The 72,089-nt window shown below is 44.4% G+C and overlaps 1 protein-coding gene and 1 long non-coding RNA gene across 2 annotated transcripts; one reads left to right on the forward strand and one right to left on the reverse strand.

Annotated features, from left to right (window-relative positions):
• Nucleotides 1-207: 207 nt before the first annotated feature.
• On the reverse strand, nt 208-10,544 carry FOXF1 (forkhead box F1). The gene is made up of 2 exons (XM_083628306.1): nt 8,947-10,544; nt 208-1,863 (listed from the first exon to the last, which is right to left on the reverse strand). Exons 1-2 carry the CDS (start codon nt 10,016-10,018, stop codon nt 1,706-1,708), a joined length of 1,230 nt encoding a protein of 409 aa, XP_083484432.1. The 5' UTR covers nt 10,019-10,544; the 3' UTR covers nt 208-1,705.
• Nucleotides 10,545-12,112: 1,568 nt separating this feature from the next.
• LOC310768385 lies at nt 12,113-40,467 on the forward strand. Its single transcript, XR_014551297.1, has 3 exons — nt 12,113-12,456; nt 34,764-34,962; nt 39,707-40,467. It is a non-coding gene; the product is annotated as an uncharacterized lncRNA (long non-coding RNA).
• The last annotated feature ends 31,622 nt before the right edge of the window (nt 40,468-72,089 follow it).

Genomic DNA, 72,089 nt, shown 5'->3' on the forward strand with positions numbered 1-72,089 from the left:
TGAAAGCAAACTCCCCAAGCTGGAGCCTGGCACAATCATTCTGAGAATAGAAAGGTAAAAGGGTTTTTTTTTCTCGCTGTCCTCCCTACACACAGAGATCCAAATGTACAGGTGAGACAATTTGGTGCCCTTCAACGACAAGAAACACCCTAAGTTGGGGACCTAATCTTCTCTGAGTTTTATTCTCAGTATGCCACTACACAGATGTCTATGCCACACGATGATTTATTTACGGGTTATACAATTTGTGAAGGCTGTGTATGAATACCATACATTTTTTTTATTTGCATTCCATTTTTTTTAAAAGGACAAACGTACACAAAAGCAGGGGGTCTAAAACCCCTTCCACTGTCATTACACTTTTATACAGTGCAGAATGAAACTTAAAATAGGTGTGCCACCGAACTGTACAGTCAGGCAAAAGGGGGGAGGGGGAGGAAATGACAAAAGCGTCCTTCATATTTATATTTTTATATATATAATATATAATTATATATAAAACATAGAGAAAATTGCTTTGCCATGCTGCTGCTTTTGACATTAACGATGGTTATTTCACACAGTCCCTACGGCAAATATTGCCAACACATTAACCACTTTAATACTGATTGACCAAGGCTGCTGTTGTGTTTTATTAAAATGTTGAATAAATAAAAGCGTGAGCCTTGTTAATCTTTTCCATTTTTAACCTTTATTTCTCAAAGTGCTTTTTCTTTGTAATTTGGTACTTTACTATTTAAAATAGGCTTGGGTACGGTCAAAAAGAAGTGGGGTGATTTCTACAGGATCGTGTGATTGAGCACCCAGCTCAACACCCTCAGTTCTACTGTTGCATTTTCCGTGTGTTTGTGTGTGTGTGTATCTGATCCTGCTTTTCAAATCCCCACCAACACCTGAAGATAGAGAAGGCTTTGGAAACTCAACGCACAATTACGATCTAGGAAAGAAGATATGGGAAGAGCACCATCTCAGCACTCACTCAGATGTCTGGAGAGTCTGCCATTGCCCTGAATCAGAGGTCAAATAAACAATGAGCCATATGTATATTTCATGCTCAGTCCCTAAAATATAAGAAGAGAGGTTACAACTGGAAGCCAATTCTGATTGCTGAATGAAGGACCCAGTGATGGACACCACATGAAAATGATTGTTGTTCACCATCGCTGTCTGCATTATTTGTGCTGCTTTACTTTGTACAGCAGATCCCTGACCCTCAAATTTTAGAATCCATTTTCATTAATGATCATTTAAAATTGTAGAGAATTTGGGGGTAGGATATATTTTTAAAAAGCAGAGTTCATTTGAATCCTATTCCTTTTTTAAAGCGGGAGTGAGGAGGAAACCACAAAGTGGTTTTTGGAATTTTTACCAAATCACTGTTCTGAATGTACTGAGACCCAAGATGAAAGGACAATTGAGTACTTAGTGTTTTGGCATTGTGCTTCACCTTCCCCTACAAAAAAAAAAAGCACACACAATGCATCTTTGCTCCTCTTCAAGGCTTCCTTGAGAACAGCGTGTTCCTCTCTGTAGATGTTTTGAATATTCATATACCTCATGAGCAACTATCAGTCTAGCTTCTGGGGAGGTTCTTTGGCTCCTAAAGGGGCTTGTAGAAGGAAGTTCCACAGTTCTATACAGTTTTCACTTGGATCTTTGGGGATTGGCTGCCCCTCCAAGAAAGCTCAGCTCCCCAGCCCTACTGTCACATCACGCAAGGTTTGATGTCTTGGTATGTAACTTGCTGATGGTAGTAAGAGCCGCTACCTCCTGAATGCATGGAAGATGACGCCATGGCGTTGATGGAGAACACAAATTCTTTCCGGTCACACATGCTTGGAGATTGAGAATGGTACCGGATTCCTGAAAGAAAAACAGAGAGCATATTTAAGTGACTGGGAAGAAGACAAGAGACAGAGAGGAGGGGGTAAAATATGTCACCCTGGAGATATGAAACTGCAGAATTAGAACCTCGATTATACTTTGCTTCAGCATGAATAGAAACTGTGGTCTGTCTCCAGCTAAGTTCTACTCAGAGGAAACCCACTGGAATTCATTAACAGGATAGGAATAACTTAGGTCCATTAATGTCAAAGGTTCTACTCTGAGTAGAACTTAGTTGGTGACATCCCGGTGGTCTTGCGTTCCACTACAGGTGTCAATCAACAAAGGTTGAGTGACTATTTTGATAACAAGTTCATTCCTTTAGGGTTATTCTGCATGCATGTTAAGCTTTAACATTGGTCGATTACAGCATTGGCTTTTACAGTAGGAACAGGAGTTACCCAAGCCATTTTACTGCCTGTGACAAAGGACAAGACCATGGGTAGGCAAACTAAGGCCCAGGGGCCAGATCCGGCCCAATCGCCTTCTAAATCCGGCCCGCGGATGGTCCAGGAATCAGCATGTTTTTACATGAGTAGAATGTGTCCTTTTATTTAAAATGCATCTCTGGGTTATTTGTGGGGCCTGCCTGGTGTTTTTACATGAGTAGAATGTGTGCTTTTATTTAAAATGCATCTCTGGGTTATTTGTAGGGCATAGGAATTTCATTCATCCCCCCACCCCCGCAAAAAAATAGTCCGGCCCCCCACAAGGTCTGAGGGACAGTGGACCAGCCCCCTGCTGAAAAAGTTTGCTGACCCCTGGACAAGACTGTGAATTCACCACGCTGTGCACAAAATCTGACTAGGCTGGTAATGGAATCCTACCTCAGCACTGGCGATGGAGTAGAGTCCTCTGCACCCTAGTGCCGTACGTTAGCTTAGGGGCTCCAGGGCAGACCATACCCTAGCCACTTTCTGCCCCTCAGAATTTGCTGCCTGAGACTTTCTCTTTTTAGTCAAGAGAGCAGAGGCAGCTGCTTCATTCTGCCTCATAGAAGGAATACATAAGGAACACAGGAAGCTTTCTTCTACTGAGTCAGACCATTGGTTCATCTTGCTCAGTACTGTCAACACTATCTGGCAGTGGCAGTGGTTTTGGGCAGCAGTCTCTCAGCCCTACCTGGAAATGCTGGGCACTGAAGCTGGGAGCATCTGTGAGGCCGATGATCCATCACTGAGATGTGTGTGGCCCTTTCTCTGATGTAAGATGCCCAAAGGAGTCCAGCTCTGAGGCAGAGTAGCTGCCTCACATAGATCATGTCTGAGCTTCAGTTTTTTACATTTCCAACATAAAAGGGGCATCATGTAAGAAAAATGGGATAGAATTCCTCTTCCTTCCTTCCTTCCTTCCTTCCTTCCTTTCTTCCTTTCCTTCTGTCTGTCTTTCCTCTCTTTCTTTTCTTTTTTGCTTTCCCCCTTTTTCCTTTTTTCCTTCTTTCCTCCTCTTTTCCTTTTCAGAACAGATTTTAGAAGCATTTCTTTCACTCCAGTGTACTATAAAAGGATACATTGTATTGGGTATGAACTTTTGTATACCTTTGGGCAAGGATCCATATTAACAGGAGACTGGAGAGCTACTGCCAGGTATGGTCAAGGATAATAAATGGGTAACAGAACCTGTGCAGCTTGCTATCCTCCACATACTGGGACTTACCAGGTGCTTCACAACCTCTATGTTGTGTTTTAGTTGCAAGCAGGGAGCAAAACCTGAAGATTTACTGAGCTTTCATTAGGCTGAAATTAGCTTGGGGGGGAGAGGCAGAGTGGGGAGAGGATGACGACTTCAGTAGGCCTGAGCTACGTAAACCAGTGGTCTGACTCAGTAGAAGGGCAGATTCCAATGTGCTTGAGTTCCATTTCTGGCATGCGCGGGTGGAATTTTTGAACACATCTCCCCTTCATCCCTTGAACAGTAGAACCTCAAGCCATATCACAAACTGCTTCTGAAACTTTGTAGTAGTAGTTCCAGCAACCTGCAACGGCAACCTGCCATACAGAAGCCTAGGGTGCTTCTCTTGGAGAAACACAATTCCACAGACTTGCTGCTTGTCTACAACTGGTTACACAATTCAAGTCTGGAGCCTCACCTTCTTCCACCTCAGTTTATGGTGACAATAGGCACCAGTCCACAAGATCTCCCCCTGGAAGGGGCTTCATCAACCCTTTGGAATCTTTTAGACCCAGCTAGGTGATGTTATGGACTCTGAACTCTGCCGTTCTTAATCAGAGGAAATTCCCACTTGATTGGAATGGGAATTTTGCCCATTCGCAAATAGCAGGATGGGATGGGACTGTCTGTTTCCTGGCTGGCCAAGGAAGGAGGACTGAGGGTTGGGCTTTTTTCTTTTCTTTTTGGTGCTTGTGTGTATAGATTTGGCTTTCTTGATAAAGCTGGAGGACTTACATTCATTCAAGCCAGAGGAAAAACAAGCCCTGGCTTTTAATTATTTCTAGGGTTAAATTACTACTGTACGCCAATGAAGACTTGCAATGAACATAAACAAAACCTATCAGGTTTTGGACCACAATCAGACATTTTATTAAAAGCAGATATTAACCTTGCTCCTTCTTCTGAAAAGGAACATACCTTTCTTCTACCCACCCATCCCTTTGCATGGCTGATGCTACAGGATCAGGGCAGGCCTTTGCAGTAACTTGTGGGAAAAATTATCTATGGATCCACATCTGCTGATAGTATTTAAATATACTTATTTCATTGTCTGGAACATTGGTTCCTAATTAACAAATTTCATAGAACACTTCCTCACGCAGTAACTGGATTACTCATATTTAGTGGTTAACAACTTGCAATGGATAGAATTAGCATTCCTCTCCCTTTCAGAATTGTAAACCCTTTCCGTTTTAAAAATAACAGCCCTATCTCTACCCATCTATAGAGCAGTTAACAACACCATATACAGACTGCACAATGGACTTATTTAAGTGATTTAAAAAAAAAACTTTTGCACCTATATGACAATAGAATAATTTCTTAATTAATTGGTTGTCCATTTCATGGTGATTTAACCAAGTAAAGAACTGACAAAAATTAGTAGTAGTAGTAGTAGTCATTGCCTTTTTTAAATGTTGTTTTTTGCATGCCTTCTGTGGCCATCCCCTCCCCCCCCCGCCATTTAAAAAGGGGTTATTTGGTTTCCAAACTCATGTGGCAGAAGTCAGAATGATATCCAAGATTTATAACTCCCTCATTTGTCCAGAATGTATTTTTTAAAAAAATAAAATGCTCCTCGTCCCCTTTATGTTGCTAAAAAAAACCAGCCGGTTAAAGAAACAGTAGGAGACGTGAGTTTTTATATTTTGAAGGTGAGATGATTGCTATAGTGTGTGTTTTTTTAAAAAAAGTAAACCCCCGCCCCTAGGCTGTAAAAAATAAGCTTGAATTTCCTCCCAACTTTCCATAATTTTTCTCTGTTCACCTCCATTATTTCCCACGCGCCTTTTTGCTCCCCTCTATTGCTACTAGTTATCCTTAACTCTGCCTGATGGCCCGGACCAAACAGAGTGAGAAGACCTGTCGGGTCAGTAGACCGCTCCATTTGGAGCAAGGAGGAGCGACTGGAGTCGGAGTCAGAACCAGGGAGTCAGAAGACAGTGGCTCGCCGTGATAACGCCTCCCTATCTGATTGCCCAGCTGCTAAAACTAGAGGGGAGCTGTTAAAATACAAAGGATCCTATCCCCAACAGTAAAAAAAAAAAAATCCTCTCTTCTAACAGAAGCAACACCACAGGCCCCCACCCGCAAAAAGGCCACAGGGAGGAGGAATTCTTTAAAAGTCTTTGGACTCTGCGCTTTCGCTAGCCGCGGCCTTTCGGCGCATCAGGCTAATTCTTTTTCCGAGCACAACCCTTCCACGTTTGTTTCGGCTATTTTTTTTTTTTTTAGGTCTCTGAATGCTTGCAAGCTTTTCTTTACCCCCCCCCCCCGCAACAACTTTTGTCTGCTGAAAAGACATTTTCCCTCTTCTTTCCCTACGAATTGGAAAAAAGAAAATCAAACTAACGCTTGTCTTCTCGCCTCTTAACACCCCTTATCTTTCCTCTCCAGTGGCCGACAGAGACCTTGTCAATTTCCCCTTGCTGGGCTGGTCAGTTTCAAACCATTATTCCCTCCTCTTAGTATGATCCCTCATCATCCCCATGCTATTAAGACTTATTGGGTGAGTGGGGGGTGGGTCTCCCCATCCCAATCACCACCGAAAGAGTACCTAGTGCATTTTCATGTTTTTTTGCAAAATCGAAACTAATCGCGCAAGTCCCTTTTTCTCTTACGGCCTCCGCTGCAAAGATGTCTCGCCCTCCTGGAACGCGAAAGAATCCGGCCAAGGTAAGCAATGTCGAGAATGCAGAGGGGCTGTTCGGGGAAGGGGGGTAATTTGGAGAGCAGACAGAGGGGTGGGGGAATAAAATAATAATAAACAAAACCACCCTAACAAAGCTGGTTGAGGCAAAGAAAGATGTTTTGTCTACAAAGGAGAGTTCAAAAGGGCAACTGAAATTAGGCAGTCAGTAAAATACTGACACAGGATTGACTCCTTTGCAGAGATCAGCTCTGGGAAAGAAGGTTTGGGGAGCAATTTTAAGTAGAAGATTGTATAAACACAATCAAGAGGTGGAATATATTGGATGGTGATGGTGGTTGTTGTTATTATTATTATCATCATCATCATTTTTGAAAATCTGTTTCGTTTCATTGGGAGAAATTGACAGCGCAGTCCTATGTGCATCCGTCCAGGTAAGTGCGTGTAGGAATGCAGCTTTAAGTTCACACTTTGATCACTGGGATATTTTTAAGGGCTTGGTTTTGGCTTGAGCTAGACTAAAATTACTCCTTGTCACCACTGCTGTCGTTAATTGCTGCAGTGGCACTCTGCTCGGTTTTGAATTGATGAGACCGGTCAGTATTAGAAGTGCTAATTAAATAGGATTACTATTTATAATTACTAAAGTCGTTGTTGCCTCAAAAGGAGGTGGTGCTAAACCGGGTTAATCAATTGTTGGGGAGAAAAAACAAAACAAGTAGTAACAAGAGTTCTATAGCGTCTTAAAGGTTAACCAATTTTGTCCGCTGTAAGCTTTCTGGGTTGCATCCCACGTCGCCAGATAGCTGCCACAATAAATAGTAATATTTCAGGTGCCACAGGACTCAGTGTCGTTCCTGGTGTTAATAATAATAATAATAATAATAATAATAATAATAATAATAATAATAACAACAACAACAACGGGGAAGACAAGGAAATTAATTATACCATCATTTTTTGACTTCAGGACAATATTTTCGTATATACCGTTAAGGCAATTGGCATTAAGATATATTGACACAACTTACTTACTGATGTTAATGCAACTATGAACAGGTTTTCTTTCTGCCACGTTTGAGGTAGGGACTATACTGGGATTAATTCTCTGACGCCCCAGAAAATAAAACCGAACTTCAACCATATTTCACAAATCACGCTGTTTCTTGTTTTGAAATATGCTCCTTTCTATGAAGTAAAACCGGGTCGTGTTTATTAGGGAACCGCAGCGAGGAAATAAAAGTGACGCAATGACAAATCTGTGACGCCCCGTACAATTCCAGGGTTTGCGCACATATATTAACCGAAGCGTAGGTAGGTATTGCTGCAACTGTATTTAGACTACACTCCTACTAAAATCTATGGGAATTTCCCTATTCATTCCATAACTGGATCCCTAAAACGCGTTATATCTGTATGGCACTATATAAGAGCATTTTTTTAACTCAATCTGCAATGTGTCTTTAATGGATTTCACTGGCATCAAACCATCAATATATAATAGTTTCTAAGCTTCTACACATACAATCATTGATAAGGCCCATGGAATATTATCTGTAATGTTATTCGGAATAGCATCAATAGGGCCGAGGCAGATTTAATTATTCCTAACGCACCTACTTAATGGGTAGCCTTAGATTTCCCTTAGAGAACGGGGCGCGCGCGAAGGTGGAGTGGGTAGGAGGGAAACCTCATCAATCCCACAAACTTCAAGTCAACTACTCTGATTAAACGGAGGCAAAAAATATAACAAGGCTCCCACAATATTTATGTACATTGCTTCAAAATACATCATCTTCTCGCATTCTTGAGAACACCGGATCTGTATTTATGGGTGCGATTTTCAGAGGGCTAAAAAACTTTTGGAGCTGCCCTCTCCACAATTGAATTTATTCCTTTTCTCTATGAGCAAAACAACTGGAGGAGGATTGGCGGCTGAAACTGGGTAGTGGTGGGGAATATCCCCCATTTTCTGCCCACGATCCCTATTTTTCTAGCTATACATCCACAATCCTGCTTACTCCCCACATCCAACCCTTTGACCCCAGTTAATCGGCCCTTCCTCGCTCCAGTACCCTCTGATCTCACATAAATCTCACGCGCACCCTTACTTCACTTTGGAACAGCCTCTACCTCGCTCTTAAAGCGTAGCTTTCCCCTCACAGCAGAGGGACTGACTTCTGGTGTCCCTGAACCGCTTGGGTTCATCACGTCACCTGGATAACTTATTACCTAACCATACAATCAGGATTTCCCCACATTTTCAAAGCGTACCAGCATTCGTTTAATAGAAAATAGGGCCGAATTGTTTCCAGGCTTATTCCGGGGGGGGGGTATTTTTGGTCAGGTGTCACATATTTTAGCCTACATAAAAGTGAACACGGAACTTATTTGTCACGGATCCTTAAGAAACCTATTGTTCCGTTGCTTTTAACTGGGTGCTCAGAGGTCTGTTCGCAGGCACCCATTATACAATTGAGATTTCCTCTGGGTTTGCAGCGCTGGCCGCCTGCCCTTCTCCCTTTAGCTTTACAGCTCCTGGCTTCGGCTGTTCCCATAACCCCGAACAAAACCTTTAGCCTCTAGTTCTGCGCTAAGCGCTCCCCAAATTCTGGGCATGTTTCCTTCCCTGTTCCAGTTTACGCGCGGCCTGATCGCCGCTCTCTCTCGCGATCTCCAGCCCCCCGCCCCCCCCCCCCCGGCGCTCAGGGACGCCCATCCCCACACCAGCCCGGCCTTACCTTGTAGTTCTGCCGTGTTGTGACTGTTTTGGTGCAAGTAAGGTTGCTCCAGGGAGTGCGTGGACAAGCCCGACGAGAGCGGGTTCCCTGCCGGATTGCAAGGCGACAGAGGCTGCTGTTTGATGTAGGAAGCTCCGCTGTTCAAACCCGGCGCTGCGGAGGGCGCCCAAGCGGACGGCGCCGTGCTGGAATAGACGGAGTGGGGCTCCATCACGCCACCTCCGGGGAGCAGGGGCGAGGCGGGCACCGAGCCGTCGTGGTGACCGTAGTCCCCTCCGGCGGAGCCTCCTCCACCTCCACCTCCACAGCTCCCCATATAGGAATGGTGCGCTCCGTTGGAGGACAAGTGGGGTACGGAGTGGCCGGCCAGTCCCATGCCGTCGACGTTCATCATGCCCAGGGCGCCGCCGTCTAGGGGGAGGCTGTTGGGCGGGCAAGAGGGCCCCTGGAAGCCGTAGCTGTCCGGGAGGTGGTTGAAATTCAAGTTCATCATGCTGTACATGGGCTTGAGGGCCTGGCATTTCCGCCTGAAGCCGCGGGGCCTCCGTCGGAAGGAGCCTTCTTCGAACATGAACTCGCTGGCCGGGTCGATGGTCCAGTAATGGCCCTTGCCCGGCCGGCCCAGCCCTTTGGGCAGCTTGATGAAGCATTCGTTGAGCGAGAGGTTGTGGCGCACCGAGTTCTTCCAGCCCTGGTACGAGCCGCGGAAGAACGGGAAGCGGCTCTGCAGGAACTGGTAGATCTCGCTCAGCGTCAGGCGCTTGGACGGCGAGCTCTGGATGGCCATGACAATCAAGGCGATGTAGGAGTAAGGCGGCTTCTCCGGCCGTCGGATGCCCGCGTTGGACTTCTTCGCTTTGGTGCCGCCGCTGCCTCCTCCTCCGCTGCCGCCTCCGCCGCTGCTGCTACTGCTGGGGGTCGAGGAGGTGGTGGACGACGCCGATTCCATGACTGCTCCCAGCTGCTGCTGCTGCGCCTTGTCGGAGGCTGTTGACATCGGAAAAGCCTCGGCCTCGGCAGGAGGAGGAGGAGGGGGTCGAGAGGAAGGAGCGCGCAGCAGTCCTGCGGTCATCGACGGCTCCCGTTCGCCGCCCCCTCCCTAAAGGACTGGCTCCTGGGCGGAACAGGGAGGGGGGTCTGAGCTCCCCCGTCTCGCTCCCAGGTCTTTCTCCTGCGCCCTTGCTTTTCCTCCAGAGAGTTGCGTAAAAGCGCTGCGAGCCGGAATGCAGAAGAAACGGAGCCGATCCCAGTCGCCTTCTCTTTCAGTCCAAGCTAAGCTGCGGGCTCCTGTCCCTGACTAACAGGGAGTGGAGGTGGGGAGACAGAGCCAAGGCCGTGGGAGAGGGGAGACGAGGGGACAGCTGTCCGCCGGACCCCCGGACGCGAAGCAAAGCCTCCTCTACCTGGAAAAGGCGCGTCTCCAAACCCGCCGCCACCCGCCCCTCTTCCGCACGATCCAAGCCAGCAGAGAGGCTGTGTCCGAGCCTTCTGCTCCTAATCCGGCGTTCCAAGCGGGAAAAGACTTCCTCCTCCTCCTTCTCTTTTCCCTCCTCCTCTTCGCCCTTCCCCCTTCTCCCGTTTCTCAGGCTTCGCGGGAGGCGCGGGCTTTCTCCCCCCACCCTCCCCACCCCCTGCCTGACCAGCGTTTCCTCCCAGCTCTCCCCCACCCGCCACCCCACCCGGCCTCCCAGGCTTCTGCCAGCGAGGAGTTGCTGCTGCTGCTACTGCTGCTGCTGCTTCTCAGCCCGGTGAGTCGCGGGTTCTGCCCCCAACCGGAGCGGTTGCCTTTAACTTTTATCTCAAGTCAGCGGGCGCCTGGCGGCTCTTGACAGCACGACGTAAGAGGCAGGAGGAGTCCCCGCCTCCCCTTCCCTCCCCGGCCCGCCAGGCAAGTTGCTCCCCCTCCCTCCCTCCTCCTCCCCTCCTTCTTCCTAGTCTCTTTTCCGCGTCTTAGCTCAACATTGGTGGGCGCTGTAAGGGGCTTCGCTCCAACCAAACGGAGGGATTCAATGCTGCCACCATCACCCCTCTGCCGATCCCACCTTGTCCTGATGCAGAAGAAGGATCTCTCTCCCCCCCCCCCCAATTTCTAGGCTCCACCCGAACCCGTATAATTCCTTCACACGCACACACGTGTTCACCACCTCCTCACTGGAGGACAGGGGGTTTTAATTGACCCTATGGGTTCACCCCTTCCTCATCACCCCAAACCCTAAATCTATGGTGTGAATATATTCGGAGTAATCTGTTGTGGGCATGCCGGTGTGGGTATTTAGGAGGGGATCCTAAATCCATTTACTTTACTTCGTTTGTGTGTGTGTGTATTTTAGGCCGGGATCCTTAGGCCGTCCCTCCTTTGGGAATGATCGGCGGGGCTTGCTCCCGAGGTGTAAACCAGACTCGGGTCCGTCCACCTAAGTAGTCCTGAGCGCACGGAATGAATGGAGCGCGTTGTGTTTAAATCGACGGGTACTACTTGGGTTTGAAGACTATCTGGGCGTTCCGTACATGATTCTGGATTAACTAGCTGCTAAATCGCTTCCCAAACTCTATTTCTCTGACACCCACATATAAACATCCCAACGATCCTCCGCTCTTTTTGGTTTCAACTGCTCTTACTTCTTCGTCCAAAGAAAATCTTTCTCTGTGTCCAGAGACTACTTTCTGCTTGCCCATTTCCAAACGTGTTGAAAGGCCACTTAGATCCTAACCTTCCGCTATTTTCACGCACCCTCCCCTGCCTCATTTCTTTGCTACGCAAAACCAGTTGGTAATACTCGCGAGGAAGCGATTTCCCTGTGGCCTTGTTTTGCGGACAAAAAAAAGAGAAAGAAATTAAGAAGTCTGTGCGCGCGCGCAGAGGAATAAACACAAACATCCCTCCCTAACAGCGAGACGTTTGCTAGAAATTGACCAGTTAATTGAACGCATTTAAAAAAAGGACCAGCAGTTTTGTTTATACACAAATGAGACACACCAAAAATTAAAGTGATTCCCGGATCTCCCCTGCCACCAAGGGGATCTCTCTTGAAAGGCGGTAAGTTTGGAACTCACCCACTTTTAAAAATCAAGTTTCTGATTTCTTTGCGAGATAGACGCAGACAAGGGGCAGGATGTTTATATAGCGCAACGTAAACAAGTTCCCGGGCCTTTTTTAATAAAATGAAAACGTCCGGAGTTTCTTCCAGTGGCCCACAGCTTATATTGCTGATTGTTTAGGGCTTTTCTTCCACCCACCCCATACATTCCCATCCTAAATATTTTCTTCTGTAAAAAAACAAAACAAAAACCGTACTGGACTCGTTGGTTATTACTTGATTCTACAGATTCTCAAAGACACTCGCACAAAACGTGCTTCCTAAAAGCGTCCCCAAAAAACATTCCCAACCCACATTTAGAGAAGGGTGGGTGTCCACCGTCCCCTCCCTATCATTTTTTTTTTTACTATCTTTTTTAAACTCTCCGGAGAATCTTTTCATCCGCTTCCCAGCCTGCCACTCACTCATCAAGGTAAGTCACTTCCAGATTTTGTCACCCTCTTTTCCAGGCGCGCGTGGTAAATTTAGCGCAATTAAGCTGTTAAAGGGGTCTAAGTGTGGGTGAGATTGGAGGTGAGGGGGGGCAGTTTAGCTTTCGCACTTAATCGCTGGAGTGGGTTGATGTGTGGAGAGAGAGGGGGGGAACAGATCTGCTGTTTCTTTATTGAAAAGATGGTGAGGGCCTAGAGAAGCATTTGTTGTTTCAAAGCATTATTTAAAATACACTTATAATGCTCCTTTATGGAGAGAGAATTCCTGGCTGGTGGTGGGGCACGCACCCCATTCACTTCCCTCTGTTACCCCGTTTCCTTTTAAAATGCTTTTTTTATAAAAAAAAAAATTGTTGTCCCTTTTTCAAAAGAAAACTTGAGATCCCAATCTAAGATCCTTCTGGGAAGGGCGAATTGCAAGCAGACGTTAGCAGCCTATGGGGCGCCTCACACATCTGTGAGACCCAAGGAGAGCAATTTCACTTCAGAAACAGTTTCTATCCTGTTTTCACTCCCTGATAAAAGAAGACGTAGGGTGGCAAGCTTTGTGTGGTGTGTGAAGGAGAAGCTAAGAAAAAAATCCAGTCTTCGCAATTGCAACAGAAATGGCTCCTGCCTGGGACACACAAGCAAGGATATCTCCAGATACAACGTGGGGGGTGGAAGGAAGAGGGAATGGTACATTTACGTCCCACCCCAGTCTCTTTGCAACTAGAAGACAGAACGTGATCACCAAAGTTCACCAGCAAATTTTCCTTTCGTAAACCTTATTGAAATGAATTGAGATGGTGGTGAAGGACAGCAGTCTCATCAAAAGGGTGTGCTGGTTTAATTGCTGCAATCCTAAAGGCACTGACAACAAACTAGTGCGTTCCATCGAATTCCAGAGGTCTATAGATAAATTGTTTTGGGGGTTTTAGGATAGGGTTTAGGATAGGATGTGTTATAAAGAGGTGGATTGTTGAGGGAGCCTATTTGATGATAGGAAAGGGATCGAGGAAAAATCGGTGCCCCTGCTTGCCTGTGGACCGCATTATCCCATAAACCAACGCAACGTGCAATACAATAAAATAGATTTTTTAAAAAGAAAACCACACTGTAGAGATAAACTCAAAGGAAAAACACTGACTACTTCTTGTCTGCGATGAGATCGCGCTGGCTCGGAGCCCAGCAGCTTCTCCTCAGCTGCTTTGAGGATCCCCATGGCTAGGAGTGCGGTGCGCTTTTGCGCATTTATAGGGGGAAATGTTCGCACAGCGGTGAAAGGGGAAACGATCGTGATTCAAATCAGGACGTTTATAAAAAGCTGTCAAAACAGACGTTTCCCCAGTTATCTTAAAGGACCCACAGACTGAACCCTGTTTGTTTGTTTGTTTGTTCGTTTGTTTTAGCCAGCGAAAGTCAATCTGCAGAGCAATCCTATGCAAGTTTACCTGGGAATAAACCCCGCTGAATACCGAGGCGGGGCCTTCAATAATAAGCAGGCACAGGTCTGCGCTGTTGACACTGTACGCTTTTAGGGGCAGAGGCCTGCCGGCGTCTTTGCCTTATATTTCATGTCTGAGTATAAACGGAGGGCATGGAATTCACAGCAAAGCCAAACACGACAATCATAATAAATAATTACTGTTTTAAAAACAGCATGGAATCCACTATGTGAAAACAACCTACGTTGAATGTAGGGCCACGTTGAAAATCTATTTGGAAAGTTAGTCGTGACTAAGAAAAGCCCCACTGATTTCTGTGGGAACTGACCTAAGTCCGGATTCAAATCTATGTGTTTTCCCCTATCAGAAAACAGCACATATATTCACACACCCTTCCTTTTTGTAGCCTAGAGTTCCTTTCGCTCTTGCCCAGCAGACAAATCTCTGTTTTTATTCGCTTGGGCTATAATTAAAGTTTCCTCTTCCATTCTTCCACCGGCTCAGCAACCGGCTGGGTTCCCTGTAATATCGCATTCCTAAATGCAGTCACTCGGTAGGGGGATCGGGACCTTGACTCCACCCGATCAATGAAGGCTTCTCTACCCTTTTACCCTGAAGGCAGTCCCCCTCCCACGGCTTTTTCCGGGGTCAATGTGCTTAAAGGGCACAAGGAACTGAGCTGAAATAGTGCACATATGTGTGTCTGTGTGTGTAGTGCATATATATAGTATATATATAATAGTGCATATAACGAGAAATCTGTAGATATATATGCTTCCTCGTAACCGCAAGACGTCATTGTAAGAAGGAACTCCGCTTTCAGGTTGTCAGAGTGGAAATAATGGAGGGGACCCCAAATCTAGGCATATTTATTTGGCAGGGGCAACCCCCCCATAGAAAATCAACGGGGCTTACTCCGAAATTTAAAACAACAACAATGTTTATGGCCCAGTTTTAGGCCGCCTGCGATGCCATCTTTAATACGCTTCATTTAAAGGAAAAACACCCGCCTCGCCCACAAAAAAACACCTCATCCTTTTTTTCCAAACACGAGTGAGCACGATCCGACCACAGCTGAGCAACGGGAGAGTTCAAATGCGTTTTTACAACTCTCTCCTCACTGAAACCATTGTAACTTCGACGTACTCCTCTGATGCTGGGCCCTGTGTTGTTCTGAATGGAGAGGGAAATCTCTAGTCTTCTGGGACAGCAAACCCCACCACCACTCTCCGCCAAAAACACACACACACACCCTGTCCTTTATTTAGAAGTGGGTCCTATTGATCTAAGTGGAATATGCTTCCACGGAAGTATCCTTGGAATAATCACTCAAAGCCCCTTAAACTCCATCATCCAAGTTGGAAGTTGGCACCCTTGGTTTCAGTGCAATTTACTTCCAGGGAAGCGTGCTTAGAATAACCATTCAGGACTTCAACACTTCAGGAGACACGAAGCCTCTCTCCAGGTGGCTGCAGGCTGCAAAGAGATAGCTCAATCCGTCACCCCAGAGAAGCTGCAACACTTGACTCTAAACTCTTTTTTTGTAGTCCTTGTTTATTTCGATGGTACGAAAACCAGGCCGATTCTTAACCACACCGAGTTGGAACTAAAATGCAGTTGCTTTAAGTGGATCTTGTAAAATCTAACTTGGCCGAGAAGGGCAGGAGAACTTAAGATACCTTTTGGATTGGACACTCTGCGGGGCAGACGCCCAACTCTTTTTTTTATATATCCTGTTTTTCACACAGTCTAGGCAGCAATCCTAAGCACACTTCCTAAAAAAGCATTCAGACAGACTTGCTTCTGAGTAGACAGCACGATGAAAAGAGAGTGTGTGTGTGTGTACCCTCTTCCAAGGTAAAATGGATTAACCCTGTTAGAAAAGTGCTGAGAAAAGGTGCTGGTATTTTATGGACTAGATTTTCCATGTGTTGAGATGTGCTATTTATTTTAAAATCCTATTTGAGAACATCACTCGCCCGCCTCAAGAGTTGTCCCCAAATGCGCTCTTAAATTCAAGGGCCTTGCTTTTCCTCACAGTGATACAGAGGATGGTACCGTGTGTACCATTCACCGAGGGTGTCCGGCGCTGTTTATAGAACGAAACCGGCTAAAACCCAAATACTCCGGCTTCACTCCTAGAGTTTGTGCTGCCCGGTTCGAATCCGGAGCGGCGCGCTTTTCCTCCTGAGCCAGACCAACGGCCACCCTCCTCATCCATTACAGCTTGCTGTCCTAAGGGCGCTCCTTGGAGAGGAAGCCCCATGGAAATCAATGGGACCTGCTTCTTTGCAAGCGGGCCTGTTTCAGACCGTCTCCTGGAGCCTAGGGAGAGATAGGAGGGTCACGAATGTAGGTGAAAACGCATAGATGTACACTTTCCTTTATTTTTCCAGATGTAGGGGAAGTAACCAGCTGGAGCAATTTTATTTTTGTATATTTATCCGTCGGCGCGGGATGTCTGCAAGATCTGCAGTGGCGCTTTTTCAAAAGAGATCTTCTAGCTCGCTGGAATGGATTTGCAAAAAGATCGATCCGAGGAGGGAGGAGAAAGCGGCAAAATTTCTATATATATACACATGTTTGCAAGCGCTGTTCCTCGCTCCGCGATATTTTTTTTTGTCCTAAAAAGAATCGAAGAATTATTTCCCCACCCCGCCTCCTCCTTTTCCCCCTGCAGGTATTTTTACTAGCTAATTGCTTAAGTGAAGGAGTCTTTGCTAGAAAGAAGACGTTGGGAGCGGGGAGGCGGAGGGTGGGGAGTGTAATCCGAGGCTGGAAATGTATCTGGCTAGTATTGTCAAAAGCAGATTTTGCAGGCAAAGGAAGGACGCGAGGGGGGTTGCTTCTTTGGAAAGGGGCCCGCATGTTTATCAAAGGTCAGACCACCCACGGGGAGGACGGAGTCAGACGCGCGTCCGCACTCGCTCCGGCCTCTCTGCCCTGGTTTTCATTAACACCAGGGAGCTGGTCCCGAACGAAAAAGACGCCTCCCCCCCCAACCCACCCCCTCAGTCTCCTCCTGGGTCCCTCTACTTACTCGTCCCCCCCCCCAACCCTCGCAAAGCGATTCCATAACCGTTTACACAAGGCCAAGGGAGGTGAGTGGCACGATCCGGCTTGACCAGTTTGCTTCATCTGGAGATTACGCGAGAGACAGATATAAAATCATATATATGGTAACATGTTCCAACTTCAAGGTGTTGACAAGGAATTGCAGTCGAGCGAGGGGAGGTGGAAGGGAGCTGGATAGATTTTTGGCAGAGCTCTCCAGAAACGCAGCATCAAGCTTTCCAACGTGGGCAGAGGAGGAGGAGGGACCTTCTCACCACCTTCCTCGGTTGTTATGATCATCCCCTCTCTGTGGTTTTACCCCGGCTTCATGAACAACTGCCTGGAAGAGTGAGAACTGTCTGCATGTTCTAAATCCATCCTTGCAGGTTCTCCCTCTTGCAATCCACTTTAGGTAAGCCGGAGTAACCACCGCTGCTTGTTGCCACACTTTTTATTTATTTATATTTATTTATTTATATATCACCTTTGCCTGCAAGGAGCTCAAGGCAGTGTACGTTGTTCTACCCTCCCCTTTTTATCCTCGCAGCACCCCTGTGTGGTAGGTTACACTGGCCCAGAGCTTCAGGCTGAGTGAGGATTTCAACCATGGTCTTCAAGGTCCTATTCCAACACTCTGAACTTTCACACCAGTATATGAATATTATGTAAGCCTGCTGGGCCTGTGCACACGTTGAAACCAGTTTCAGAACTACTCAACTATCATTCAGCTGTGAGGAACATGGGAAGCTACTTCATACCGAGTCAGACTATTGGTCTGTCTGAACTCTGTACTGCCTTCACTGACCAGCTGCAGCTCTGCAGAAATTCAAACATGGGTCTTTTTCAGCCTGGGGATTGAACCTGGGACCTTCTGCATGCAAAGCAGTTGCTCTACCACTGAGCCAAGTCCCTCCCCTCCCTCCAAGAGAGGGCAGCTGTTCCAGGATTATTCAGATGCAGCTCTCACTGATTTCAATGGGACCTGCTTCTGGGTAAATGTGCCTAGTTTAACGATAAGGTCTGGGATAGATTCGACTACTCTAAAAGAAACTAAGGCAAAGGATGTTCTCTTTACTGTGCATTCATGATTATTGGTGCTCGTGATGGTATCAGGGCTGTTATGCATGATCCCCAGATGCTTTGGGATGGGCAGACTGCTTCATTCCCATACATCTCCCATAACTCCCTGCTAAATTCTTGGAACTCTTCATACCACAATTTTTCACAGTGTATTTTTTCTCCCTCATGCTTATTTTGCACTATTGTGCAGCAGTGCCCCTCTAGGGTGCAATAATGCTGCAACACTGGGGACACATTGCAGCACAACTCACAACGCAGAATGATGTGAGGGTCATCTTGTTCCTGGGGGTCATCTAGTCCCACCCCTTGCAATGCAGGCATCTCAGCGTGTTGCAGAATGCACCCACGAAAGGACACCAGTCTAGAGGGGCCTTATGTCCCACCTCCAAAACACAGCATTTTGCTAGCAGCAATGCGGAAATTATTCTATCAGTGACTTTAAGCCAGGTTCAGAGGCAGTGTACCTCTGAATACCAGCTGCTGTGGAGCAGTAAGAAAAGTCTATTACAGTGGTACCTCGGGTTAAGAACTTAATTCATTCCGAAGGTCTGTTTCTTAACCTGAAACCGTTCTTAACCTGAAGCACCACTTTAGCTAATGGGGCCTCCTGCTGCAGCCACACTGCTGCTGCACAATTTCTTTTCTCATCCTGAAGCAAAGTTCTTAACCCGAGGTACTATTTCTGGGTTAGCAGAGTCTGTAACCTGAAGCGTCTGTAACCTGAAGCGTATGTAACCCGAGGTACCACTGTACTTGTGGGCTTTTCTGAGGAATTTACTGTCGGATGTGTTGGGCTGATGTGTCTGCTTGGGAAGGAGTAAATAGAAAACCTCCAAGTTTCCAAAACTGTCCTTTAACTTGCGCTGATTTTCCCTTAAGTGCTAGACTGATACTCAGAAGAATTGCTGACCTCATTTCCTACTTCTATCTTCATCCTCACCTTGTGGGAGGAGACATCTTTGTACGTCTATCCTGCTGACACAAGCATGTTTCAAGGCACCTCCACCTGACTTAGACAGAACCAGTATATTTCTTACTAAGGATGTATTTCCTGCAATAAACATAGCTTTCTTGTTTTCCTAAACTCAGATCCTCTGTGTGTTTATATACAGGGTAGTGTGTGGTCCCAACCAAGGAAGGATTTCAGTACATACTTCAAGGTTCTGCTGATACAACTCCAAATGACATCAACTAGCTTGGGGTTTCCTAAACTTGGGTCGCCAGCTGTTTTTGGACTACAACTCCTATCATCCCTAGCTTGCAGGACCAGTAGTCAGGGATGATAGGACTTGTAGTTCAAAAACAGCTGGAGACCCAAGTTTGGGAAACCCTGAACTAGCTGGCCTCTGCTGGAAGCAGGATGCTGGGCCACTGGTCTCATTCCAAAGAGCTCCACATGAAATGGTCGAGAGGAAAGGGACCTAGTCCAACCCTCTGCTCACTGCAGGACCTACAGTGCAGGATATGATGGCACATCAGTGTGCACTGAAATCCCTCCTCACAGAAGGACACTTTACCCCAGATGTAATCTCTGTAAAGAAGCCTAATTTTGTTATTGGAAGTACATGTCGGACAGGGAAGATCTTACTTCCAGCAAAGTAAAAAATCCATACCTGCATCTTCATTTCTGCAAGAGAGAGATAAAGGGGGGGGGGAGGAAATGTGTCATCCCCCCAAGTGGGATGAAGGAAGAGGAGGAGGAAGAAGTGAGGTCAGCAACCCTGAGAGTTTCAGACTAACACTTGGAGAAAGGTCAGTGCAGGTTAGGTCAGAAGGACAGTCTAGGAAGCTTGGATGCTCCTCTCTCTATCGACTTTCTCCCCATGCAAACCCACCAGCCTTAATAGAAGCTGAGTTATATGCATCCCAAAACTTCATCCAACAGATGGCCCTGGCCCACAGTGCATCACAGTAGGCCATAGCTCAGTTGGCAGAGCATCTACTGTACATGCAGAAGGTGCCAGGTTCAATCCCTGGTAGGACTGGCAGAGCAGCCTACCTGAAACCCAGGAGAAGCCACTGCCAGTCCGTGTAGGCAATACTGAGCCAGACTGACCAGTAACTCTGGGGGGGGGGGCAGCTCCCAATATTCCTATTCACGGCTCTCTCTGTTCCCACAACAACCCCTGTGGTGAAAGTTATTACCCTGTAATTTTCCCAAAGCCCTCTTATTCGTAATGGAATCTCCCATATGCAACTCAGACCTTCCTTGAGTCTGTATCTCTTTGTAGACCGCAATAGAGAGTGCATTTTGTTGTGGTTTTTTCTCTGATGAATATGGAAGAAACTTCAATATCAGCACAGATCAATATAGGCAGCAAAATTTGATGATGAAAAATTGTCATTACTTTTGCAGGGCCTTTTGTTGTTGTATATTCGTACTCTGCCCATTGATTTCATCTATATCTAATACCTGTGTCACATGTTTTATCCCGTTAGCCCCTGCAGAATGAGTGAACTGTTTGCGAGAGCGTAAGCTTTGTCTGTGTAGGTTAATAAAAACCTTTTGTGGGCACCCTAAAGACTAATAAATTTATTATGATATGTCTAGTGCCTAGTATTGCCCCTAACCCTAACACAGGTGAGGAAGCAGGGTGGCCAGCATGTTAACAGTGGAATTAAGCCACTATGAAATGCAATAATTACAATACATTACTATTCGATTATTTAATTGCTTCTGTACATTATTTAAAACAACATTTCTGAATTACTTTTCATCATATGAGATTCCAGGGTTGTGTGCAGCGTAGAAGGACAGTTCAACAGGATACAAAACAAGTGAAATAAAGACAACACATCAGAGCTTAAATGTAGGCAAAATAAGCACAACAGCCACGATTGATTTATAAGGGGCAACATCTTAGCACTGGCAGGGCAGGAACCTCTTGTCTCTATTCATGCCCAAACAGACAAAACCAAATGTGTGTTTCTGCATGCACATCACTGGAAAGGAGAGAGGGGAGCGTCTTCCTTACGAAATCACCCATTCCCCCCCTCCAAAAAAATCACCTCCCTTCTGCCCCTCTTACATCCAATTTATTCTCCTCTCTTTCTCATCTCTCTTTACCGTCCCCCCCCCCCGGTATTTGTATCCCTGATTATGGGGTTATCATAACTGGAATGCTTTGCAGAGTTGCTGGCGGCGTCCCAAATCTCTGTTCCATTCAAAGGCAAAAGACAAGAGACGAGGAGAGGGGGAGGGAGGGAGGAATTGCGACAGAAGTGGAGAATTGGAAGGGGCTGGGGAGAAGTTCCTCTGAAACACTTCTCCAAAAAGTGTCCCCCCACCCACGCAATCTGCGTGTGTGGCCCACGCTGCTTTATCTCGTTCCAGCTCCCGAGGCTTAGCCTGGAATCTTGCTCTGGGGAGGGGTGAGGGTCGTCCTGCCAGCAGCCCTTTCCAGAGCGTGTAAAACGGATCCACCGCCAACGTGGATCTTGGAAGATCTCTCTCAGTTGGTGGTGGAGGGAGGCGAGGGGGGGGGGTCAGATTTCTAGGATCTCACTGGACGGAATGGAAACACGCGACCCACCAGCCCTATCAAAGCTGCAATCCTTGTGGGTGGGGAGGGAACCACTCAGTTTCCTGGGAGGAAGCCCATTGAACTTGTTGAAGGACGCAGGAGCGTATGAAACTGCCTTAGTTAGGCCATCTAACTCCGTATTGTCGACACTGACTGGCAGCGAGTCTTTCCAGAGCTTCAGGCAGAAGACATTCCCAGCCCCGCCTGGAGATGTTGGGGACTGAACCCGGAGCTTTTCCCGTGCAAAACACGCACTGTTCCACAGACGGAGTTACCGCCCTTACTTACGAATAGACACGGCTAGGATCGCGCTGTAAGCCGTTCAAGTTCAGGGCTGCTAAGAATATGGAAATAAAGTTAACACACGCTTATTGGGGAGTTCAAGGGAGCTTACTTCTGAGTAAATCTGCATAAAATAGGGGTTTGCCTGTCAATCGGCTTAGCTCCTGCTCCCCTCCCCGCCTCTCCTCCCTCCCCGCCCAAATCCTTGGACAGAGCTGGAAATAAGACCCAACAGATTACTTAAGTGATGGTTCGTGTGTCAGGCGCTGTACAGACAAAAATAAACAAGAGAGGCTGTCGCGGGTCTAACAGTCACTAAACGGCCTCCTGCAGCCAGCACAAATCTCTCTCCGGGAAGTGACAGCCCATGAAAAGTTTTGAGCGGGGTTTGAGCGAGATTTTGTGTTTGCAATGACCGATTAATCCGTCCGTAGTTTAGCAGCGTAGTTTAGAGGATGAGATCTTACATTAGATGCCACCAGTTTGAGTCTTGCTGAGGGAAGAGATCGGTTCTTTTCCGACCAGCATAGAAGAACACGAGTTTCACTGCGGGAAAATCAATCTAGGCAAACAGTGGCAGGGTCAGTGGGAATAGAACCGCACACGCATTGCCAAGGACTCAGCTCTTATGGATATCGATTTATTTTAAAAGAATGCAGTGCAGCGAATGGACTCACCTTACCGATTCTATGCTTTATATGCGTGGCAGGCCAACTCTGAGAAGAGAGCTTCGTAGAAAAAGGAATCTGTTTATGTATTGAGCCTCTGGGATTTTCTGAATTGTATTTCACTTGCTGTGACGCCTCTTTGAATGGGGCTCGTGGGCGGAAAAGCGAAGGATATGAATTACTTGCTGAAGCTGCAATCCTATAGACCTGGGAGTCGAGTCTCATTGACCTCAGCGAGGCTTTGTTCTGAGTAGACCTGCATAGGATTGCGCTGTTGGAGGAAGAGTGTATAGAAGGGCAGCACAATGCTATTCAGAAGGAAACTTGCCTGTTTGATTCTAACGGGCTTGCGCCCACCCAATTGCGCATAGGATTGCAGCCTCACTTTTCATTCATTAGGCTATTCCTCTCAGGGCGCAGACTTCCTTTCTTCAGTGTGTTCTGTTTCAGAGCAAGTCATCAGTGGATTCCCTTCTGAGTAGGCATGCACTGGGTCGCATTTTGCAATATGCTTGTGTGTATATAGGATCGCAGCAGCCTTATTTATTGGCTTAAACTTCATAAAACAAATCCTATCAAGGCTGTATTCTCCACGGTGTTTCATGATCTATTTATACATTTTCCAGTTCCTATTATGTTTCCTTCTTCACTCTCGGTTCGTCCAAGACTTTTCCCCGCATCTTAGAATAAGCCCCCCCCCCCCATTTTTTTCTATTCTGCACTCGAACCCATAGAATTCCTTCACACAAACAAACACGTGTTCACCTCCTTCCACCAATCAATAGAGGACAAGGGGTTCCAACTGATGCTCTGGATTCACCCCCTCGTCCTTATCACCACAAACCCTAAATCTATGATGTGAATATATTTGGAGCAATCTGTTGTGTGTCTGTGTGGGGTTTTGTGACGCGTGCGGGGGGATCCTAAATCAATTTTCTTCATATGTGCGTGGGGCATCAGCGAACACGTTTAAGATTGGAGGGATATTCATTAGTGTGAAATACGCGTATTTTGTATGAAATGGGTTGTGGATTGGGCTAGTACTTTAGCTTAAGCATAAATAAATGAAGAGACATTAAGAGACAAAGGATTATCTGTATCTATCTATCCATCTATCTATCTATCTATCATCTGTCAAACTAACTATCGTCTATCATCTATCTATTCTGCACACCCCAAAGAAAGCAGCCCGTGTGCGTGAGTACACGTGAATGATTCATTACATCCGTGTGTATGTAGATTTAACTCTGAAATCCCCCCAAAGTAAGCATACGTACTTATAAAAGATATTTCCGTGAGGTCAACGGGCGCGTGCCTTGAGGTTTCAGCTTAAGGCAGCGGTGGGCAGTAGGTCTTCTCGCTAGAACCCTGTAAGAGGGGGATAGGAAGGGAAATCAGAAATCTGCTCCACTTTACCTCATAAGAAAGGGACAGAAACACGTCTCAGAAGTGCGGCCTGCAGCTTGGAAGCAAACCTTTACGTCCCAACCCTCCTTTGATTGTCTAAGAGGAAACCGTCGGCTTCTTTCTTGTGTATTGGAAATGATTTCAACAAGAATTTTTTATTTTTTTATTTTATCTTCCGCGGTGTGCGCGTCTGAAGGCTTGGTCTAGGCGAGTTTAAAGAAGGATAGCAAGGCGCCGGCTAAATGGACATCCATTCAGGCAAAATGAGGACCGGCATTTATTTATTTATTTTAAAGTAAAGTTTGCAAATAAAACTGCACCTTCTCGTTCCGGAGTTATTTCGGAGGGATCGGATGGTTTGTTTTCTGCCTAGTGTCAGGTCATATCGGCCTCTTCTAATGAGAGAGTTGAAATGTATTTGCCTCAAGAGGTCGATTTTCAGCTGGTGTTGAAGAGAACAAAGGGAACCATTTCGTGTTCTGTCTGACAGCTAAATAAACTCCATCCTCCTCTCTCACACACCCCAGTCCTGTTCACTTTATAAAGCGTAACCCACCTTCGTTGCTTGGTTTCTGAACCGGGGCGGGAAATCTGATTGCACGCCATGAATCTGACAAAGTGGTCTGATTGCCACTGTTTACAACAAACACCTCGGTCCTCGTCTTGCGCGTTTCTTCTCTGCATCTGTAGATTGTAAGGGCATCCGGGTTTCCCCGCCCCCGCATCTCTGTCTGATGGGGAAAAAATATCACTAATATACTTCAAACGCTGGTACGATTATTTAAATAATATAGACCTTCAGGAAAAATACTTAAGGTTTCTAGGGCATGCTTTGTCCAGCAGCAGTTTCCTTTTTGTCGTTCCTGAAAATGGTAGGATTTAAGTGTAGATTGACAGGGGGGTTATGTAATTCTCGTTCTCCATCAGCACCGTTAGGTATCCAGAGAATAAATTAAGCATAGTTTTACAGCAATGGCAGCATGGTAAACTGTGTGCGTGAGTGCGTGCGTGCGTGCGTGCGTGCGTAAAAAAAAAAGCAAAATATACAAACTATATTGAGGATAGTAGAAGAAAATGCTTGGAAGAAGCTTGCAAAAGATCCCTGTAGAATATGGCTTGTTTGTAGACGCCCTGCTGTTTAACCAAGTCAATTGTGCCAAATCTGTGAAGGCACCTGCTCTGGAAAAACAACCTGCGCCGTTTTGGTGAAGAATACAGCACTTTAACATTAGAGTTTTATTTTTATTTATGCTTTGAAAAATACAACAAAAGTGGGGCGGGCGTTGGATGAATAACATAGAAGGGCGGGAAATATTTTTATGTACATATTTTTATGTACTTTCTGTTTAAACCATATTTTGGATCTCTGTTTTGGATTTTTGGAGCTTTGAAACCTACGGGTGTAACCTTCTGTATTATTTTAAAAGTCCCTCGCAATCTTTGAGAATTATTTCCAGAGAAATTCACTCAAATCCAGGTGTTAAATGCATTTAAAAAGGGGGGGGTGTGAGTTAGACGGTGCATACCCAAATATGGAGATTTATTTCCTTGAAGGAACGAAGTAACATCCTGTAATGTATAAAACGACCTGTGTTCGGATATGATGATGTTCAGATCTTGCTCCTCCTTAGCTGACACCTAACGGTCTATCGAAACATTCTAAAGAAGTCTACACGTTCTATAAATATCTCCCGTGATATTGGTGGGCTGGCTACTAAAAGAAAAAAAGAATCGATTTCCAGTTTTTTAAGTAGCAATACCACTTTCCAATGCTCAAAGTAATGATAAATTAATCCTTACAAAGTATCAGTTAATTCGCCAAATCACATATTAAATGGGATTTCATCGGGGCAACTCTTGTGGGTCAGTGTCCGCCGCTGATAACACATTTTTTACTCGGTCATTTAAAAAAAAATCTATTTAAATCGGGTTCGTATTTTTCGTTAAAAGCTCCTCAAAAACGTCCTGAGTGCTGGGGCACTCTTAATTGTTAATAGGTTGCTCGTATTAGAGAGCAGCCATTAAACTGAGATTCTTCTCTCAACAAAAGTTAAGTGGAAACAAATTGGTAACAAATCAGCTGGACTTAACCTTCCACGTAAATATCTCTCGGGCTGAGAGGTCGAATCCCTTTCTTGCTGGTTCTTTGGGGGGGGGCGGGAGGGGACGGAAATTGTTTAGATTTCAAGCACGTCTCCGTTAAGTCTATTTATTTCAATGGGCCTACTCTGAGCAAATCTTACTGGACTGCCGCCCACCCTTCTCGGGAATGAAAGCGAGAGGGCTCGATGGCTTAGCCAACTCTGAGACAAGCAAGTGCAAATTCACGAATCCAAAAATAATAATTATTCGGAGTCCATTAAGACTCGAGATTCCGCCCCCCACTTCCTCGTCCTCCTTTCCTCCCCCGTTTTTCTTGCCACACGCAACTACAGAAAGGGCAAATCTGAAAATATTCGAGCCATGGAAGGTGTTAATAAAACGTGTCACTTCGCTCTCCAAGTCTGTGTGTGGTGGTGGAGATTGGGGTGTGTGCGGGCGTGTGTTTTAAGAAAACAAAGCTCTTTGCTTATCTCGAGAGACAGAAAGAAAGAAGAACGTTGCACACTCAGCTTTCTTTAAAAAAACGATATAATACTGCGTTTCACAGGGAGATATGTGAACCTTCCTGGTGTGAACCAAAACATCAGACAAACTCTTACGGAACGTAGTAGTCAGGCAAAGAAGCCTTGATGTTGCAGATTGTGTTCATAACGGAACCGGTTGTGAACCTGCAACACAAAGGATTAATTCCAGGGTTGAGGGAAGTACCATGGGCCAAGCTAGAGAGTTTCCAATTCCTGAGCTCACCTTGACCAATTCAACTCCACATCCATATATTGGGTAGAAGAGGGCTACCTGGCCGGCTCGTAATGCGTGCAGGAGACACCCTGAAGTTCTTTTCGTAGTCTCAAGGCATATTGAAATGGGAACTGATCATTAGCGTTAAAAGAATCTGAGTCTTCAAACCAGCAGAGGTTAAGCTCTTCCCCTAGTTTTGTGTATTCAGAAAGTTTGCGCATCCAGGCTGCAATACAACATTTGCTTGGGAGTAAGTCCCATTGAGTATAGCAGGGCTTACTTCCAAGACCAAGGAAAGGGTCAGTGGCAAAGCATCTGCTTTGCATGCAGAAAGTCCCAGATTCAATCCCGGGCATCTCCAGGTAGGGATGGGAGAGACCCTTGTCTGAAACCCTGAATAGTCGCTGCCAGTCAGTGTAGACAATACTGAGCTAGATGGACCAATGGTCTGGCTCATTGTAAGGCAGCTCCCAAGTTCCTAAGCATGTGCAGTATTGCCCTGTGCTTTTCAGCTTCCTCTGGATCTTGGCAGGATGCAGTTACAACAACATGTTTATTGCAGAGACTAACAAACTAGAGATTTTTAATTCTTATCTCGAAGCGTTTCTCCAGTTGCTCTGATCAAAATGATGCTGTTTCCAAGGTGGCAGTTAAAGAGCTTTGAGGCTGCAGCTCATCGATGCTGGTACTGCCCTCCAGGTTGAGCCCAGGTTAATGCGCCCAGAGTGTACAACCAGAAGCTCTCCCTTTTTGCTAACTTTGTTGGACCTTTTGGCACATCTACAGCAATTACTGTTCCATAATTAGTTACTTTTTTATACACACACAAACGCTGCACGCACACATTTACCTTTGATACTAGCTGATAATAGATAGATAGATGATAGACAGATAGATAGATAGATAGATGATAGATGATAGATGATGATAGATAGATAGATAGATAGATAGATGATAGATAGATAGATAGATAGATAGATGGATGGATAGATGATAGATCGATAGATAGATAGATAGATAGATAGATAGATAGATATAGATATCTGCTTCCTCTTTCTATTATGATATTAGTAACCAGGGAAATACGTTTGTCCTAGGTGAGTCTGATTGTTTACAAATCTTGTCTCTTTCTCTTCAACTTTGGTATCTTCTGTTCTTTAGCGAGTCTTCCCCTCACAAATAATGCGGCCAGCTACATTCCTTTCTTCCTTGAACAAGTAACCAACAAAGGCATTTTTGTTCTATAAAAACCTCGACGTGAAAAAACCTGGACCATTAACGTGATGTCCTCCCCAATTCAAATCATTCCACAGGTCTGGGTACAAACCTGTTCCCAGGTTTGGGGAAAGCAAAAGGCCCGCAATTTATTTCGCCTTGAAGTTATTTAAAACATGACAGCCAGGAGCCAAAGCGAAGCCCCTTTGCATCCCGATCCCATTGTTTTCAATGGGGACTCGAACACCTGCGCCGCTCACTTCCTATTGAAGCCAATGGGGCTTAAAGCTGCGATCCTATATTCACCTCCTAGGGAGATTCAAGTCCCTTTTAACACACTGATATTTACTTCTGAGGAGACACGGTTAGGATCGCGCTGTAAAACATGCGGAACGTGGTCTAGACCGTGCCCTGCGAGTGTGGGGTGTGTGCGCGCGTGCTTGCGTGTGTGTGTGTGAAGTAAGGGGACGAAGAAAACCACACCGTTTAGGAGCAAAATATTGACAGATCTCTCATTTTAGAAACTGCAATTATATTAATGACTGGAGAGTTTCGTTCTTTTCAAGGGGAAAGGGAAGTTACTCTCTCGGTTTTCAGTCAAATGACAGGATTCTTCCATGTTTACCTTTATCCTGAAGTGGGGCGAGGTGGGGGCGAGGTAGAGAGACAAGCAAACCCGTGATATGAAACTGCTTCCCATAATCTCCCTCTTTCTCCTTGAATATTTTCTCGTTCTTTTTTTTCTTCCAAAAAGCTGAATTTATAATTTTATAGTTTTGGGTTGTTGTTGTTAGCAACCTCAAAGGCAGGTTCTACCAACCTTCTAGTTTCTCTGAGGAGGGCTTAATTTGTGCCAAACCTCTCCAAAGTTGATATCCAGAACGCTCGGGGCAATTCTTCCAGAAGCATGGGGTGAAATAATAGCAATCAAGAAAGGGGTCTCTGGCATGATAAAAGTCTGTAGTTTTATCAGGACACGTTACTTGTTGTTTACTGTTGCAACAATTGCTTTCTCAAAATTTATCTTCTGTACCATGAAAAATAGATAAGTATTTTTTTTTAAGAAAGGGGTCTCTGAGTCTTGTGCAGAGTGTCTTCATAGAAAAACAGGAAGTTGCCTTTCTCTAACTCAGTAGTGTCTACACACTGGTTGGCAGGGGCTCTCTAGAGTCTTTTCCAGCGCTACCTGGAGATGCCAAGGATTGAACCCAGGGACCTTCTGCATGCAAACCAGATGCGCCGCAACTGAACTTCGGCTTCTTCTCCTCACCAGGTTGACTTCATCCTGTCTCTAAGATGAAGGAGACGGACTTCTCAGACCAGCTGAATGGCTTCCAAGTGGACACCTCTCTTAAAAATGAGTAGGGTTGCAACTGAACTAAAGGCATTTTTGACAGTGAATCATATAACTTTTAGTCGATTAATCGATAAAGTGAATGGCTAAAGCAATATTTCCGAAGCACCCTTCTCTTTTTAGGTGATGCACATATCTGGCGTATCTGGCAAATTCTCAAAAGAGGCATTGCCTCTTAGGGGAGAGGAAGGTGGGAATGTCTCCATTTAGATAGGGCTTGCCACCTTTAGTTCAGTTTTTTTATTTTTATTTAAAACAATATTTTTCTTTAAACGAACAAAAAAGTAATGCTCCAGTAACTGAGAACACGTTTTTAGTGGATTCTGCTTGGGACAACATTAGAGAACATACTATCTACTGCTGAAATGTTTAATCGATTAAACTAGCTGATTAATCGATTGAACATTGCAGCTATGGACGTTAAGGACTCATGTTATTTGTTGTGGTCTTAAGAAGAAAGATAAATTGGGAAATACACGTGGGGGAGACAAGGAGAGAGGCCGAGAGAGAACCTAGGTACAGGTATATTATCCAGTTCTGGGAATCCTGAATGAAACAGACAAGAAACCTTTTCCAGCTGAAGCTTATTTTTCTTGCATTCTGGATATTCTTATGCAAAGGGAAAAAATACCTCTACATGTTAGAGGTGAAATATTATCTGACAGATGGGAGTGCTGAGCCTTCTGAAAACTAATATCTCCGGTCTGGAGAGTCCCTCGCTGGCGAGGAGGAATTTAAACAGCTCTCACCCACAACCTAGTTAAGCCCAAACATGTGAATTCACACAACCCTATTGCACTGACGCGTCGTTAAATCTATGAGACTTCACATTCGGGTGCTACACGCATTCTGCTGACAACACGCAGCAGTGGTTTCATTTACTTCAGAACCATCTTTTGCCACAAAATCAGGGCTTTCCCTTGAATTCGTAGTCACTCCACTATCACCCTTGGTTCTACAGTCACAATCATCACAAAGGCGGCTTAGAGCTCGCGCTTTCTCCGTATATACCAAGGGAAGCTAAGAGGCAGACAGGCTGTCAAAAGACAACTTCCAATGGTGGCAGATCTTGGTTAAACTACTTGCGTGTTCCCTTGGTTTAAGCTCAGCGGGGATGTTCTGGAGAAAAGGGAGTAAGACATACTGTGAGGACTCTCTGGTTAGGGGCACTTGCACGTTCCGGACAGAGCCTAGCACACGCTGGAACCAAAATAAATATGGATGAGGAGGAGGGCGGCGGCAGTATGTTGCGCTCAGGATTAAATAGCGCGGGCAAAGAGGCGCGCTGGAGACGACAGACTTGGTGAAAAGCCCATTAAGATCTGCACCGATTAAGCGGTGAACGCTTGCAGATCCATTTCTGAATTTCCCCCCAGAAACAGAATACGAAATGACAGGAAAGGCAAAACTAGCTTTTAAGAAAAGGGGGGAAATCCACTTCTGTTTCCCATTTCTCCCACCCCACCTCAGTTCCTCCCTCTTCCCCCCTAAAGCAAACGAGAAGAGCTTTGTCAGTGCTTAAAGGAGCCATTCCAAAACCAATTAGAACCCCTTCGTCTCGTTTGTATGTATTGTTAAGGCATCTGGGGAGAGCGCGCGTCAGATCTGCCGCCCAACCATTGAGAACGCTGAAAAGGAGACTCGGACGAGGTTGGAAAACAAATACACGCGGCCAGTTATGAAGCCCAAGCCGGAGAGCCTGGCGGCGGCGGCAGAAATAGTAGAAGTTGGGGCGGGTGGGGGAAGTGTCAGAAGGCGGATTTCAGACAGCGGAACCGCGGGATTCCTGTCCTGAAACCCATCCCGGGGAATAATAGGCAAAATGCTAATTTCATTGATGCTTCTGCTGTGAAGAACGCCAGCAGTTACGCATAGAGCCTCTGCTGGCTTATTTACTTACGCGCAGCGCAGTTCTGTACAGGGCTACTCTGGAGTAAGCCCCCATGGATTACTTGATTCCCAAGTAAGTATGTGTAAGGGTCTTGCCTACTTTCTATCTTAAGAAAATAATGATAATATCCTGGCTTTCGTTACAATATCCGGAAGGTTTAAATGTATAATCCGCAAGTGTATAATCCCCTTTCGGGAAACGAGTTGAGAACAGAGGAAACGGCCTTCTTTCGAGCTGAATGACGGATCCTCCGTCTAGCACAGAGCACTGACTGGCAGCAGAGATTCAAAAGGGTGGGAGGGTTGAATTTCTGAATAGAAAGCGTGTATTTTACCTCTGAGCTGTTTCTCCCACAGCTCTGTGGTAGGAAAACGAGACACAATGGATAGAGAGCGCCCAATTTCATCGTCTGCAGAATTAGGGAACAGCCACAAACACCGTTGCGTTTCTCAGGGGTCGTACAACAACGCACAGATCTCTCCTGCGTGGAGTTGCTTTCTTTCTGGTTGGTTTGCTGTTGTTTGCGGAGTTCAGCATAGCCTCAAAGCCTGCGCTTATTTCCATCATCATAGACAGAAGACCCACACGACACATTTAATGCACCTCCAAAGCTCATTTAAAACACATTGTCCCCCCCCCCGGGCAAATCATGGGAACTATAGACTGATAAGGATGATCATTGGGACTATAGCTCTGGGAGGGGGAAACTATAGTTTCCAGGATTATTTTGGGGAAGTAATGTGCTTTAAATGTTCGTTGGGTTTTATGGTAAGGATATTCCAAAGAGATAAATTTAAGCTTACGCGTTTACGGCTCTGGACGAGAGTATACTCAAGATTACTTAGTGCACGTTAGTTACTAAAAAAGGAGAAGATTACTGTATTCCCGTGCTCATAGTGGTTAAATTGCATATTTCCCTGTCTTTTATTCAGTGGGCTCCTATGGGTGAAGCGTGGTGTAGTGGTTAGCGTGTCGGACTAGGACCTGGGAGACCAGGGTTCAGATCCCCACTCAGGCATGAAGTTACTGCGTGATTTTGGGCCATTCATTCACTTTCAGTCTAACCTACCTCACAGCATAGGAACCAACTCCTAGGGGCCATGGGGTAACGGGTCCTCCACAAAGTTGATGGGCATTCCCATTCAAATATTGTGTGTCATGTGATCGATTATGCGCTTACCTGGGCCCCCCACAATTTCTTATTCAAGTTGGCACCCCTGCCTCACAGGGTTGTTGGGAGGATAAAATGAGGAGGCGGAGGAGGAGAACTAGCTTCTCTCTCTCTCTCTCTCTCTCTCTCTCTCTCTCTCTCTCTCTCTCTCAGCACTGGCTCATGCTAGGAAACGAGGGAGTAGCAATTATTCCACAGCGATGACCTCGCGGAATGTAGAGACTTCATTCACAGATGCTCCAGAATCGCCCTGGTTGAAGGCTGCGTGGCTTCTCCAGAGCAAGTGGATTCAAAACCGTCCAGCTTCACATTTAACACTCTTTGACTAAACAGCCCAGCAAAGCCCAAGGGGGGAGAGAGAGGTCGCCTATTCAAGAGCTGTCAGCAAGAGATTAAAAGCCCCAGGATGGCGTTGAACCCGAGGCTTGAGTCAAGTGGTGGAAGGAGGGGCGTGCGGGGAGGGGGAGACTCTCAGCAATTCGGGCGGGGGTGGGAGGAGACTTAAGAGAAGGGGAGACAGGCGTGTTTCAGAAAGAGGATCTTTACATCGGCCTGTCAGTATCCCCTGAGCGTAACCCAAAAGCGCAGATCCACATCGCACACATCGCACATTTAAAGCGCATCCAATGCACCTCGAAACAACATTACTTCGCCCCAGGGAATTATGGGAAGCATAGTTTGTTAAGGGGGCTGGAAATTGTAGCTCTGTGAGGGGGTAACTAAAGTTCAGGTGCTTTAAAGGTGCGCTGGATGTGCTTTAAAGGTACGGTGTGGAGACCTTCCTGTTCAGACAGGTCTTTGAAAGCGAAGGTGCAGACGATGCTTGATCCGTGGGCTGCTGTCAGGGCAAACAGTTTTTAAACTTCTGGCTCTAAATGTGTCCTGGTGTATTTTAATTATTGTTTTTAATTATTTTGCTTTGATTAGTTTGTTTTGTACAGTATACTGTTGCTTTTGAATGTTGTAAGCCGCCTTGAATCCCAGCTTGGGAGAAAGGCAAGCTATAATACATAAAAATAAATAAATAAGGTTTCTTGATACACACTCCATGGTCACAGCGACACACATTACATATATCCTGTATATGCAGATTCATATGTGTCTATACCATCATAGCTCCACCCACCCACAATAAAATGACACAGAAAGAGAGTTATGTATACATACTGTATTAAATACACATAATCTAGTTGTGGAACTGTTCTCATGCACACACACATACCAGGAGGACAGACAAAAGACAATGCTTCTGTACACAGTGCACAGTTAGTTTATGGAACTCCCTGCCTCAAGATGTCGCGATGTCCCATTTTCCCGTCGTCTTGAAAGCGGGATTAGACAGTGCAATGCCGAGGTAGGTGGGCCTCTGAGCTGAAACAGCCGGTTATGTTCTTGCACTTCACACGTCCTATTCTAGATGCATACTGCTCTTGTTTTTCCAGCCATCCAGTGATTAATAGATGACCAGAGGCCTTCTTGCCCTCTCTCCTAAAACATAAAGCTGGAAGGGTGGTGATGGCTGCCCAGTGGGACGCTTCTCTGCTCATGCTCAGAGGACGTCTCGTCTCCATCATGTGAGCAAAACCCGGACATTAAAAGAGATTCCGGAGAGAAGCTCTTTGGGCCAAATGTAGTTTTGCTCAGATCCATTGACTGAGGACTCTCACCTGTCCTCCCCGCCCCCACTCCATCCTAAATATATGCACTAAGTATCTCACACTTTACATGTGAATTCTTGGGGAGCCCAGATTTTTTAGGGAAAGGGGGAAACTCTGCCAAAACCCACTACGAGACCTAGAATTGTAGTGCAAACGTTGAGTGGCGATCCACAGTTCGGTTCCCTTCCTCTTTATAATCCCAAGCCTCCTTCCTTCCCAATTTGCCAATTTATATGCTGTTCGATTCCCAACTTCCTCTGTCCATCCATCGCTCCCTCCATCTATCTCTGTACTCCGCGCAATCACGAAGCCAAGCGGCGAAATGGTCTCTTTCTCTCTCTCTTCACTTGACTAGCTTGGTAGGTGGCCCTGTATATTTGGGTTAATGTCGTGTTTATGTTAATGAAAAAGGGGGGGATAAGATTACAAACAGACCACGGCATGCCCTGATTTCTGTCGCTGCTGGGTTCGTCTAAACTGTATATTTCCAGACTAATCAGTTTCGGAGAGCGAAAATGACTGCTGCCTCGAAGACCTCTCTCGCCGCCGCCCCGCACCCCCCCCCAAAAACCGACATTTTCAATTAAAAAAACAACCAAGGGAATATTGATTGTGTTTCCTCTGGAGATAGTGTATATCTAATCTGTTGCTACAAAGAGGAAGAGACGCACAGGGATTTTTGGACTGTTTGATTTGTTGCTTTTTTCCTCTTTCAGAAGAGAGAGAAGGCAGAAGCGGCTTGAGGATCGCAGTAAGGATGCCTGGATGAGACCATTGAGCTGAATCACACATCCTTTTGCCCTTTACACTACAATTCGATGCACACTTTTGTAGGAGTAGGTCCGGATTGTGCTATTAAAGACACACTCATGTCACTTGAGAAATTAAGCACGTGTCTGTCTCCCACTAAAAACAGTGAGACCTCGATGTGTTTAACTTCGTCTATAGTTGGAAATGGCTCCTGATAGTTCTGTTAGACATTATTATTATTATTATTATTATTATTATTATTATTATTAATAACCATGATATTACACCCACTAAAATTAATGTACCTAAGTTGGCCATGTCCATTAAACCCAATGGGTCTACTCTGAGTAGGATTAGGATCTGCTACCACTTATTAAGATAATTACTATTATTATTACTATTTCATCTCCAAGACTCCTCTATATTCAAATTTTATATATCACGTTTCCCGCCCGCCCCCATCCTTTCCACGCTGGCCCTTCAAATAAGTCGAAGCTGTCGATCATTTCAAGGCTTTCTTTTATCATTTAAAGAAAGTAGTGGCAACGTTTCCCTGAGGGGCGGGCGGGCTGTGGAGGACATTTATTGAAACTTCAGGATCCGGGGAAAGTCTTGGGGCACAAGCAACGGGGGTTTCCCCTGCCTCCCCCCACGCTAAGATGCGACTGGTTTTGGTGTGATCACTGGTGAGAACGCAAACATCTGAAACAATCCCGCGTCCGTATAGGGTACCGCTTCCAAATACAGTTGTATCCGTTTTCCCTAAGCCTCTTTAGATGTGCATCTTTAAGTACCAAAAATAGCACTGCGTTCTGTATTGTACAGCTTGGATTCTTGAACGAGTGAGAGGTGTATCAGTGTCTTTTGAGTGATTAAGGGGGAAAATGGGCAGGACCTCCCCCCGCACAATGTAAATCCCCATTTACAAAGCCAAGACAACCACAAACGTTATTAAGGCAATTAAAAGATTTATGGCTGTGAATGAGAGAACATATGTAAAATCCAATGCTTTCTGCGCAGAGTAGACCCATAGAAAATAATGGGCAAGCCTAACTTAGGTCCACTCATCTCAACGGCTCTGCTCTGAATAGAAATTTGTTCAATACAACAGTTAGAGCGTTCTAAGGCAACATAGAAATATAATATTGGTTGATTCGTTTTCAGTGGGTTTTTATACACTTTAAAAAAGTATTTCAAAGAGAAAGACCCTTTTAGGACAGAGAGGGGAGGGTATGACTATTTTTAATAAAGGATCAGTACTGGCATAGAAACAAAGCAATTAGTATTTACCAGAAAGCCACCTATACATCCCTGTTCCATTTTTCTTTCTTTTTTCTTGTTAAAAAAATATTGACTTTAAAATATATTCCCCTGGAAAAGTCTTACCCATTTCATTTCAAAGTAATTTTATAAACAGCAAACGAATTGTTATTGCGTAACGATATATTCATTTTCAATCCATTATGATGTATAAACAATCATTTGGTATGAGTCACAGATCAGGCATGGGAAGAAACTCAGTAATAGGCGCGCGGGGGGGGGGGAGCCACATACATGATCTCAGTCTTCCTTACAACCACCCTGTAAGGTAGGTCAGTATTATTATGTCCATGTTGAAGAGGGAGCGCTGAGAGCGTGGCTGAGGCTGCAATCCTATGCTCTCTTTTCTAAGAATAATCTCCACTGAATTCAAGCAAACAAGCATAGGACTGGGTTATTAGTGAGGTCTGAGGTGAGGCTAGATTTGCCCAAGAAGCAGAAAGACGCCCGAATTCCTTCCCAAACAAGACACGGAGCTCTTATTTGGTGTATTCAATGGGGCTCACTTTCTAAAACACCTGCAATCCTATACTTATTTACCTGAGAGTAGATTTTACTTCTGAGCAGACATGTACAGGATTGCAACTGTTCACTGTATTTAGGATTACAGCGTAACAGAGTGATCCTGCCAGTGCCTAAACAGAAGTAAGTCCCATTCACTTAAATAGGATTTGCTCCCCGGTAAGTGGGTAAAAGGGTTACTGTTTTTCACAGTAAATTGGATTTCAACAAAAACGGTGGGCTTCTGAATCTTTTTTTTAATAAAAAAACTATTTTAAATAAAAACATTTTATAACCTATACTCTTCCGCATTCCAGATGTAGGGATATCAATTTAAATAAATAAGCAATTCTAATCCTGGAGAAGAATGAAAAGTATTTTGTTTCGCTTTAACATAAGTGAAATGTATTGGTGGAGAGAGATATGGATAATAAAAAAAGGATGAGCGGACTTCAAGCTTGCGGGTTCTACTTTGGGTCCGAGCCAATATTAGTTTACTCGGAGTAGACCCCTTGAGATTAATAGACTAATTTAGGTCCATTCATTGGATTTGGAATTAAGTGCCAAATAGTGGTTTAGAAAGAAGGGCGGGCATATAGTTAGAACGAGAGAACCCGGGCACCTCTGAGTCAGCGAAGAGACTTGTGGGATTTTAAAGATTCCACATTTTATTATGGCTTAGGTAGACTGAAGTCCATTTCAACAGAGGCAAGATCACTTCTGAATACATCTTAGCTCAGGAATTTGTGTCCAGGACCAGACTCAAGCCCACAGACCTTTCCCTCCGAAATCCATTCCTCGTTCCTCATCTCCAGCTTTCTTCGTTTCAGCAGATACATTAGGGGGTGGGGAGTTGCTGTGGTTAAACAACTGGGAGTCCAAAATCTTTGGTGACCTCCTGCAAATAGCACAGATACCTACAAGTAGATCCCGCTGTATCACCTTCTGCTCCTGCCCTTGTTCGTATTGAAGAAGACTAACGCAATATCCTCCTGCGGGGATTGCGCGGGTTGGGCTGCGCTCTTCAATGGAAATTGCGCAGGAGAACGACCCGCTGGATTGTGCCTTCAACGCTCTTCCTCGAAGCAGTCTTTTACATCCCCCGATTGCAGAACCGGGATGGTATTTCTCCTTAGAGAGGGGCGGCTTTGGAAGTCCCATTGCAGTGAAACGGAAAATTGCTGCGCCAGAACGCAGCTCCATAGAAGAAGCTACCGCCGGGATCGTGCCCGTACTAGAGTCTCCCAGATCGCTTTGCATTTGCATCCCTTAATTCTCGATAACAGGAGTTTTATTTAGAGCGCAACACCGTTTTCTGGGTGCTTCCAAGGTGTCCCTGGTGCCCAGTGAAATTATTTTAATTTCTAGAAAGGGATGGCGAGATGTTAAGTCAACATTCGGGATTTTGAGGCAAACCAGTCAAGTTCTCGCTTTGTCCCATCTAGAATCATCACCATCATCACCATCATCATCTTGCCTGCCCTGCACCATGAGGTCCCCTGGCAGGTTACAACGATGTAAAATACAGAATTGAAATCAGTTAAAACAAACTACAGTCGAGAGATTAGGATGGGTCCTAAATAGATGTTTCAGATGTTTCCCTAAAGTAAAACAAACAAACAAACAAACAAACAAACAAACAAATTAGCTAGTGTAGCTAGTGAAAAGAAAAACCCTGGCACTCCTCAATTATGTGCCCCTTGGTTAATTTAGAGCTCTCTATGGGGTGGTGTGTGTGTGTGTGTGTGTGTGTGTGTGTGTGTGTGTGTTCTATCAGTACAGAACATCTGGTAAGAAATATGTTCAGGAAAGATAGGTGCAATTCACACACACACACACACACACGCGCGCTCTCACACACACACACACCCCAATAAAATTCATTACACGACATCCCAATCTCTGAACAGTAAAAGATTCCAGAGGTGCCAAGAGTGTTGCCTAGAGGTTTGGTTTCCTGGCAATGAAGGTAGGAGGAGACTGTGGTGTCTTTAGGGTGTATGGTTTTATTTGCACAGGATGGAGGGACTCACAGCATCAACACCCCAATAGATCTTTCTTCTCCACTAGTCGCATCTTTGGATCCAGCACAGAGCAAATATATGTCTCTCTGATGTGCAAATGGTGAGTGTGTTTTGGGGGTGGGGCATGGGCGTAGCCAGGATTGATGTTTGGAGGGGGGCAGAATCAATGTTAGGGAGGGCAGAACTGAGCTATCTGCAATGTGATTGGTCAGTTAGTTAAGTATATATATTTATTTACTTGATGGGGGGCAGCTGCCCCTGCCCCTCCCTCGCTACGCCCATGGGGTGGGGGCTTCTTTCTACCTTTAAGAAATGGCATGCTCTTGTTACAAAAGAGGATTATACAGAATGGAGGAGCAGAGGTCTTCTAATGCCTAGTCAGCCATGCTAATCAAAGATGTCCCATTTACTTGAAGGTGCCAGAGGAGGAGGTGGAGCAGTGGGAAAGACCCACTGACAACATGACCTGCAACTAATGGCAAAAGCAGAATTAGTTGGCTCTGCCTGTCATTGTCTCTAGCTCCACTTTCTGCTGGTCTCCCTGTCTTCTGCCATCGCAGTCCTAAGGGGCACCAGCCACCATTAATGGCACACACACATGTCTTCACCCCCTAAAAACTCAAAGGATGCTCTGGTCTCCAGAGATGAAAGCGACATGGCACGACCCATCAGCTGACAACTGTGGCCCACACAGCCTTGCTGCGGCTGATTCATCTCACCATTTGTCTGTCAGCACTTGGCTAATCCTTAAATAGCCTTCAGCAGGTGCTTCATGCTTCCGCCACCTCCTCCTGCCTCCCTCCTCTCCCCCACTTCTTTGCTCCCCTCTGCTTTTATCTGCTCTTTTAGATGGTGGTGACATTTTCTCCAGTTCGTCCAATTCCTGCCTGTTTTCCCTGGGGTGGTGGGTGAGGGTGGAGGGGCAGCCAAGATATTGTTTAATCCAGATTGAGCTGAGTTCATAAAACCAGAGCCAGAAGGGACCTTCCAAGGTCATCTAATACAACCCGCTGCTTTAGTTTAGTCTTACATGGTCTACATTTCTTGGTTTTGTCTCACTACAGAAGAGAGGCTGCTTCTGGAAATCTCAACGGGCATGTATTTCCACCTGCCTTCCCCACCCCGTTGTCTGAGATCCTTATAAGGAGGAGAGCTGTATTTGGGACAATGAAATGATTGCTACAGGGGAAAGACTGCTGGAACCATCAAGGGCAGGCTGTAGAATGGCAGAAGAGGTGGGATGGTGGAGTTTGCAGTCAATACACTGCTTATCTTTGGAGCAGCAATGATTCATGCATAGGAAAGGGACCCCTTCCAATCTACTCAGATTGGGTATTGAACTGTGGGGTTATGTGGGGCTTGGAGGACAGCCAATCTTTACCTCCCCAGGTGAGGGATGGGGAAGGGATTGAGGAAGGAGACCTGGGTGAGAGCTGGGCTCCCATACAGCAAGTTAATTTGGTGGGCATATGTGGAATGTCCTTTGGAAACAGTGACTCCACCAATTTTGGATGCTACCACTTTATTTCCTTTGTGGATATTATTCTCGCAATTAGAATCATAGAATTGTAGAGTTGGGAGGGACCAAAGGAGTCATCTAGTCCAACCCCTTGCAATGCAGGAATCATTTGAACCCATGACCCTGAAATTAGGAGCCTCATGCTCTGTTTAGCTTTATGTTAGCTTATTTATATTGCTCTTGTATGGATTTATATTCAATATTTGTTTACATTATGATTGTTTCTAATTGTTTTTACTTTTTTAAACTTGTTATATTTATTTGTTTTTGTTTATCTGGTATGTTGTGAACCACTTTGAGCACTATTGTAGCAGCATACAAATAAATAAATGGATAATGATTATGATGACTTTTTAAAAGCAAAATGTGAATAATCACAGCCCCAGGATGTGTGCTGAACCTACAAAAGTAGGGGTAAAATGCTCAAGCTGCCTGAACAGTTACAACTAATCTGTGTTAGGCAACCTTGAGTTTGCACTCTTGCTTAGCAACATAAGGAAGGAATGTCTTTGGTGGATCAGGCTGAGTTTGGAATAGATTAGCATCCTTCAGTGGATTCACAGAAACCAGCAAGCCCACAGGAAGATCAGTGTTAGCCCTTCTCTCCACACCTGAATTTGTCTGTCTAGGGCACATGCTAGTGGTGGGCAGGGATGGAAGCAAAAGTGGGAGGAGCAAGAAATGAAAATTTTATCTTTGTGCAGGATTGTTTCTACACGTATCCACACACTGCTCCCAGCTTCCATCCAGACAAGCAAGAGGCACAATCAGAGTTCAAGGACAGATTCCAGCCAGGAAAAAAACACTTGGAGTGCGATGCAGGGTCAGTGAGGGCCTGGGGAGAGTTCTGAGGGCCAGCTAGAGAGGCCTGGAGGGCCACACACATATCTCTATCTAGGGAAGGAAGAGGCATTCTTACTGTTCAGTGACACATTCCAGACAGGCAGAAACACTCAAGGAGGGTGCAGAGCAGGGCTGGTGAAGGGTGTGGCCTTGGAAGAAGGGTGTGTGGCCTGATCAGATAGTCAGGGGGCAAATAGAGAGGTCTGGGAGTCATATTTAGCCCCTGGTCTGTGCCCCTCAGCTGTGTACTAGAGAGCAATGTGAATTTATACTTTGAAACAAGTAAGGACTGATCTTCTCAGATACATTTCAGGAACAGTAAAGTAGCTGTTTCTCATCAGAGCTCATAATGTTACCCTTTATGCTTTCCAAGAATATTTGATATATAAGCAGAGAGATAATTGATATTTATTTGCACTTAGACTGCGATGCACACTTTCCTGGACATAAATCCCATTGAACTTAATCACACTTATTTCTGAGAAGACATGCATTGGGCTGCAATATTTGCATTGCAATCTTAAAACAATTACACAAACATGAAAACCAAACTCATAAAATGCAAGTTTCCTTTACTCATATAAATATCACATACCTCTCTTTTACAAACATCAATAAACATGTCACAGTTCTGATCAAAGATATCTCTGCTTTCTCCCTTTCCTCCTTTGTAGTTCATTATTTTTGGACCATTATTGTATATTCCCAAAATGAATTTGGCCATTCATTAATTGGTCATATTTTATTGTCTTTCCAATATCTGGAGCTTTGTTATTTATGCCTAGGAAACCACTTTTATTAATATTTAATTTTTATTTGGGGTAGTGTGTGTGTGTGTGTGTGTGTGTGTGGACACCACAACTCAGGCCATGACACATCGCAATAATTTAGAAGTTGACTCACACACATTTAAAATAAATCTAAAATATACTAGAATCTGAGAGAGAAAATTCATTCAGAAATGTGAAAAGTATGATTAAGATTGACCTTCTAGACAAGTGATTCTGAGGATCCTAGTGGTAGATGCTGACATTCTATATATAATTAATTCCCAAATTCTGTGCCAGGGCATTCCAGTGTGCATGATAAATGAAATTTAGAAATAATAATCAAAGGCTCCTATGTGCCCAAAGCACTTGACCTCAGAGGAGGTCGTCCATTAGGTCTCTGAATGACTCCTTGCTCTTGACTTGATTCCTTATATCCAGAAGAATGACAAATATAGAAACACAAGGTAGGCGTATTTCAGCAGGTAAAGTGAGGAGGGGAAACCAGTGAGCCACAGGCCAGATCCTCATCCAGCCTGCAACTTCCCCTTCTGCCCTTTCCTCCAACATATCATTAAGTCTAAACAAAAAAACAAAACCCCACCCCACCTTCTGTTACATATTTCAAAACAAAGTCTCTTCAGGTAGATGAGTGATTGCAACCCATATTTTGAGCATTGTACCTTAAAGATGGACTCTCCTCTGAAAGGCATCCACACCACAGTCAAGACCCAACTTTGGAGATCCATGCAACAAAAGCAATAAAGGCTTTCGGCATTGACTGTCTTAGTAAACCCTGAAACAGAAAAAAAGTTCTCTCTACCTAAACATTGAACCCCAGGAACCACACGATAAACCTTAAGCAGTTTCATCCTGCAATTAAAGCCAGGGTCAAATATTTCTCTGGCTATGCTATCAGCGAGTCCTCTATTACAGTTCTTTATTTAGCCATAAAGTACCAGTTGTATTGAGTGGAAGATTAAAATTATTGTGTTGTGAGGACCGATCTTTCAAGCACTGTTATTTCATGCTGTAACGTTTGGCGCAGTTTTTAACAAAATCGGCCAAGCAAGCGTGTTAACTCTTCAGGCTGAATCATCAACTTCGTTTTCTTCTTGCTTAAAACCAAGAGCAGCATATTGAAATCACTTTATTGGTCTTCCAAAATTCTAAAAGGGAAAAAGAAGAGATTGTCAAAAGTAACCTTCTGAGAGAAGAGAATATACTCTGTGAGTCTACCTGGGAAGGGAATTCCAAAGGTATCAAAGTGGGCTTTTACCACCTCTGTATAATAGAGGGACAGGGAGCAGAATCTTTCCAGCAGATCTTAAGACACGCAGACAAATATATGGGAAAAGACAGTCCTTTAGATTGTAATTTTTTTGATGACAGAGACCTGTTTCTGTTATGTTACTTTGTGCAGACCCATATATAGTATTTTATAGATACTGTACTACATTAATTTTATCATCACCATCAACAACAGCATTTTAGATTTTTCAGGGACTAGAACAAAGAGTAAAGCTGGGTTTGCAATTGTTCATTTTTGTGTCAGAATGGTCTCTGGTCAAGCAGATTTTTCAGATTATAAAAATGCAGCCAAACATTGAAAAACTCTCATAACAGTAGAATCCAATGGGATCAATCCAGTGAAGGTTCAGATTCAGGACAGACAAAAGGAAGTTGTTCAAACACTGCATAGGCAACCTATGGAGTTTACTCCCACAAGAAGCAGGGATGACCACCAACTTGGATGTCTAAGAGGGTAAGACAAATTCTTGGAGGATAAAGCCATCAGTGGCTAGTAGTCACAATGGTTACCGGTATGTTCTCCCTCCACGTCTTAGATGGAGAACTGCATTGCAAACTTCAGAGAAGAACAAATTTGAAATGATGGGTGTGTTTCAGGAAGTGGAAATTAGGTAGGTTCACTTTTCAATGTGAACTTAAAAATTTCTCCCACATGTTTGTTTTTGGCAACTGCTGGTTATGATTTCAGAGTCAAAGCAAATTAAAATTAATGCATTGTTGCAAGGAAAATTGCAGGAACAAACACCCTCCCATTCTACTGCAATTCAGTCAACTGGACACCCCTATTTAGCAAGAGGAGGCTAAATAATGCTCATAAATACATTCTCTACATTGTGGATCACTGTCGTTTAATTGAGCAAATCCTACTCTATTCATTTACATTGCTTTCAGTTTCATGGTTCATTAGTGATTTCAAGACTGACTGCATGCAGGATGTCATGTTGCTCTCAAGTATTGTCTCAACGTCATCACTAGAGGAATTGTCAATATTTATGATTACACATATTGTTAGTTGTAACAATCATGCAAAACGTTGGTAAGTTTTTCAATGGTGCAACTTTTTTTAAAGCATCAGTATTTCCCCTCCTAGGTTTAACAACAAACAACAACAGAATGAAAAGGCGTATCACTTTAAGGAGAACAAATACTTAGTTTTGAAAAGCAAATGTATCGTGTGCAAGCCACCTTAGATGGCCTTGCTAGTGGGCATCTCCACATCTTGTGGCAATGAATCCCTTACAGCAATGATACATTGTGTGCAACTGTGTTGGTTTTTGTATGTCCTGAATTTGCTGCCAAGTGGTTTTGTGGGATGATTACAAGAGGAGCAGAATTGGTTCCCTCATTCCAGCTCCTTTGCACCATGCAAACTGTTAGAAATCCCCTAACATTTTCTCCTGAACATTCTGGTTGCCCTTTTCAGTATTATATATACTACACTGTGTAGCATCAAATGACAGCTTACAATTTGGATTGTTATAATCACACTATACACCACATCTTCCTTCCTATTCCAGAATAATGGCAGCTTTAGTACTTTATATGACACATGTTTCTGGTCCTCATGTTGAAGATAGACAGGTGGCCATTTCTTCTACATTCACAAAATTCAGAGTAGATCTTGATTAGATTTCTAGTGTACAGAGGCCACAAGAAGTTTTCATTTCCCACAGCCTCAGCATCTTCCTAACAGATCTAGATTCCATCCCTATGTCTGTGTCTGACTGTCCTCCCAAATGATATATGCACCCCATTATTCTGTTGTTCCTTCCATCCCACTCTCTGGGAAATGCCAAATACTGTAAAGTGGAGGGGGGGTTCTACCACTATTCGCTGTATACAGCAAATAAATGGAAACAAAGCCCATATACATTGCACAATTTATTCTAGTCAAATAACTGCCAATTTATAATAACATCTAAGCACTTGTTCTTTTAACAATCCCAAAAGCCCAAATTCTCATAAGCTAGGGCTCACCAACCTGGCACCCATGGGTGCAGTGTCCTTCTTGAGGTCTTCTCTTGGTGCCCATAAGAGCCTCCTGACTACCACCTTTGTCATGAAGTGGTGAGAGTCACTGCCATCCTTTTTCTTGGAAAGTACATAGAGCTGAAGGAAGAAGTTGGAAGAGCAAGGTTCATTCCCATTTCCTCTTCCAGCTCTATGTGCTTTTCAAGGGTCAGATTAATTCTGTTGGATCTAACTTAGAGCTCTTGGCAAAGCAAAATATGGGCTCTCTCTCTCTCTCTCTCTCTCTCTCTCTCTCTCTCTCTGGGGGCAGATCTGGGGGAGGGAAAAAATTGACCAGAGGGGATGGCATTCACATAACTTCCACAAAAATCCAAATATGCCCACTGGCCTAAAAAGGTTGGCACTCTCTGTATAAGCCATTGGTCAGTCCCAGATTCTGCCTCTACAGGCCTGACAATGTTCTCACTTCCCCTGTGTACACTTATCCAGCAGAGGTCAATCTGGTTTGAATTTGGTCTAAGCTGTCCATGTTACCAAGAAAATTCATATAATATAGTCTGTGGCCAGCTTGCTCTTTGATAATTTCTTCTTTCTCCTTTGTTTATCTCAAGTAACCAAGCTTTGTTCTAAGTAGGCCTCAAACCAAAAGCGAAAAGGAGGGGGAGAGAGAGAGAGAGAGAGAGAGAGAAGGAAAGAACAAGAAAAAGCAAAAGCTTTCTACTCTGATCTCTTCCTGACTTGTTGCAGATGTAATGAAATAAATCTTCTGGAAGAACAAACCTTCCCTTCCTCTCTCCCTGTTGCAAACCCGAGGAAAGAAAAATAAATTAAAGTCTCAGCTCACCAAGTCCTGGATGATCAATCCCATGTCCTCTTCTACAATCTTCCATTCACATGAAATGGCATCAATGATCCCTTTAGAAAGATGAGGAACAAACAGGGCTGGTCCTACCATTAGCAGCTTGGGGAAGCTGGCTCAGGTGGCAGATGTTCAGTGTGTGTTTTAAGTGCTGTGTATGTCCCTTGGCCCATTAAGCTTGCATGCTGCCCTCAGGTGTGGTAGAGAATGCTGTCCCACAGCTAAGATCTCACAGCTTAGTTGAACTAAGATCTAACTACCAGTCTAGTTGACTTCAGTAGACACAGAAGGAAGGGTTTCATCTTGTTCTGTGCCTCAGTCCAGGGCTGGCCCTGGGCACAAGCCCACCTGGAACTCCTCTTGCAATATCAACCCCATCTAGTTCCATAACAGCAGGTGTGAGAAACCTTTGGGTCTCCAGATGTTGCGGAACTACAATTCCCATCAGCCCCAGCAAGCATGGCCAATGGCCAGGGATGATGGAAGTTGTAGTTCAGCAACATCTGGAGGACCAAAGGTCCCCCACATCTGCACAAGAGGAGCAGAATAATTGCTCTCCCATACACATCGCCATTTCCCTTTCAATGAGAATCATGCAGAAGTTGTCAGAAGTAGAAGATGGTGGGGTGGGATGCCATGGCTCACCTGACCTCTGGCCAGTCGCACTGCTGCTTACTCAGAAAGGCAGCAGGGAGTGGAAGGCAAGTTGAGCACATTGCAAATGCATCACTGCAGAAACCTCCCTGCTCCAACATTTACCCCTCCCACTTTTACTCCAGGTAAGCAACAACAACAACCAGTGGTGCTGTCCACTGTTGTTTCCCAGTGGTGTAGTGGAGGGGGAACATAGCAAAGTCTGGAACTTTTTTCAGAGCAAGAGCAATGATGTCATATTCCAGAGCACCAGGGTGATTGACACAAGTTCCTTGCTCTGGCAGGTGAGTGAGGTGATAATGGAGCTTTCAAGTTGTTTTGTGACAGTCTAGCACAGAAGATACAAGACTACCATGATTTAGAAGTCTGTGCCATAGAACTAATGGCATCCCCTCACCCATCTGCTATGCAGGAGAACAATAGCCAGAGTTGTTGTGTTAGTTGAGCTGGAAGCTGGAGACACAGAAAGGTGTTTGCTCTGTGCTGGACTTTGGGGATTCCCTGTAAACCTAAAGGGGAAGCAAGAACTGTTGTGGTGTTATTGCTCTGAGCTGCTCCGTCCTATGCTCCTGTTGTATACATACAAATAAATAAAATATCCTAAAGACGGCACAGTCTCCGCTGACCTTCATTCAAAGGAAACCAAACCCTGTGTAAAGCACATGTACCTCTGGAGTCTCTCAGCGCTTGGAGATTGGAGTGACGTGTATCAATATATAGACACACTGTGTGTCATGCCATTAAACCCTGCTTTTAATTCTGAAAGACTGGGGTGGGGGGAACTCCCCTTTTAAATAAGAATGTCTTTCAAAAATCCAAAGTAGGAGCCTTCAAGGCATCTTATGCCATCTCTTTTTTGAGGGGGGTGGAGTGGGAATCAGATATTTAACAATGCAATCCTACGCATATCTAATAGGAAGTGAAGTTGTTGAGGAATCAGTGAAACGATTCTGCAAAACACACTTGAAACTTTAGGAATAATAATAATAATAAAAAAATTGTCCAGTAGCACCTTAGAGACCAACTAAGTTTGTTATGGGTATAAGCTTTCATGTGCATGCACGATACCTTTTCATGCATGCACACAAAAGCTTATACCCAGAACAAACTTAGTTGGTCTCTAAGGTGCTACTGGACAATTTTTTAATTTTTAAAATTTATTTCCTCTGTGTCAGACCAACACGGCTACCTACCTGAATCTTGAAACTTTAGGGTGAGTTAGTTTGCAGAACTGAATGAATGAGTCAGTTTCATGATTAAAAAAAGAAAAAATCAAATCATATTTTCTCACTGTTGGGAGGCTGAGGGTTCCTTTTTACCTAATCCCCACCGTCCTATGATTTACCACAGCAAGGTGGAAGAAATTCTGCAAGTTAAGGAAACCTAGGAAAAGTTGCTTTGTTTGCACAATATATACCGGCCACACATTTCAGCTTTTTCTCAGCGCTGGGGATCACCTTGCATCGCACTGCAGACACAAAATCTGCAGCTTTGCCTGAATGGGAAGGATGTAGGTGGGTAAAAACCACTGTGGCAGGTTTCTTGCTACGGAAACTAAATGAACAAGAGGTCTTTCTTGAAAGATTATAACCCAGGATCTGTCCATTGGTTGGCTATGGAATCAGCCTGAGGTCCTGCATTTCTTCAGAGCTGTGAAGGGGGAGAGGCAGAATGGCTGGGAAGAAGCTGGTCTGAAGCGCAAAGTCTGAGTTGCATGATCGCTTCAAATATGCCAAAGAAACCACTAAGAAATTGCTGTCTTCCTTCTCGAGTAGCACCAGGGCGGCTTGTTGACTCCCTAGTAAGTGATAGCTTGGCGAACTGAGAAGGGGACCATTGTAATCCCAGCCTCCTTACCACAAAGGAGCCCATTCATATGGGCTAATTTTGAAGGCAGGGCAAGTGTGGATCGGGATCAGGACTTCAACCGCAGTTTAGGAGACTAGCAGGCACTTTCCACCAGGGGAAAGACCTTCTGTAGGCAGGGGAGTGTCCCCCCCCCCACTCACTGCATCTCGAACGAAATTGCCTAGTTGATTCTGAACAGGGGTATCTTTTCTGGAAACAGGACACTTAAGAATGCAGTGGAAATAGACTGGGGAAAGGAAGGCATCTTTTTTGAGTGGAGGCAAAATCATCATAGCAAATTGCCAAGTCATAGAGTCTCCTACCATGTGAAGACCTGAGTTCATCAGCTCTCTTCTATGAACATGGCAAAACTGGCATACACAACAGGATCTAAACACTGAGTCCATTTAGCCTGGTCCTCAGAGGTCTTTTCTTCCCTCCCAGCCCTGGAATGACACAGAACCTGGGAATTTCTACATGCAAACATATGCTCTCCCCTTTTAGTTTGGTCTAGTGGGAAAAGGCAAGTAAAGGAGAACGTGGTCAAAGTGTATAACACCATGCATGGACTGGAGTGGAGAAAGTGGATAGAGAGATGGTTTTCTCCCTCTTATAATACTAGAATCTGGAGTCATCCAATGAAGCTGAAGGGGTAGAGGCTAAGGATAAACAAAATAAGAACTTCTTTACACAGTGTATAGTTAAGCTGTGGAATTTGCTGCCTCAAGATGTGAAGATGGTCACCAACTTTGATGGGATTAGACAAATCTATGAAAGATAAGGTTCTCAATACCAAATGCCTCTGAATACCAGTTGCTAGGGGGCATGAGCAAGATAGGGTTATTTCACTCATGTTCTGCTTGCGGGCTTCCCAAAAAGTGTCTGGTTGGCCGCTGTAGGAACCAGGATACTGAACTAGATAGTCCTTTGGTCTGACCCAGCAGAGCTCTTCTTACGTTCTGTGTTTTCTTTTATCTATCCTGGATCGACAGGAAATGAATTCCTTTGGATGAGCCTGAGCTGTCATATTCTTGCTCCATTGCAAGCAGGACTTGCTGTTGCTGATAGGCATTGACAGTGAGCCCCGCTTGCAGAAGAACAACCAGGAGTTCACTTTATGGCATCAGGTGAAGGATAGTGGGTTGGGGGGGAAAGCCTCATGGGCCAAATTGGGACGCACACCTGGTCTAGAAGGACTTAACTGCACCATTGGAGGAAGGCATTCCACCCTCTCGATCTCTTAGCTTTCCCTTTTCTCTTCTGATCCTTCCTGAAACTCCCTTTCAAAATGGCACCATCCTGTCTTCTCAAAATCCAGATTCTTTCTTTCTTTCTTTCTCTTTCTCTTTCTTTCTTTCTTTCTTTCTTTCTTTCTTTCTTTCTTTCTTTCTTTCTTTTTAATTCTCTGATTCATTCGGTCTTTGTGAAGCACCAGTGGGCACAGGCTGTGTGTGGGAAGAACGACGACATAATTGCTTCCCGCAGAATAGGGTTACGCCATGTAATTAAAATAGAAGACACTGCCAGTTTCAAAAATTTTAAGTGATTTCATCTGCCTTAGGGTCATTATGTCCCTCTGAGATGCCTACTCTTAAACGATGCTTCTATTTTCAGCGTGCAAAATGCTTCCCAGGAAAGGACAAAGCGGCCTTCTCATTGTTTTACGATCACCTGCTCCTCTGTTGGAATGCAAGGCCTGTGTTTCTGCAAAACACAGCCTCAATCTGGGGATTTCTTATGGGTGTGGGCGCTTTGACAGGCACATAGAAATCCAGTGGAGGTGTCCCATTTATATCAGTGCAATCCACACAAACAAATGTGTCAGGGGTCAGAAGCTGCCAGCGCCAGTGCCAGGAAGCATCCTTTGTTTCTGTGTGTGGCTGTCCCATGTGGTGGGCTGTCAGAATTGCAGCTTGGAGCATCTTATTGAACACTGAAGTCTTCCCAGATTCTGAAATGGCCATGCCCATCCAGACTGGCCATGATTGGGCCCTCTTGGTCAGGAAGGGGCTTTAAAGGTTTCTTACTTAGGCTGCAACTTTGCCTCAGCATCCAAGAGTCTTCCTGGCTCACCTCTGCTCTGACCCACTCCTAGCTCAACTTTGACTATTCCTGGCTCAGCTCTGACACCAGGGTGGGAATCCCTCCTTAGGAACCTAAGAAAGCCCCTCTGTTCTCACAGTGATCAACCTGATGCTTGTGCCACAAAAGGAACTGAGTACTTTATTTTGCCCATCCATAATCTTCCAATCTGCAGTTTCATTGGATGGCCCAAAGTTCTAGTACAGGCATAGGCAAACTCCAGCCCTCCAGATGTTTGGGAATACAATTCCCATCATCCCTAGCTAACAGGGATGATGGGAACTGTAGTCCCAAACATCTGGAGGGCCGGAGTTTGCCTATGTCTGTTCTAGTATTATAGGAGAGGAAGAAAAATGTCTCCTCATCCACTTTTTTCTGTGCAAAATGGATAAACAGGCATACCTGGTATTATGCAAGTTGGCAAAATCACACTAGGTAGTTATTTGGGTTCCAACCTAAGAGCACCATGCTCCCATCACAGAGCATATATGGGGCTCACTGTGGAAATACCTTCTCAATTAGGGGATGAAGAGCTTGTTGAAAATGCATCGTGTCCAGTTTATTTTTCACAGAGGAGTCTTGGAGTTCGAAAGAAAGGAGAAGGAATGTTTAGCAAATGGGGACAGCAGGGAACTAACTGGCAAAAAAATCCAATCCTTTCTAAATTAGAGCGACAATTTCAACATGGTGTTTACACACACCAGTAAAAATAAATGGCCTGAAACTGATTATGCCTTGTCTGTCACTTCTCATTCTGCAGAGGCGTGTGGCTTTGACTATTCAAAATAGGACATGGAGAAAGTTGGGAGACTTAAGATCATTGCAGCTGTTTCAAAGGATGAAGGAAACCACCACAAGAAATTTAGAATGAAACTTTAATAAAGAGAGAGAATGAGGAAGAGGGGAAAGGGATTGTTCTGCATTCTGTTATTATTTTCCCCTTCTTCTCATCTTCCCAGGAACCCTGTGAGGTGGGTTAGGCTGAGAGATGTTGACTGGCCCAGAGCTGAGCAGTCTTTCGCCAGCAGTAGCTAACCTGCTGTTATGGACTACAACTCTCATTGGCACCAACTACTATGGTCAGTAGCTAGAGATTCACACCCAATGTCTGTCTAATCTGGTGTCTGGTCTAACATCCCTGGAAAACTTGCAAGGTAACAGTGGCTTGACCCCAGTACCTGCTGCTGAGAATTACCCTACCCCTGAAGATGAAGGCTCTCAAGAAACATGCATTGCTATTTAAAGGCTGTTTATTGAAAAATGGATATCCCATATTCTTTGTCTAATGGACTCTTGAAGCAGCATATAAAATGTTGGGATGGGCAATTCTGTCAATTTTGATGTTTCTCATTTGCCTGCTTTAAGGTCGGTTTTCCATGCTTCCACATCAGTTTTCCATTTAAAAAAAGAGAATGTCTTCATGAAAATTCACCAGCATTTTTGTGTGAATTTCTCCTCATACTCCCCCCCGCCCCGGATTCAGCTTTGCCTAATGTACAGATTTTTTGCAAAGCAGTTTCCCCTTATCTGATGCATTTTAATGCACACTTTAACCCACTGCCTGTATTTTTGTACACATGATTTGGCTGGAGAACTGCATTGCATAATTCAGAGAAGTGCAAATTGTGAAAGATGGCTGTGTTTCTGTTTGTGTATCATTTCAGAAAGTACTATGTAACTTTGCCTTTAAATGTGAACTGAATCAAATTTCTCCCCCATCCCTAGTTACAAAGTCATCTTATGAGCAGCTGGGATAGAAAAAAAAAAATCCAGGAGAGGAGGCAACAAAAGTTGCTGCCTCTCAGCTGTGCCAATGAAGTGGCCCTAGCTCAGTGGTACAACTTTGCATGCAGAAAGTGTCCCAGGTTCCATCCTGGCATCACCAGGTAGTGGTGGGAGAGACTCCTGCCTGAAGCTCTGCAGAGCCAATGCCAGTGAGTGTAGGTAGTGCAGTACTGAGCTAGGCAAACCAAAGGTCTGTCTTGGTATGAGGCAGTTTCCTATCTCCCTGTTTCGTCCCGTGCTGTATCCTGAGGACTAGAAGCTTGTTCTGTCATTTTGCATGTAAGCTTTAATTCTTAGCATCCTGGATTTTGCAGGCGCCCTGGCTGCTTGCAAATCCTGTGCATGTGTGGCTTTGGAAAATACGTCCGGAGAGTTCGAGTGGCTTCAGTCATGCCCTGTTTTGATCAAAATGGGCAACGTTACATCATGGCAAGTATGAGAGCATCACTGTCAAAACACTAATGAGTTTCAAATGCTATTTTGATGGTTTCCTTTGAAAGGAATACACAAAGCCCAACCAAATTAATTAAAGATCTCTGAGGCTTTGTAATCAGGGTAGCCACAAACGAGGGCAGAAAAACAACTTTCATGTGGGGGACTGCACCCACAGCTGAAGTGGCATTCCCATAAGGGAGGATTTATTTATTTATTACTTTTTTTGAGAAGGAGCTTACCTCCCCCGACTTGCCAGGAGTTTGAGGCAGACTTCAGAAGGTGTCCCATTCTAGGAAGAAGTAGGTGGTCTGTGCTGGAACATAAATGCTTCCCTTAAAAGAATCACTTCAGTTAATCTCAAAGGTGGACTTCTAAAAATATGGGCAGATCCACACTGCCCATAACTTCCCCAAAGGAATCCTGGGAAATGTAGTTTGCCAAGGGTGCTGGCAAATAGTAGCTTTGTAAGGAGAAGCTACAGTCCCCATGATTCTTTAGGGGAAGTTGCGTGCTTCAAATGTGCACCAAATATTATTTACCTATAGAGCGTGGTTCCGTCCTGTGCTTCAAGGTTCAGCTGGATTTTCACGAGGAAATATTTCATGAGCTGAGTTTCAGTGTGTCCAAATGTTCCCCAGAAGACAGGCCCCACAGACCTTGCCTTTTGGTCAGTAGTGGTCAGCAGGGAGGGGGTGTGTGCTTACTTGACCTCCTGCCACTGTCTTCTCTGTGGCTTATCAGGCAGGAAAGAGGGAGGGGAGAAGTCAACTGACTGGGGTAGGCGGAGACCTCCAGGTATCCCACCTGAGGGAAGGCAAAGCCAAGCCTATGCTGAATGGAGCCGTTCCAGATCCAGGGGCTGTGCGCGTCCACACAAAGGTCGCCCCCTGTTTTATGCGGGGAGCGGTCATTGTGGTGCAAAAACATTGAAGAGGAGGAGGAGGAGGAGTTTGGATTTGATATCCCACTTTATCACTACCTGGAGTCTCAAAGCGGCTAACATTCTCCTTTCCCTTCATCCCCCACAACAAACACTCTGTGAGGTGAGTGGGGCTGAGAGACTTCAGAGAAATGTGACTAGCTCAAGGTCACCCAGCAGCTGCATGTGGAGGAGCGGAGATGCGAACCCGGTTCACCAGATTACAAGTCTCCCGTTCTTAACTGCTACAACCACACTGGCTACACATTGGCACCCTCTTCCCAATAAGCCAAAGTGATAGTGACAGGAGATCAGGTAAGCACCACCGACCTGCTAACCACGGCTTCGTTTTGCTCTTTCCCCCATTTTGTCCTGCCTGGAAGCTGATGTTGGCACTTACTTACTTACTTACTTACTTACTTACTTACTTACTTTATATCCCATCTTTCCTTCAAGGAGCTCAAGGTCTGGTTCCTGGGAAGTTACAGTGCCTTTGTAATCATCTGTTTCCTTTTCAATGTATAGACTGAGTAGGTATTGCAAGGCACAGAGCAAGTACCTAGGCAGTACTGATTCCCATGTAGCATCGCACCATCAGCTTCCAAATCAGCCTACAGTAAACTCCAAATTGGTTAATTTCATCAGATCTCCCAGAACAAGCTATCCACCTAATAGAACTCTCTACCTAATTAAATCAAGCTGACAACATATTTAATGGGTTTTAGGAGCCAACTTAAGACTTAGTTATTTCACCAAGCCTTTTTATGAAAATGATTTACTGTTTTTAGAACCTTATCAGATGACCTATTCTGTACTTCTGCTTCTTTAATGCATTTTGTTTTGACTTCGTTGCTATTTTGCTTTGGTTTTGGGCACTGCTTATATATATATATATATTTGTGGTATAGAAATGAATAACAGTAACGCACATTCCCAAAGTGCTGTGTGAGAAAGGAGGATTCCGGTTGTCCTTAACTGCCCATTGTCCTAACTTTTGTTGTCTCCTCCCAATAGCGGTTTCCATCAAACCACCAAGTTAGGAAGAGAGGAGAACTGGCATGTCAGTGTACTACCAAAGCATTCCTCAAGCAAACATAAACTTGCATCCTTTCTGGAAACAAGCACGCTGCAACACTTCAAAGAAAACCAAATGTTCAAGTGTAAAGGGCTGGTGCTGTAGCTTTGTCAGTCAGAGGACAAAATTACTCATTCAACTATTAAAGCATTTAACAAGGCAATTTCAGCAGGCTCTTTCTCATTCAGGAGACTAAGCCCACAAATGTCTGTTTCCCAATGTAAAAACAAAAGTTTGTATGCCCTGGGGAGCTGCCATTAAAGTTGGGTGCTTTAAGCCTGCTCTCTTGTATATTTCTCCATAAAAGTTAGGTCTTGCTTTTAACCTCTGGTAGACAAATTTGTAGCAATAGACTGTTGCACGGCAAGAAAGGAACCCTTTTCTCCCCTGCCCCCTCCCCTTTTACCTACATCTGCTCCATATTTGCATTTCAGAAATTAGAGAATTCAGTTATGTGGAATTACATAGCAACTGGGCAGGGGCCGAGGTATGGAACTGATTCGGTCTTCAACCTAAATAAGAAGGTTTTTCAAGCTTTCTCCAGGAAATTGAGTGGAACACCCAAACTGACATTTCATATTAAATATTATATTTGTATCGTTGCTCCTTCGAGCCCATTGGTCTCAAACATCTGGGATCCCTGTTTGTAAGTGCAGAAACTGAATACCTGCTCAGAATTAAGCTCATCAGAGCAAAGAAATTAAAATATTACTGGGTACACTCTGAGCCAGTCCAATTGTAAGGGAAGAGCTATTAGAATATGATTAGCTGAGCCATATTTGCCCTCCAATATGTCATTCAGCATTAAGGCTGAGAAGACTTTGAAGCAAATCCTACTGGCAAACCCCACTGCTTCATCAGCAGCTCTGCACTGAGGAATGTGCTCTTTCGGATAGTGACCCAAGTCCTGGGGCGGAGTGGAGCATCTTTTGAATTCCTGTAGCAACTGGGAAGGGCCAATAGCTCCATAGCAGAGCATCTGCTTTGCATGCAGATGGTCCCCGTTTCAATTCCTTGCATCTCCAGGTAGGAAAGGGAATGTTCCTCTCTAAAAACGTGGAGAGGTGCTGCCAAACAGAGTTGGCAGTACTGAGCCAGATGGGCCAATGATCTGACTCCATAACTGAACCTGTTCTTGCTCTTGTTTCATCCCTGAATACGAAAGTTAATTCACCTGCAACAGCAGGGATCATTCAGTTTGTAACTTAAGGGTTAATTCTGGGCTGTTAGCAAAGTCATTCCAGCTGGATCAGGCCAATGGCCCATCTAGTCCAGTATCCAGTTCTCACAGTGGTCAACCAGATGTCTGTGGGAAACACACAAGCAGCACCTGAGCACACCAGCAGCCTCCCCTCCTGTAGTTCCCAGCAAATGGTATTCAGAAGCATTGACTAGTAGTCACTGATAGCCTTCTCTGCCATGAATTGGTCTGATCCTGTTTTGAAGCCCTCTAAGTCAGCGGCCACCACTGCCTCCTGTGTGAAGAAGTAATTTCTTTTATCTGTTCTGACGCTTCCAACGTTCAGCTTCATCTGAGCTGTGTTTTGGAACTCCCAAAGTACAGGGAACTTTGGACATGTTTTTCTGTTTGGGAAACTGGGTTCCCATGACGTGTCCTTGCCGCCCAGACTTGGTGAGCGGATCGCATTGTTAAGACTGTATTCTGGGTTGATAGCTACCTATCTCATGTCATGCCCTGGTTCTTGCCCCAAGCCACATGCCATTTTGAAGTGGACATCTAATGCCATGCCCTGGTCCTCGCCACAAGCCACATCACATTTTCATGGAACATTCCCCAAACCGCCTCTGTTGTCTCTTCCCACAGTGATGTTTGTAAGACGTCCACCAGTGCCTCAAAGCTCTGTTCTTTGCCTTCCCTGATGCATCCCAAGAGTCACTTTTTCCTCCTGTCTCGTACTCCCCCCCCCCAATTCCACCATTCTCTTCTCTTTCCAAATTTTATTGCATGCAAACTGATAAGCACAGTTCCAGTGAAACCTTCTTGGGGGGGGGGGGAAGACTCTGCATCTCAGGTTACATGGGTCTGTAATCCAACTTAGCTTCCCTTGTAAACCTGATTGCTTTTACTGTACCATAAAGGAATATATATATATATATATATATATATATATATATATATATATGAATGATATGTTGCATCCGCCTTCCCCAGAAAAGGCTGGGGAGAGGAAGACTAGAACGGTTCCCTGTGGAAATTCTTCATAAAAGAGATATCAGTGAAAACCCCTTCCAGAATTTCTCTGAAAATCACCCGTGTCGTGTTTCAGAGATCACCCTGCAAACTCCATGGGTGGCCCTTGCCGGATTGCATGTGTATCTGTCAGCATGTGTTCCCTCTCTCTCTCTCTCTCTCTCTCTCTCTCTCTCTCTCTCTCTCTCTCCTGCTTTAAATCTGGAATCTGGCTTTCTGGTATATAGTAACACTTCCTATTTTCCCTTCTCCAGCAGTGCCTCCCACCCCCCTTGCCCCCTGCCCCTGTTTAAATTGCCATATCTGATTTGCTCCCTAATGAGGTAGATTGGACTAATCAGTCTGGGATTGATGAGCGTTAATTACTTCTAAACATTTTTTTGTGATGAAAACTCTGCGAGGGCAAATTACTCCATCAACAAGTGAGTCATGAGTTGAGGTGCCTTTAATGATGAGTTGCTGGATTTGGGCAAACCACAAGCTGGACTGGAACCCTTGTTGTGGTCTTCCGAGTCCTCAGTGTTGCAACTGATGGTTGCTTGGAGGAGGGGGAAGAGAAAGTTACTCACAACTTGTAGAATGGAACAGAAAAACGAGAAAGAAAAGTGTGTGTGTGTGTATAGGCAGAACACATGTTGATGTATGCCACCAAGATTTCTTGCCCCAAGGGGTGACTGTACTCATTTTCAAATCCAGATTTAACCTCAGCTGAAGTATGACAGACGTCCGAAAAATGCACCAGAAGCCACCTCAAACAAGCAAAAAGAAGAGCGTCTGGTTTCATTACCCTCTCTTTCCCACTACTCTATGGGATGGAAAGCTCTGAACGTTTGCAAAGTCAGTTTTCTGCGGAGGAGAAAACACAAGAGACTTATGGTGTATTTGCCATCATAACAGCTGACTTAAAACTATTATTCTCAATGAACACATTTGGTAGGGCCAAAGGATGTCTCCGAAATCCAATTATTAATTATTTTTGGATTTTTTAAATTTTTTAAAAAAGTTAGCTTATTTACTTAAATTGTTCTTACTTGCCTTTGGTCTCAATTGACCTCAGTTGCCATTTAGCAGTATGATCAAGCAAATCTGATTGGCCCTTCATCCGTTTGCTACATGCTATTGAATTAGTTGGGATCATCCAGGAAAGAGGCAAAAGCAACAGATAGGGGAGCAATAATTGAAAATAAAAAGGGAGGAAGGTGTATAGTATTTAAAATATAAGCATTTTTTAGATTTTAACTCAGTATTGAACATAAAGAATATTTAGCAAAGCCGCATAACAACTAATTTATTTTACAATTACAACATATGATGTGAACATGTGAGAGCTTCACAGTATTGATGAGAGAAATGCACTCCACATGCACCCAGAGGCTCTAGATCAGGGGTCAGCAAACTTTTCCAGCAGGGGGGCGGTCCACTGTCCCTCAGACCTTGTGGAGGCCTGGACTATATTTTTTTGGGGGGGAATGAACGAATTCCTATGCCCCACAAATAACCCAGAGATGCATTTTAAATAAAAGCACACATTCTACTCATGTAAAAACACCCTGATTCCTGGACCATCTGTGGGCGATTGGGCTGGATCTGGCCCCTGGGCCTTAGTTTGCTCTAAATAAATAGGTCCATCTAGCTCAGTTATGTCTACACTGACTGGCAGAGGCACTCCAGGGATTCAGGCTGGGCGCTTTCCCAGTCCTACCTGGAGATGTTGAGGATTGAACCAGGCACCTTCTCCACACAAAGAAGATGCTCAGATGCCACTGAGCTACACCCCTTGCCCAAGTTTAGGTTAGCTTCCTATGCATAGGATCATCTCTCCAGAGTTGCTTTTGCAGCCCCCACCGGCAATAAATCTATCTAGCTGGATTTCTCACGAAAGGCAAGGAGATCATAACATCTGCAGCTGCCCCTCCCCATAGCAATTTATGGCCATTCGCTTCCAGGCCTGAGGTTGGTTTATGGAAAATAACACCTGCTTTCCTGACTCCCCAAGCCAGGGTGGAATTTTTTCTTGCTGTCTGTGGATCCTTAATAGCTTGTTTGAAGCCAGCAGATGATTCATAGCATGATCCTAGTACGTATGCACTATGTTAAAGCAAAGGAGGGGGAGGGGGCAGCCCAGTTGCTAGGCATCGTCGCTCAGCTAGGCCCGAGCCAGCCCTTTTGAACGCTTCGCTTTGTCAAGCGAGCAGACAGCTTGCCAGGTTGGAGTCCTCAGAGTGGGATTTTGTCGCTTCAGGAATCAGAAAGCATAAACACATTTGTCTCCTCCACTCCACCTTTTTAATTTTTAGGTCTGTGCTTTATTGCATACCAACCTCTGCTGTAGGCAGGTTTAGATGTATTTAGAAAAAAAACCCTGCTCTCTTTGCAAAGAGCATCCCCAGCTGTGTGGAGGAAGTCATGTCTGACCTGGTGCAGGGTGGTCGCCTCAAAGCAACGCATGATTCCAGAGCAAAGGACAGAGGAATGGATTCTGGGGCCCACAGCACTGTGTTTTGTGGGCATGCAGGCACATGTCGGTTTCATCAAATATGAAAGAGCCAGTGTGATGTAGTGGTTAGGGTGTCACACTAGGACCTGGGAGACCAGGGTTCAAATACGAACTCAGCCACGAAGCTCAAAAGGTGATATTGGCCCAGTCACTGCCTCTCAACCTAACCTACCACACAAGGTTGTTGTGGGGATTAAATAAGGATGGGAAGAACTGTGCATGCCACCGTGAGCTCCTTGGAGAAAAAGGTGGGATACAATTGTGATGATGATGCAGATCATCATCATCATCATCATCATCAGGGATGGGCAAATCTGTCAGTTTTGATTTCTTTCCATTTCTCATTTTTTCCCAGTCTTAAATCAGTTCTCTGCAGTTTGCTTTTTTTTTTTTAAACAAAAGCACCCTCATGATGCACTATCATCATTTTAGTGCAAATTCCTCCCTGTACACATATTTGTATACAAGTATGCTGAAAGCCAGGTCGAGGTGGAGCCTTGTCACAGAATAATTTTAAATTTGATATTCTCAAAAGTATGGTTGGGTGCGGGATACATACATTAGATTTCTGAAATTTATGTTTGAAAGTCATTTATGTGTTTGTTTGTTTGTTTGTTTGTTTGTTTGTTTAAAAACCATAAACACTGAGCTTTGTTAATAATATTTAAGGCAATCACACTTGTTTTCACCAGCTAAGATAAATACTTGTATGCTTTTGGGGCCCACCTTATTTTTATGGTTGTAAGTTGTTCTAAATGGTTTTGATGTTGTTTTTAATGCTGTAACCTGCCCTGGGACCTCGGGGTGAAGGATGGGTAATAAATAAAGTAATAATAATAATATCTAGGGTTGTGTCCAACTAAGTCCTGCTCAGAGTAGACCCATTGAAATTATCAATCTGACATTAGTCATGTCCATTAATTTCAATGGGTCTACTCTGGGTAGGACTAACACTCCTTATTGACTTATATATTTATGTATGCATTTCTTTAAATAAGGAAGCCACTAAGTTGATTTAACTATGAAGACTTCTTTGTTGGGGGGATCTTTATGCTGGATGGGGAGAAGAGAGAGACAAGAGATCCATCTTTTAGCACTTGTCCTCTGTCAAAGCACTGTCCAGCCTTGAAATAACCCCCCCTCCCCAATCTATGACTCCTTACAACCTTCCCAGTGAAGTAAACATGCTTGCAAGAGCTCTTTTCCTTTTCCAGATGAAGCACATTCCTATGTTATTAAAGATTTGGGGCAAAGACCCACAACCCATAATTTGCATATGATAATTAATATTTATATAAATGTAAATTAAGGGGGACTTTTGGAGGGAAAGCCATCCTGTAAGAGATGAGAGGGGGGGAGTAGCAGGAACTCTGGCACTCAAAGGAGCCCACTGGTGGATCAGGCCCCATGGACCACCCCCTGACAAGAACCCTGGCTTAGATGACATAAAAAATGAAAGGTAGGGGTATGAATCCGTACCTAGCCTCCTGGCCTTTTAAACATCCATTAATTGCTTTGTTTCTGTCATGATAAAAGATTGACTTTCCACAATCAGCCTTCCACACATGGCTGTTTGTCAAAAGAAAGAAAGAAAAAATGGGGAGGGGAAATGTATCTCCATCAAAATGGAAATAGTTGGCAAGCAAAAGCAGATTAAAAACCTGGATGCTCTTCCAGGCTGATGTTTGAAAAGCGATACAGTCAGCCCTCAAGGACCCCCCACACTGTGGACATGGTTTGCATGAGAGCTGGGCTTGAAAGTTCAGGAGAGGGGTCTCCCCCCCCCTCCTTTCAGCACCACGAAGGTCATCACAAACACACACAAATATCAACTGAGAATATCTGTTGGCTTCTATGTGCTAAAAGGGGAGGGGGGAGAAGGCGGGAGTGTATGACTAATCTAGTAACCTTTCTTTTTGTGTTTAGCAGAACCCAAGTCTGTTTACAATAAAACGGAGCGAGATTTTTCATTCTTCCAAATGGAGCAGGGGTTATATCAACATCATAACCTCAGACACAGCAAACACCTGTTGAGCAGAATTGGGATTCGATCAAATTTTAAAAGGGAAAGAATCATGATTTCCTCCCCTTTTCTTTTCCCCTCTCAGCTAAAGGGGTAATTTGAAGTCAAAATGTATAGTGTGGATTGTATTGATCAGGGACGCCCTGCGTGAAATGTTGGTAAAATTAATGTGAAGAAGAAGAGTTTGGATTTGATATCCCGCTTTATCACTACCCTAAGGAGTCTCAAAGCGGCTAACAATCTCCTTTACCTTCCTCCCACACAACAAACACTCTGTGAGGTGAGTGGGGCTGAGAGACTTCAGAGAAGTGTGACTAGCCCAAGGTCACCCAGCAGATGCATGTGGAGGAGTGGGGAATCTAACCCGGTTCACCAGATTACAAGTCTACTGCTCTTAACCACTACACCACACTGGCTCTTTTAGTTGAATCAAAATAATTCAGGGGTTGTAGCTCAGTGGCAGAGCATGCAAAGAGTCTCCGCTTCAGTCCTCAGCATCTCTAGGTACGGGAAAGACTAAAAACCTGCCTAAACTCCTGGAGGGGCCATCAACACTAAAATTCCACTAAACCAAGAGTGAACTCCAAACCAGTACTTCAAATGAAGATTTGATGGGAAGAAAAGTTCTTTCTTTCTTTCTTTCTTTCTTTCTTTCTTTCTTTCTTCTTGAAGATCAAAATAAACTCCAGATAAATTCATGTTTATATTTATTGGGGTATGTGTGAGCTACAAGATTCAGCATCTATGGATCTACAGTATCTGGAAGCAACTCAATTTGTTTCAGATCCACTCTGTGTCTTCCTAATTCAGCTGTATCAGATCTGTTAAATATGAAGCTCTATTTCCCCCATTGGCTGTAATGGAGAGTCAAAAAATGATTATAACTCCCACACCCAAAGTGGATGAAATTTGCAGGCAAAGACTTCCACTAATGTGGATTAAGCCTGAAATTTTTCAGAAAAATCTATGGGGTTTAATGCAGGGCTTCATTAATCTAAAAAAAGGAAAAGGGGGGTGGGAATTATGGCAGAAATGGGTTCAATCTTCCGGAATGGTTGCCTGTTCTGAGAGAATGAACCTCTACAGCTTTCAGAATGATAGATGCAGGTTTTCTCTCATGAGGGAAGACCATTTTGAGTTGAACAAAATTGAAATTGATTAACCTTCTGTAGTGTTTTGTGGGCAATCAGTCTGAAAACTCCTCAGGTTCTAGAGGGGCCAGACCAACGGAGCAGGGCAGCGCAGCAGAAGCGTGTGGACTCCGGGGGCAAGCAAAGCTTCTAATCAATCACCGCATAAAAACTAGTGTCCTGAGGAAAGTGACCTTGAGAAAATGGGCAGTAATAGGCTGGCAGTGAGCAACACAGCTGAGGGCAGGCTTAGCTGAAGGGGTGGGAATACCAGACCTTGAGGTGGGAGGGCAAAATACTTTAATAAAAATAAGAATAATGCTGGACAGCAGGAATTCATTGTAATGAAATCATAGTTACCCTAAAACTGAAGGAAGCAGAATGAAACTTTGGGTGATGTAAAAGCCACTTCAATGCACTCTCCACCACATGCTGCCTGGGGTGGATAGAAGTTGTAGTTAAAAATATCTGGAGGGCACCAGGTTGGCAAAGTATGCTTTAGGGCAGTGGTGTCCAAACTTTTTTCAAAGAGGGCCAGATTTGATGAAGTGAAGGGCCGTGGGGTCCAACCAAAGGGCCAACCAAAGTTGTTGAGGTGTTGTTTTTTTAGGATTTTACCCCAAGAAATAAACTGCCACAGGGGTCGGATTAAACCGACCGGTGGGCCGGATTGGACCCCCGAAACGGACTTTGGACATGCCTGCTTTAGGGAGTTTTTGATCAAACTTGATATGCCTTGTTAATGGTGTGATCCAACTTAGGGATGTGAAAAACACTCCCAAATCACTCCTATCCACCTTGAAATTAATAATAACATGTGGCTGACAAGAAGTGATTAGGTAGCTCATTAGGGGCAACTGAGAGAGATGGGTGGCATATAAATAATAAAATTGTCTAGTGTTTACAACACACACAAGTGTGAGGAAAGTTATATAAAACTGCATCTTTAAAAAGTTGCAAAACTCACATTTGAAAAACAAACCCAAGTTTTATTTTCAACATCCCTTGCACAAGTCATTATATTAATCTTCCAGTTCTTCACTCAAATCTGTGAATGTGGAGCCTCCCCCCCCCATTTTTTTATTTAAAGGAAAGCCCCAAATTTTAGTTAAGAACAGAAAATTTTAATTAGCAAAACCTTCAAAATTTCAGCCACCCGCTTCGGTTTTAATATGAACTCAGAAATGCTGAATTCAGATAATTACGGTAGTTACATTCCAAATGTGCATTGGTTTTGCATTCTGTCATTGATCATATGGTTGTGGGAATCCAAACCAAAAGTCTTTACTGGTCTTAACTACCTAGTCCCCCACCTAGGACCCTATTTGCTCAGTGGTTACTAAATAAAATACTACATACCATTTTGGCAATACACTGATCTAATCTGGAGCCAAATTGTGCTGTGCAGAAGCACAGAAAGAGACCCAGGTGTGAATAATTAGTGGATTGCTCAGAAGTGAAGTCATTGCTCCTTAAAGCCTGAGCTAAAGGTTCCTAGCAAAGGCTGGAACACAATGCCTTATATCCTTTCCAAATGTGTGGGATTATTGTGGTTGTTTTCTTCCAGAGGTACGTTCTGTCTAAGCAGCAACAATTGTCCTCTTTAGCCACATGTGTCTCTAGTCCATTGGTACCATTAAGGTTAGGACATTTGGGCAAAAGTCCAGAGCCCCATTCAGCAGAATTCCCCACCCCCCCATACCACAGGGCTGGTATATCTTATTTTGAAACAAGTGAAGTAAGACCTATTTTCATATACAGCAGTGTTGGGAAAACCTTTTCAGCTGAACATGGTTCCCCATCTCTGTTCAATGCATAAGATTGAACTCTGCACTTGATGGTCCTCCTTTCTTTAGATTGGAGATGAAGAACCTCAGACCTGGAGGCCAAATGCAGCCCTTCAGTCCTCCCTTTCTGGCCTCTGGGACTCTTCCAGGCTACATCCCTCACCAGTCCTGCCTTGCACCATCCATGGTTGCATTTGCATGGCTGGAGTGAGTCCTTGAATACTGATAATGCTTCTTGATTGCCTGGATGGAGGACAGAAGTGGAGGTAGGGGCGAGGGCGGAAAGTAGCCTGCTGTACAAAGGTAAAATTCACATTAGTTGCTCCGCCCACTTTTGCCTCTTGCTCCAGCCACCACTGGCATGTAACCATGAGGATACTACAAAAAACTTCACTTGTGATCATGGGAGTACAATCCCAGAATAAGCTCCTGCCTTGACATACTCTAAGGCAGGCATGGCCAAACTTGGCCCTCCAACTGTTTTGGGACTACAACTCCCATCATCCCTGACCACTGATCCTGCTAACTAGGGATGATGGGAGTTGTAGTCCCAAAACAGCTGGAGGGCTGAGTTTGGCCATGCCTGCAAGGGCTCGTCCACACATTTGCTTGTCCCATGCCTAGAAAGCATGGGTCCCAGTGCTTTTTAGGCATGGTTCTGAGTGGTTTTGCCTTTGCCTTGCCACTTTCCCTTGGAAAACCTGCTCTTTAGCAATAAATCGGGGGTGGGGGGAGCAATTCGCTGAAAACCTGATTTCCATTTGCTGCGATTCAGCACTAAATGACGGGTTTTCCTGGGGAGGGGGGAGTGGCAGGGCAAATGGAAGAAGTGTGGATGAGCCTTAGGATTTGTGCTCTGCATCATCACACATGTATTTGCAAAACTCCTACTCTAATTAAAAGCAATAATTGCTGCATTATATGCAACTGCTGTTTACCTTACTAGTTTCCATCATTTTAGCCATCTTACTCACAGGTGAAACAAATTTGACTGCATAAAGCAGATGATTGAAACAATTACATGACATTTATAATTCTCAGAGGGATATCAATCTTAGTGTGTTGCAGCAAAAACAACAGAGTCTCATGGCGCCCTAAAGACTAACAAATTTATTATAGCACGAGCTTTCATACAGAAGTTATTAACTGTTAAAGTGCACGCAAGGGATGTTGTTGTTTTTTAATAAAAAAGGAAGGTTAAACAGAGATGTCTGTTTTTCATAATTGCACTGTGCTCCCAAGACAGCAGTTCAGCCATCTTGAAAATCAATGTTTTCATGACCTTTGAACTCTCTCTTCCTGTTGAGCGTCTCCGCCACAGGTTGCTCCCTAGGATGAAAACAAAGCAAATATATAACAGTAAAGGGCTGGGGTTAATGTCTTTAACAAGATAATGTTACTTAAGGGAACTGTAAACCAAATCATTCCAAAATTCCAGTTGGTCCTTGAAAATCTAAGGGATATTATGAAACCATATGTGCACTGGCCCAGCCTGAGTTCCTGACAAGCAATTTGATGGGGGGGGGGGTTTCCCTAGAAGGCTGCTCTTTTGGAACTGCACAATCAGGTTGACAGCTTCATGGGGAAATTGTTGAAGGTCACCACAGAAATCTGTTTGATGTGACTTCTGTTCTGAGCGAGGGCAGAGGGCACCTCATCATAATTCAGCAAGGTGGCTTTTAAAAGCAATACGGCTTGTCTGAATAGAAAGTTCTAAAATTTATGCCTCTCAAACAGAAAGTTTCCTGCCCCACAAGCCTGCTGGAGGGTCCCTGCTAAGATAATTATTCTGAGACATGGAAAGCAACATAGAACAGGTATGATTGGGACCATCCCAGGGATGGTGGAGAGGAATATGCCTGATCTGTTTTTTTACAGTAAAAGGTAAAGGGACCCCTGACCATTAGGTCCAGTCGTGGCCGACTCTGGGGTTGCGATGCTCATCTCGCTTTATTGGCCAAGGGAGCCAGCGTACAGCTTCCAGGTCATGTGGCCAGCATGACTAAGCCGCTTCTGGCGAACCAGAGCAGTGCACGGAAACGCCGTTTACCTTCCCGCCGGAGCAGTACCTATTTATCTACTTGTACTTTTGACGTGCTTTCGAACTGCAAGGTTGGCAGGAGTTGTTTTTTTTACAGTGGATAGACCTAATTCAACATTTCAGAATTTGCTTGTGGGTTAGAATGCAACTCTTGGTCAGATTATGCACCAGCACTTCTGCATAATTTTGTGATGAAGCTTTGGTCCCCAAAAGTGCACACAAAAATATGTAGCTGATGTGCAAAAGAAAATGGAAATGAAATGTGTATTTCAGAGGGAAATGCACTGTAAAATATTGAAAATGTGTATTTTATGGGAAGAGTGCAAGCAAAATGCATAAAACTTGCATGTGAATTTTTCATATGGGAAAAGCAACAATGGGTTAGAAAAGATCTATGTGAACAACAGCAAAACTGATATGGAACCACATACCTGAGCAGATTTTGAGATTTAAAAGGAGGATCCTGGGAGATAAGGGTGGTACCCTTTGGAAAATAAAGAGGTGGATCCTGAAAATAATTAGAAGGAGAAGGGGACCCACTTTAGGAAACATTATATGCTAGAGCAGTGCTCTAATTCAGACAGAGACCTTATATGTGAGTCGGAGTCTCCACCCCTTTCTGGTTCTCAGCCAGGTGCTGATCTGAGCAGGTGCTTACATGAACTTTCTCCTTCTCCTTTCAAGTAAACTTATATGTGGCTAGCCAGACATTTTGCCTAGAGCTTCAGCACATCATTTCCTCTGCTCCTTTGGCTGTGGTGGTGTCAAGAGGGGTTAGGGGCCAGAGACTGGCTGGGAACCTGAGCAATCATTTTGGAGCATCCCATTCCTGTGGCTGGAATGTCTGGGTCTGCAGTTTTGTTTTCAGTACAGATGTCTGCTGAGCATCCAGATACTCTATTTTACCTCCAAGGAAACCCCAGGTTCCAGGTCTGGGTAGGGCTGAACCTAGGGCCTGATGGAGGAATATGCTAGCATTTCTTCATCAAAATTCTCGTGAAAATTCATCAGTATTTTTGTATGCAATTTCCCCTAATATACACATTTCCCCTCATATAATTTGTTTATCCTCTTTTCACTGATATATGCATGTTTATGCACACTTTACCCTAGTACATGCATTGTTGTACACATTGCTTGGCTAGAGAACAGTTTTGCAAAATTTGGAGAAGTGCAAATTTCAAAGGAAGGCTGTATTTGGGGTCACATAAGTTGAGAAAGTTCAGATTCGGTTTGTTGTTGTTTAGTCGTTTAGTCATGTCCGACTCTTTGTGACTCCATGGACCAGAGCACGCCAGGCACTCCTGACTTCTACTGCCTCCCGCAGTTTGGTCAGACCCATGTTTGTAGCTTCGATAACACTGTCCAACCATCTTGTCCTCTGTCATCCCCTTCTTTCCAGCGTCATAACTTTTATATGCCTGTTGTCTTTGTCCATGGAGTTTTCTTGGCAGGGATACTGGAGTGGCTTGCCAGTTCCTGCTCCAGGTGGATCACGTTTGGTCAAAACTCTCCACTATGGCCTGTCCATCTTGGGTGGCCCTGCACGGCATAGCTCATAGCTTCTCTGAGTTATTCAAGCCCCTTCGCCACGGCAAGGCAGCGATCCATGAAGGGGTCAGATTTGGTACGTTCACCTTTAAATGCAATATGAATCAAATTTCTCCTCTACCCAAATTCAACACTGCCATTGTCATTTTGTTGGTCTTCCATTTTCACTGCTGTTTGGTTATTGTTTCTATGGTGATTATTTAATGCCTCAAGGTTCCCACTGGAACTGGGTGGGAATATTTACTGGAATAGAAATATTCAGATAAATAAGTGAACAAAAGTTTGGAACAGCAGTTTATCCACTGATTATTATAGTAACATCCCTGAAATTTATTCATTTATTTGTGTACTATTTATTTTTGATCATTTGTTGACCACCCAATCAACAAAGCCCTTCAGATGTTTCGCACAGAGTTAAAAACCATTAAATTGTTAACTAAGTAAAAAGTAAAAAATGAATCCAATTGAACCCAAATTATTCTCTCTTAATTTTTCTAAAATAGCTCATTGTCCTTATTATGGTTGTCTAATTTCTATTTTAAAACTGTTTAATTAAATTAAAATTTCATTTTCTCCAGCTAAGATTGCTCTTGCTGTGTTTAAAGTATATGCCTTCAATGTATTAATCAAGTTTTTTTAATGTTGTCAGTCACTTTGAAGACATGCACCAAATAAAATGAATGTGGCTTCTCCGATCCATTAAAAATCTGTGGTATAAGGAGTAAATCTTGGGAGTTAGCTCCATCTGGGTGTTTTAACTGTGTCCCTGTCATAGTCAATATTGCTTTGCAACATCTCATTCTTTTGAACGTTAGGTAATTGGGGCCAGTTTAAGTTTTCTAGTTAAATAAAATGTCTTTCCTTTTAATTTCTGGGAGGCCGGGGTCTACCTCATGTCCAGGCCAACTCAGAGTCCTGTCACAGTGGTTATAAATATATCTGACGTTACAGATGGAATTAATTGTCTCTCTGATACTAACTGTTATAAGCGAGAGCTGGAAAGGGGGAATTTGCCCTTTAACACAAGCAAGTTCAATGTGGGTATTAATTCAAGTGAACAGATAATTGATTTTGAATTTACACCTCTGTCAAAGTTTGTTTGCTTCATCTCCTAATTATTTGGGACAGAGAAAGATGTTGGCACTTGTTTTAGTCCATGGGCATTTTGAAAAGCCATATGAGGTGGGAAATCTTTTTTTCGGGCTGAATGATGCATTTCCTTGTTGATACCCTTCTGGGGGCTGCATATCAGAGGTGGGTGGGGGAGCTAGAGGAAGAAGTAGGTGTAGCAAGGTGGGTGGGCTTTTTCTGCATACAAACATATACATGTAAGGAGAAATTCACACACAAAAATGCTGATAGGGACTGATAGGGAAATGGTTGTGGAAATGTGGAGAACTTAAGACTCTAAAAATGAGAAACTGAAAGTAACCAAAACTGACAGATTTGCGCATTCCTACAGTGAAGCCAGAAAACCCTGTTTGCACTCATAGCTCAGAGGAAACACTGAATGCAGGAGCCAGAGCATGTTTTCCCCTTTTTGAAAGTCAGGCTAAATTTGCATCTATACAAATAAATTAGCCTTTGGAAATTTATGCTGGGGGTCTTTTAGGTACTTAGCAACACCCCTGGCAGGACCCCTTAGGAGATCCAGGCATATGAGGCAGAATTTGTTTGAGATGAGGTAGCCCTTTACCAATCTACAGTGCTGTCCCAATTCTTTTTGTCACCTGACGGGGAAGGACAAGAAGGCATTTCCATTTCATATACAAAAGCTGAGGAGATTAGCAGTTGAATCCTATTTTGACACTGGTAGGGTCGCTTGGTCAGGAGCAGATTTCATGGCCCAGCCCTGAGACTGAAGGGCTGGTCCTGGTGCTGTCACAGGGTCCCCTGATGATGATGCCACAGGGGACGGGCACCAATAATGTCATTAAGCATGAAACATTAAGCATTAACCACAGTCACTGAGAGCTTGTCATTCAAATGACACAAGGTCTGGCTGGAAATTAAGACAGAAACCTTAGCAAAAGGGGGTGTCCAGCTAAAGTGAGGGGATCATTCCTTCATACCTGCTTAGGAAGCCTAGACAGGGAATGCACTTTTGCCTATCTGCAGATTCAAGCCCTCTCCCTGCCACCAAGTGGGGTGGGGAGAGGCAGGGAAATCTGGAGACTTCAGGTCAGCCCTGGGATTCTAGCAACCCTAGACACTGAGGATTCGGACACTGTCCTCCTGAGAGTAGCAGGCAAGCTGAGATGGCACAGGGCACACCATTCCTTCCTTCCCACCATCTGCTGCTTGAGGCAACCACCTCACTCTGGCTAATGATAGGGCTGGCCTTGCCTATCCAGGTCACAAACTATGCCTATCCATTTACAAGCAAGCATTTGTTTCTAATCGGTTGCACACACATAATATCCTCAAGGCCTTCAGTTCTGGCCCAAGACATTTTGGCTCTGATGGAGGAATCTCTCAATAGGACTCTGCTGCCCCCCCCCCCCGGGTAGCTTTCTGTTTTGGCTCTGCTATTGTGGCCTTGGTTTTGCTTACGTGGAAAAAAAAGATTTATGATTTGGTTGAACTAGTGGATTTGTTTTAGATTTCATTTCTGTTGTTTTTGGTCATCAGCCACCTTGAATTTCTTTTGGGGGGGGGGCGGAATGGGAAGGGTGTGATGCTTGGATTAAAAAAAATCAATAAAATCAATAGGGTTGTATCCAACATTAGTCATTGAATCCACTGAAATTAATGGGCATGACTAATTTAGGTTCATTAATTTCAATAGGTCTATTATGAGTGGAACTTAGTTGGATACAGTCCAAGTTAACATAGTGCACAATCCAGTTCTCAGACATGCAATTTAAGATGAGAGATTTGATAAGAAAATAATAGCATAATAAGAGCCTGCTGGTTGAGGCCAATAGCCCAATAGTCCAGCATTCTGTTCTCACAGTGACCAACCAGATGCCTATAAGAAGCACACAGTTTATCCATGGATGTTCTTTTTATGCACATTATTTGTTGGAGAACTACTCTGAAAAATTGGGAGAGTTGCAAATTTTCAAGGGTGGCTCTGTTTCAGTTCACACATTGTTTTGGAAAGTGTGGATTGGGTAAGTTTGCCTTTAAACACAACATGAATTAAAGGGGAGGACATCCTAAGACCATTGAACCATAGTTAGTTCCTAATTTGACTGGGGCTATTTGGCACACTGGTATATCCAGGCCATTCAAATCAGGCAGCTAAGTGCCCACAGTGGTATACTCCCCCCCCCCATATTCACACAGACAGGAAGTTGCAAGCCACTTTCCTCAACTTCTATCTACCCCCTCTCAACCAGTTGCACAATGGACCTCTTCTCCCACCCCCAATGCAATCTCTCTTTCTCCATTCCATGCCTTATAAGGTATGCCAAGATGGGTCGGTCGTAACTTGCTGGGAAGAGGCTTTCTGCTGAAATGGCAGGAAATTGCTAACCCCACCAATTTCAAGAAGGCTTGTGACATGAGCCACCTGTGGAATGCCACCACATTCCATGCTGCCCCCCCTACACACACACACACACACACACACACACACACACACACACACTGCCATGAAATTTTACATCCCCTTTAAGTGAGCCATAAAAATGCTCCAGCGCTGATAAACTCAGATTTATCTGTCGTTGGGTAGAAGACGTTTGAGTAGGTTGCAGCACAGAACGACTTCAATAAAAGAATCCTCAGTGCATGCTTGAGACACAGGCCATACCTTGAATCTCAAAGACTGGCAGCAAACCAGCAAACCAAAGTTTTTCTCTCTCATAACACTAGAACTTGTGGACATTCAATGAAGCTGAATGTTGGAAGAGTCAGGATAAAATAAAGTATTTCTTTACACAGTGCATAGTTAAACAATGGAACTGACTCTCACAGGAGGCAGCGATGGCCACCAACTTGGATGGCTTTAAAAGAGAACTGGAGGGTAAGGCTATCAATTACTATTAGCCATGATGGCTCGGCTCGGCTTCCATGCTTAGAGACAGTACTGCTTCTGAATACTAATTGCTGGACACTCCAGGATGGGAGAGCACTCTTGTGTTTGGGTCCTGCTTACAGGTTTCCCACAGGCATCTATTTGGCCACTGTGAAA

The sequence above is a fragment of the Podarcis filfolensis genome, assembly GCF_964270895.1.
Source record: "Podarcis filfolensis genome assembly, chromosome: 8".
NCBI classification, from domain to species: domain Eukaryota; kingdom Metazoa; phylum Chordata; class Lepidosauria; order Squamata; family Lacertidae; genus Podarcis; species Podarcis filfolensis.

Excerpts from the sequence above, each read along its gene's own strand:
- FOXF1 (XM_083628306.1), bottom strand. The coding sequence starts at position 10,018 with ATGACCGCAGGACTGCTGCGCGCTCCTTCCTCTCGACCCCCTCCTCCT. Across the intron at positions 1,864-8,946 it reads CAACACGGCAGAACTACAAG|GAATCCGGTACCATTCTCAA; the intron begins GTAAGGCCGGGC and ends TTTTTCTTTCAG.